Source organism: Camelus dromedarius, chromosome 1 (assembly GCF_036321535.1).
Source record: "Camelus dromedarius isolate mCamDro1 chromosome 1, mCamDro1.pat, whole genome shotgun sequence".
NCBI classification, from domain to species: domain Eukaryota; kingdom Metazoa; phylum Chordata; class Mammalia; order Artiodactyla; family Camelidae; genus Camelus; species Camelus dromedarius.
Window position 1 is genome coordinate 116,109,311 of NC_087436.1, and position 72,089 is coordinate 116,181,399.

At 45.0% G+C, this 72,089-nt stretch overlaps 1 protein-coding gene across 3 annotated transcripts; it reads left to right on the forward strand.

Moving 5' to 3' along the window:
• The first annotated feature begins 24,033 nt into the window (after nt 1-24,033).
• On the forward strand, nt 24,034-53,870 carry HS3ST1 (heparan sulfate-glucosamine 3-sulfotransferase 1). Of its 3 annotated transcripts, none has more exons than XM_031437306.2 (3): nt 24,034-24,661; nt 24,961-25,044; nt 52,489-53,870. In XM_031437306.2, the coding sequence occupies exon 3, from the start codon at nt 52,599-52,601 to the stop codon at nt 53,532-53,534; it is 936 nt and encodes a 311-aa protein (XP_031293166.1). In that variant the 5' UTR covers nt 24,034-24,661; nt 24,961-25,044; nt 52,489-52,598; the 3' UTR covers nt 53,535-53,870. The 3 variants fall into 3 exon arrangements, with proteins under 3 accessions (XP_031293166.1, XP_031293161.1, XP_031293174.1); XM_031437301.2 differs by having other exon boundaries at nt 24,964-25,044; XM_031437314.2 differs by lacking the exon at nt 24,961-25,044.
• The last annotated feature ends 18,219 nt before the right edge of the window (nt 53,871-72,089 follow it).

Sequence of the window (72,089 nt, forward strand, 5' to 3'; positions counted from 1 at the left end):
CTCGTTTGATGCTTCAGTTGTTATAACTTGGCAAGTAGGAGTTTCTTAGCACTATCTCCTTTGTCCTTGCGATTTGACCCTCGACAATTTTTTAAAGTTTCTTTGTCTTCCGGCATTCATTGTAGCTCAAAGCCCATCCTAATTTTTCTCCATCTTGAGACATGGGATCAGTTGACCTCCAGGGAGTCCTGCTTCTCCCTAGCCTCCCCAGCTCAAGAACCACCTAGTGTTGCAGGATGACGTGGGTGCTGAGTATCCATGACCTGACCATGCTTTCCACACAAGTGCCGAGGGACAGGAAGACACCACTGCTGGACCACCCTGGGGACAGGACTGAGAACATGTATTTCTTATCAAGATCATGAGGTTCACAGTCAATCTCTAATTTAACATTAAGATCAATAAGTTATAAAAATATTAATGAGTTATTTGATTTCCACTTCAATATGCCTAACTTAAATTTTAACCCATCACTCCAATCGTAATCATGTTTCCTTTTTTACTTACTTTTTATGTCTCATCGACCACTGCTTTGCAATCACTTTACTGACTCTAAAGAACCCAGAGCATCTCATAAATTGCCTCTATTTATCCTCCCTCACTGTCAGGATAGACACAAAGCAATCCAGCCCCTTTCACACATGTTGTGAGCACATTCAGGTCCCATAAGGTGATATTTCACAGGCTTAAGGCCTAATTTTCTAAGAATGTAATTTACAGGTGGAATGACCTTTACCCACTCTCTTCCCCTCTCTGGACCTCACTAACTCATCTATAATGTATTTTTTTAATACTAAAAAAGAAAAAGAAAAGGCCAGGTCTTAAATTCTTTGATTCAGGAATACATCCAGTCCAGTATCAAATCTGCTTCATTAACTAAAAGATCTTTACAGAATGAAGATGGAAGGAAGGATGGGAGCTGACAGCTCTCCCAGTCTGTAAAACCAAACGCTGAAGGCCACTTAGCTACTCTTGCCAGATGTGAACCTGCAGCTTAAAAGGGTTAACCTGTGCGAAAGCATTTTATAAATTTAAAAACCATGCGTAAATCGTCTGCATTTTTTTTACGAATTACCAATCATGATAATGATTGAGTTCTTTCAGGCATGGAGCTGTGAAAGGGCTCACCTGGGTGTCAGCAGCAAAGTCCTTGCAAGGTCCCCATATCCTGGATTTCCAATTCAGTGCCCTCTCCACCAGATTATGCAGCATTTCAACTAAGAAAATGAATTCCATGGATGAGAAGCAGTCATTCACCCACGGGCCAGACTCTCATCGTTCCCTGCACACCTGTCGGGAAGAGATCCAACCGAAAGGCCCTACTTACCTGAGATAAAGGCCAGTCCGCTAAGGACAGTGACGCCAGGTGTTTGCCCCGAGCAGTGCCACACGCCAGCCCCATTTAGGTTGTAAGGCAGCAAGCTTCCTGGCCTATTTTACTCATTCCAGTTCCCAAGGATAACACTCCAGACTCTGAATCAGAGGCACACTTTTGTTTCCATCCCGATATAACCCAAGACAGAAGGCGCATGAAACAGCCGTTTAATTAGAGTATGCAAATCACTGTGCTCCCATTTCTCTCTTCTGTGGTAACATTTGTGACTTATTTACAGGAGAGAACACAGCTCAGAGAAGGGGGCGCGATCAAAGGAAAACAAAGGAAGCAGTCCGCACTCCTCCACGTCTGCGGATGGTGAGGGATGAAGGGCCGCATGTTTGCTGCCTCAATTCCCATCACGTGACCTCATCCTATACGTCCAGCTTGTGAGATGACTTTGGTTGAGCCATGTCTCCTTGGCCAGGCTGAAAAGTGAAGATCATGCATTGTACACGAGACATGATTTGCGTACTTTTATTTTTCATAGACATACACTGAAGTATCCTTTTTGATGTGCAATTTTTAGAGATTAGACAAATGCCTTGAGTAGTGGAACCACCGCCAAGATCTGGAGACAGAGCAGCTCCATCAACACACAGCTGCTGCCCTTTGTATTCAGATGCTCCTGCTGCCCTGAGGCCCAGTGACCATCCTCAGTTCTTCATCCTTATGGTTCTGCCTTTTACACAATGTCGTACAAACGGGAATCCGGCTTCCTTCACTTGCATGATGTGTAATATATTTTAGATTTACCTATGTTGTCATGTCATTTGGGATTCTCATGGCCTGGTTGCATTCTGTTGTGTGGATACACCAGTGTTTGTTCATTTATTCATCAGTTAAAGCCATTTGGGTTGTTTCCAGGTTCTGGGGGTTACCAGTGAAACTGCTATGAACCTTTGCATATAGGTTTTTGTATAACGTAAGTTTTCACTTCCTTGAGTAAATAGCTGGGGGTAGGATTGCTGAATCACAGAGCGAGTGTGCATTTAACTTTCCAAGAAATTACCAAACTGTTTTCCAAAGTGATTTTGCTATTTTGCTTCCCCACCAGCAATGTACGAGATTCCGAGTTAGTCTGCAACCTTACCAACCCTTAGCGTCGTCAGGTACTGACAGGAGCAGTGATAGTAGCAGTGCTATTAGCATAGCAATTCAGAGAGGTGTGTGGCAGCATCTCGTTGTGGTTTTCATTCGCATTTTCTTCATGACTAATGATGTTGGCCGTCTACTCATGTGCTTACTTGCCGTAATAAATGTTCTTGGGTGAAATGTACACAGAAACCCTTCACCTGACTTTCAAATGTTGTTTCCTTGTTCCTGAGTTCAATAAATTATTTTTACACTTACAATTTTTTATTAACTAAGAAAGAGCTAAATGGCCAGGATTATTATAGACAGGATTTGAATCAATGGTAGCAACAGACAGCTGGATGTTAAGAAGTCCAAATATCCACAATTCTAGAACAGTGCTTCTCAAAGCTCAGTGCACAGGTAAATCGCCTGGACATCTTGTTGAAAAATGCAGATTCCTACTCAGGAGGTCTGGGGTGGAGCCTGAGAACTGCTGTTTCTAATAAGCATCCAGGAGATGCTAAGGCAGCTTGTGTCTGCATCACATTTGATTAACAAGAGTCTGATAGGTTCTGTTTAAATTTCCTTTTCTAACCCCAAAGCTGAGAAACACTCATCATGTAATTTAGTCTTCCTTTTCTTCTGGAAGAAAATGAAACATGAAATTAACAAATACCTTAAAATAATTGCATCTCTTCTCTAGAACACACCACATACTGTTAGAACTTGAATGAGTATGTCACAGTCTCTGGAACAGGTATCTGTCCAAAATTATGTTGTCTTTTTGTTTTTTTTTTCAATTTTATTACTAAAGGCCATAAAGAGATCTCCCCATGGAAGTCATTCTAATGAAGAAATAGTTATAAGTGTTCCTTATTGGGATCAATTTTTTTTTGACCCTAAAATACTTTGATGTAGTCACTGGTTGAAGTAAAACTTTCTGTGTGTGTGTGTATGTGTGTGTGTGTGTGTGTGTGTGTGTGTGTTTTCCCCTATTACCAATGAGACAGGAGTGGGTGAATAGTGCCCCGATATCCAAGGACCTCATCTATAAACCTCATAAACACAGAGTAGGAGTTAGTGTAGGTACAATCTAAACGCTACTTGATATTGCATTGGATATAAAATAAATTGACAGTAGAAAAACCCTTTGATGCCTGGGATTTCTTGTTTAAAAAGAATCAGAATCCAACTAGCCCAGAGAAGGAAAGCATCTCTGAGCTTGGAAAACGCAAACCCTTGTTGTCAAGGGGATTGCACGTACTTCAGAGAGTAACCAAGATGAACCGTTGAGGTTTGGGGAGAAAATATTAGAACCTCTTCTTCCATTCATTTTTAAACTTAGGAGGATAAGAAAACCACATCTGACCAATGTTGACTGTATCAATGGGCACATTGATCTTCATTTCATCTCCGTGCACAGCAGAGAGACAAGGTGGGTTGGACCCAAAAGCCAACAAAGTGTCAAATAGAGACAGGAGTGGATGGGATCCCTTCAGTAACCAAAGAAGGTGTGAATGGGAGGTGATTGTAACATTTCGAGTTTAATCAGGGGAGGAAAAATAATCAAAGTAAACTGAGAAGGAGGCAAAAAGAGAAGCTTGTTCTCAGGAGAAAATGGTGTTTCAGAAAGTAGTAGACAAAGTGTCAAGAGAGACTGATTAAATTAACTACTGTATATATAAAAAAAAAAGATTTATCCTGTACAGCACAGGGAACTATATTCAGTATCTTGTAGTAATCTGTAATAAAAAAGAATCTGAATATGAATATATGTATGTATGTGCATGATTGAAACATTATACTGTAACCAGAAATTGACACACTGTAACTGACTATACTTTGGTTTAAAAAAAAAAAAAGAAGACTGATTAACAACATTAAATGTTGCTGGAGTAAAATGAGGGTAGAACATGCCTACTGGATTTGGTTCCAGAGATGGATGTCACTGGTCATCTCAGCAAGAGGGTGGCCATCCCAGAAGACCCCAATGCAAAGTGCAGCACACAGAGCGCATGCCCAAGGAAGGACATTTCCTTGTTGTTGCTGACGAAAGTCTGTTAGAGTTTGGTGTAAAGAAACACATGCATGTTCTGGGTAAAAGTTGGGGGAATTCAAGAAATGCAAGAGGTGACAAACAAAACCTTTTTTTAAAATAATCACCCATAAACCTATCATCTAAAGGCAAGCCCTGTGATAATGTTGTCTGATAATGTTGTCTGATAATGTTCCTGTGTTTTCTCCCTTAGTAGGTTTTGTTCCTTTAATATCCTCCATATAATTATGATCAGATTTTATGCACTGATTTTTTTCAGTTCACTTTTTAACAAACTTTAAATGTTTTGTAAGCATAGTATCCCATAAAGTGTGCATACCACATAGATATTCATCTTACTTAGATTGTTTCCAATTTGAAGGCTGTTCCAAATAAAGCTGAAATGAGCATCTCTCTGTATAAGCCTTGTCTCCAATTATTTAATTTTTTTTTTAAACAGAGGAACATCCACAGGGAAATTTCTAGGTTAAAGATTAGGAGCACTCTCAAACTCTAAGGAGCTATTTTTAAAATTAATATAAATGTGCTGTGGAATGACAAAAAGGACCCCAAATCAACCACAAAACAAGATAATAAATTCTTGCTAGTTTTAATTCAGCAACTTCCATGAACATGATTCCCAATCTTCTTTCTCACAATTCAGAGTATTGCCTTTCTACCTTTACCTCCAAGGATATAGAGCTTTTCTGATACTGAGCAGAAGAACAATGCTGCCAGTGAAAGGAGACGGAGGTGGGTGCGGGGAGAGAGAGGCACTGGAGGGAAGGGTTAGGAAGCAAAGGGAAGAGAAGGCCATTTGCTACCATGAATTTCAAGAAAGACTTGGAGTCTCATGTAACTTATGTTTTCTCCAAATATCTGAATTGTCAAAAGCCAGAGGATCAGCAGAGCAGACACTCACCGGTTTCAGCTTCTGTGACAACCAGCCTCCCCTGTCTCCCACCCCCTGTCTCCCACGTGGGAAACCCCGGTTAGCTGAAGTCATGATGAGAAGCAGCCGCCTCTCACTAGAGAAGGAAAAGCAACACAGGTCTCGCCTTGTCTTGGGTCGGCAGGAGGCTGGCTCGTGGACTGGGCTCGGCAAGTTGGTACCAGTTCCGGGGTTTGGATCTTGAGAGAACGACGTGGTAGTGTGGGGACAGAGGTCGCTGTCACCACCGCGGCAGCCAGAGCAGGCAGCCCGCACCCCTTCAGTGACCTGTGCGGCCGTCTCTGGTGGCAAGCTCTCCCTGGCGGTGACCTGTTTCTACATCTGCTTTCCCGGCCTCTTGTTAGTTTCTTGTACCCTGACAGCCCTTCAACAACCGCCCCCTTCACCTAAGTTGCCGCAAGTCAGGCTTGGTGCTTGTGAGGATGTCTCTGCCTGAGCCCAGTGGGCAGGGCCAGGCTGCATGTAGGATTTTGGACTTTATCTTTACAACAATGGGAAACAACTAATGTGCAAAATTTCTTTCAGCACGGGACCCATTATCCAGGGAGGATGGAGGCCTGGAGAGTGAAAAAAAGTGGGAATCAGAACAAAGGACACACCGCAGTGGATGCTGCCGGATGGCAGGGAGCAGGAAGAAGGCTGCTGAGCATGGCTGAGGCACCGGGAGCAAGGACATTCTCACCTTCACATCATGCAGAGGCTCAGGACTTCAGGGAAGTAAAGACAAGGGACACAGAGGCTGCAACTGTACCTGCCCGGGAATTCCAGGGACAAATGCGGATGCCAGGACAGACATTTTATGCAGCTCCTATGCAGACTCCACTGCTGTGTTTTTTCCACTTCAAGCGGCCAAAAAGAATGAACAACTTGATGACAGTCTGTTCCTCCGATGGCTCCTGACCCCTCAACGCTCATCTCCAACATGTCAGATGACAAGAGTCCACCCAGCGTGCAGCCACCACCCCACCTTCAAGAAGAGTGTCAGAAATTCCACTGATAAGATTCAGCTGCAACTCTGGTTGAAAACGTAGCTTCCCGGCTGCTGCCTCCAGTGACTGTGATTCTGAGGGTCGGGGTGAGAGCTGAGAACGAGCATTTTAGACATGTTTTACCATAGGATTTGTCATCATGGAGGTTTGAGAAACACCACTGTAAAAAAAGTCTCTTCCCTGATAAAGGTAAGAAATAGATGCCTAGCAGGGATTTCCCTAGACATTGGCGGTGTCATCACAGAAAAAGGTGGTTTGAAGGCCTCGGATAGTGGTTCTAGGTACTGAACACACCAGCATCTCCTGGAGGGCTTGTGATGGACAGATATACATTGCTGATCCCACTCCCAGAGTTTCTGATTCAGAAGGTCTTGGGTGGGGTCTGAGAATTTGAATTTGTAACCAGTTCTCAGGTGACGCTGGATCCACCAGTCCTGGACCACCCTTGCAGAATGGCTGACCTAGAAGGAGCACGATGTCCACAGGTGTTCATACTGCAGGTCAGGCCGTGGTAACTATCGCTCACCAACCCACCGAAAGGGAGCCCCTCTCCCAATCAACAGCCCCTCAGAAAAGGACAGGAGACCCTCAGGCCACAACTGCCTGACCTAGGGCACCAGGGACCATGATTCCGCCTCCCCCCATGATACGTCAGACAATAAAACCTAGACTCCGCAGAGCGGCCACCAGGTAGACTCAGAGAGGCCACTCAAATCCTAAACCTCCTTGCACTGAATAAAGAGGAAAGTAAGCTGTTGGAAGGAGGGCCTGTACGGAGGGTCTCTGTGACACAGCGTGGGGAGACCCACGCAGAGGCAAAGCAAGGAAACTGACTTAAAAGCACCCAGGACCTGGGCCACCTCCCTTAGTGTGTCAGGGAGAGGACAGCTGAGATGCACGGGAGGTTGTGCTGAAACTGTCAGGGGCGGGGACTGGGGAGAGTTGTCAGAGCCAGGCCAGAGCTTCCAGCCTGACGCAGCCATGCTCTGGTGGGACGTCGCTGCACACGTAGCATTGGGCCACGGAACCCAGTGAGTGCGATCTACCTTTGGAAGGATTTGTGAATGGCGGACAACGCAATGCTCTAGATGCTTCTCATGAAACATCTGCCTTAATATTCACACTAACCCCAATGAGCAGGTACTATTAATATTGCTGTTTACAGATTAAGAAAATCAGGCCCAGAAAAGCCAAGTATGCTGACAGAAGCTACAGGCTGAGCACTTTACTGGAGCCACATCAAATTCAGGTCATGTGACTGCAGAGGCTACAGGCTTAACATCAATGTGCCACTATTTCTCCTTAACAGACTGCATATGTCATGATTATCTGCCACCATCAAGTCACTATTTTAGCCACCTTGGGTGGGGGCCAGAGGAGGGTGATATTATATTAAAAATGCACTTTCCCTGACTTGAGAAAGATTGTCATCTAGCAGGATGGGCAGACCCACTTAGAGCTAACCAGGTGGATTACAAGCACAGACATCCGTGTCCAGGTGAAGGCTACGGGGATTTGGAAGAGAGAACTGATGGGGTGGATGGGAAATCTTGGAGACTTGGTAATAGAAGTGGCCTTTAATCTGGGCTCTAAATGGATTGTAGGCAAAGAACAAAACAACAACAACAACAAAACAACAAAAAATACAGTCTTCCACGGTGGGCGCTTGAAAGAGGGTATCTTGGAGGAAGAAGCACCTGATTCTGAGACTCTGACCTCATTTTTCAGATTCTCCTTTGCTTCGCATCCCTCTCTGGCTCCTGCTATCACCATCCTGCTGGCCTCAGAGGGTAGTAATCTTCTTCAGATACTCTGGCCCAGACAGAAAAGACCTTTCCATTAACTCCCCACTGTACAGCTGAGGCTGGGCTAGAAATAAAAATAATGAAAATCAATAGGCCTTTTACTAAATGCTCAGGAGCAGAAACAAGGAAGTAAATAGCCCTGTAATATCAAAACCTTGTCCAAGAGGCTAGCCCTTCCACACGGCCATCACGCCTGACGCCTTCCCTTCCTAGACCCCGGTCCCCCCGGCCTGGCGGAGACTGCTTTCGCCCCTGCCTGTTATCTGGACTCCTCAAAGTCTAGACGGGAGATGGAGAATGGTCCTCCTTGGGCCTGGTGCCTGTCCTCTCAGGTCTGGCCTTCTGTGTCCTAACTCACCTCTCCTCTGAGTAATTGGAAGTGATTGACTTTCTCCTCTGGACTTTAATTTCTTTATGGCCTTTCAAAGAACACCACGGCTCCCTCGTCTGAAATCAAGTCTGGACGCTGCCATGAATTAACGGCATAAATTCCATCCAGGCATTTAACCTTTGTGAGCGTCTGTTTTTCTGTTGGCAAAATTAAGGGTTGAAATTAGTGGTTAGCTCAGTCCCATTTCTGGTCTCCCTATGAGTCGAAGGCCCTCTATGGGCATGACTCAAGCTGCTCGTAGTATATGTTTTTCCTCAGCAGTAATACATTAAGGGAAATTTCTTGAACCTGAAAGGTCAGGTCTATGAGGAGGACTCATGTCCCTAAGCTCAAGGTCCCTTTGCTTTTAAGGAACGAGCCTGGGTGAGTAGAAACTGGGCTACTGGATTCTGCCTCCATATACACAGTATTTAAAGTGCATTAGGACTAAAGAAACTCAGGAGCCCTTTCTGTCTCTGGCAAGCTCAGCTGCATGTAAAAATAGCATGGCTGGTAGAAACCCCAAAGGCCCAGTCATCAACTTCTCCCTCAGGCCCCAGCATCCAGTCTCTGAGCCATCAGAAATGGCAGGCAGGATTCAAGCACTCTCCCCGGAGCTACAGACCATGGCTGGGTCACACCCATGGGCCACCAGCACGGGTACACGAACAGCTCTTAGCCAACCACTGGTTCTTACAAGTTCCTCTTGGTACATGAGGATACGCAGTTTTTTAATGTGATGGTGACAATAATAAGGCTTGCTCAGAGAGGAAAAGAACCCCACTGGAAATAACAAAATGGCTCCAGGTGACCCTGCTGACATCAAGAATACCCATGATTGTGCTGAAGGTCACACTGCTGGCTGGAGGCTTTTCAACAGTAAGGGGCCTAGAACATTAGATGCTTCTCCTTTGGCGGGTGGTCTGGGAGAATCAGACCTGGAAGACGTAGGTATAGAAGAACCAAGATGGAGATGTCTCTCAATAAAAGTACAGGAGGAATAAAAACTAGGTACCCTGCTGCAGTGGGGAATCAAATTTAAGAGATCAAAGGGCGTTCAGACTTGGGTATAGAACCAAGGAATCCAAAGGCAGAGAAAGAGGAGAACTGGGACCATTGAATGGGATGGATGAGCAGAAGGTTGTTCTGAACAAATACTAGAAAAAAAACTCTACTGTCTGAGGTTGGATATTAAAGTGGCCTTTTAATATCCCAGTGATATGGTACATGGGGCTCATTAAAGGTTTTGTAAGTCAGTTTCACCCACCAAAAAAAGGCAATGAGTGTGTGTCCTCCGGGCCTCATGATATCTTGGCTTCCAACTGAATTTGCTTTCTATTACTTAAGTTTATGGAATATTATTACATATTCCTGAGTAACAATTTACAAGAAACTTAGCAATTTAAAGCAACATGCATCTATCATATCACAGTTTCTGTGGATCAGGAGTCCAGGTCTTGCTTTGCTGGTTTCTCCACTTTAGAGTCTCATCTGAAAGCTGCAGTCAAGGTATTGGCCAGGGCTGCAGTCTCGCTTCAAGTTTCAACTGGGGCAGGTTCCTCTTCTAGGGCCACGTGACTGTTGACAGCATCCATTTCTCTTGCAAGCTGTATGGCAGAAGACCTCAGTTTCCTGCTGGCTGTCAGTTAGAATCTATTCTCAGTTCCTTGCCACATGGCTTCCTCCACAGAACAGCTAACAACATACATGCTTCTTCATAGCCAGCAAGGGACAGTCTCCTAGAAAGACAGTGTTATAATCTCATGTAATATAATTGTGTACATGCAGCCACGTATATCCCAATACCTTTGCCATATTCTAGCTGTTTGAATGAAGTCAGAGGACACATGCACACTCAAGCAGAGGGAATTATGCAAAGGCATGACTCCTACGAGTTGGAGATCATGGGAGCCACTTGGAGTCTGTCACACATAAATAGAGCTGCTTGTTGGTGCTGGATCTCAATATTCTTCCATTCTCCTTGAGAAATTCAGCAAGGACACCACAGGATTGGCAATGAACTCTATCACATAGTTACGTACAGTCTGCTGGATCAGACCATGGGACTCTCTAATCATGCCGGAGTTAAAGAGATAAAGTTGTTTCTCCTTTTTATTGGCTAGTAGCTGAGCTCCCATTTCTAGAAGTCAAAGTTTTCCCTTTCCCAGGTAGGCAGAAACCATGAGCCAGATGAAACGAGGAAGAGAACTCAACAAGGATCTACATTTGGATCCCCTAAATCTACTTCACAAGTTGGGGCAGAGCTTGGTAATAAAGACTTGTGAATAAAGCTTAAGGGATCGGTTGACTCAAAATGAGTCAGAAGTGTGATGTGGCTGCCAAGAACAGCAAAGGCTGTCTTAGACTCAGTGCAATTAGTCCTAATGGAGGATTCGTCCAGAGGAGATAACCCTTTCTCACTTTGTGCTGCTCTGAGGGGCTGATGCTAATTCCGGATCTCACATTCTGGAGGGGACATGGGTAAATCTGTGCAAGTACAAAGGAGAGCCCCAAGGCAGTTGAGAAGGTTGAAGGCATGGACGATAACAAAAAGGAAGAGGACTGGGGATATTTAATCTGCAAAGGCGAACTCCTGAAGTGGAGACTGGCACTGCTTTCAGACAACAGAGAGCTGTCTTTTGGAGGAGGTATTCGTTGGTTTTCTGTGAGCCCAAGGGATAGAGCCAATGCCCTTAGTGGAAGTCCTGGACGGTCAGATTTCTGCTCTGGGTGAGAAACATTTTCCAAAAGGCACAGCTGGCATAAAAGAGAGTAGATGCTTATGGCTGGAGGTCTTCCTTGAGTCATTCAGTTATTCAACAAGCTTTTATTGGTTCCTACTGACAGCCAAGCACCAAACTACACAGATACCCAACAACGAAGATGCATTCTCTGTCTTCAAGGAACGCCCTTGAATGAGACCAGTAAATACAGAATCTCAATGACTGGAGGTAACTAACAACCTCCAAGCCTCGGACGTTTATTTCTTGCCCGTGTCCCATGGAGGAGGCTACAACTGGGTTCCTGGGACTCCATGTGCCCCCTCACTCTGGAAGCAGGACGCAGGAACTTGGGAGAGGAGAACAAGAGCGTTGTGATGCCTGCAAAAGCTTCCCCTCAGATGAGGCTGCTCTGCTTGTTTCTCATTGGCTGAAGAATGTCACACTGCCAATGCCAACGTTCATGGACGGAGAAGCACCGTCTTGCCACAGGGGGCGCTGTAAGACAGCAACAGGTGGTGTGTGTTTAACCCTCCACAGGGTCACAGGGGCAAATACCGGGAAAAATAACAGAGTTGACTACAGTGCCCTTGGAGACATTCTGTGGGAGTTGACAAGGTTTTGTGGAAGACACAACTCCTTAGAAGGGACTTCAAGAGTAGACACGAGTGTTTTCTTGACAGTCTTGGACCAATAACTCTGCCTTTCCAAAATCACTGTATATTCACACATATACTTATGATGTAGGATGACACATTTCAGTGTGAATGTTCATAAATGAACGTTTGACCTAAGCAGGATGGTTTTCTTGTCTGGGGTGAGAAGTAAAAAATAAATAAATAAATAAATAAACAAACTTTCCACGTGGGAAAGAAATCTCCAGAAATTTAAATGAGTTAAATGAAATTTAACAGTCGAGAAACTTCAACTAAGAAGAACTAGGTTAATCCAGGAATGAAAGGGAGCGAATCAAGAAAAAAAAAAAAAATATGAGAAGCCGAATTTAATTAAGGGACCTAGAAGGAAGATATTAGTAGCTCTTCTCCGTGAGGAATAATAAATGAAAGATTGTCTGTCATTTTTGGTTGTAAAGTTTGGTCTAAATTATGGCCCTCCACATATTTCTCTCCTTGAAGAAGAATTTATTTAATCTACCTGTGAACATTTCACAGATGGAGGAAGCAAAGGTGGGCTGATTACAATTTGTTTATTTGTTTGTTTATAAGAAATTCTTATTGCCTTGGACACTGGGAGCAAAGTAATTCCCAATAGGGTGGAAAATAAAAATTGTCCCTTTTTTCCTTAGAGTGGCTGCTGAACCAAGGGGAGTTGGATGAGGCAGGAAGAAACACTTGGCCTAAAATACTTCATTGCTCACTTTGCATGTCCTTCAATTTTTAATACCTTTAATTCTTGTGTTTGAGGAAGGTTTGTTTGTTTGTTTGTTTTTAACCTCCTGGTGCAAAATCCTTGCGCTGAAACTTTGAGATCAACATGCCAAAAGCCAATTGTACCATGCAGTGGCTGTGGGATTGATGTTTCTTCAATAATTTTCAATTAAAAAACTACCTTGTTCTCAGAGGGAAAGCACAATGTAAATACTTTTCAGAGTATATGGTGACCATAATAAAATGCAACAGCATTCCCCACTAAAGCTCCACTGGGGCCCTGGGTGGGCACAGTTCAGGGTGAATATGGTGGTTTCCAGTCTTTCTGGATGCATACACTTGCGGTTTGCAAGGCAATGTCTGGCGAATGGAAGTTAGAAGGCCTCTTTGGAGTTTCGTGTCCACAATCTGCCAGCCCCGTGAACCTGGCTAATAACAAGAGTCAACATTTATGGCACACTGGCTATGTGCCACATAGGGTTCTAAGTTTTACAGGTATTAACTCATATACTCCTTGCAACAGCATCATGTGAGGTAGGTATTATTATTATTCCCATTTTGTAGACAAAAAAAACAGAAGCACAGTAACTTGCCCCAAACATGTAAAGATTTTTCTATAAATCAATAATAAAAAGACAAAAACACAATAGAAAAAGGGGTAAAAGACAGGACTAGGCACTTCATAAAAGAAGCTATCCAACTAGTCATTAAACATAGAAAACGTGCTCAGCTTCATTTGCAATCACACAAGTCCAAATTAAAAGCAAAATGGCTCAGCACTCCATACTCCACAGAGTGCCTGAGAGTAGACAGACTGGTGGTACCAAGTACTGGAGAGGAAGCTGAGCAATGGAAACCCACATGCATGCTCCTGGTGGGGAGTCAGCCCACCTTCCTTGGAAAACAGGGTGTTAACCACTCGAGTTGGGCTTTTGCAAGCCCTGCAATGCGGCAATCCCACCCCCAAGTGTGAAGCCGACATAAAGGCTTGCACTGATGCACCCAGAAAACATGCACTGGAGTGTTCACATATGCATGATTTGGGAAAGTCCTAAACTGGAAACAACCTGAATACCATCTACAACAGGACTAGAAACATTCAGGATACTCTTACCACATGCTACTGTTCAACAGTAACGATGAACTTCATCTCCAAGCAATGGCATAAGTAAATTTCGTAAATAATGTTGAATGAGAGGACTGAGACACAGAAGAATACTGGATGATTCCATCTACATAACATTCCAGTTTGCAAATGTAATCTCTAATTTTAAAAGTCAGGAGACTGGGTGACTTTGGGGAAGGAGGGAGGGTGTTGTGATGAGGAAGATGCATAGGAGTCTAGTGGAGCTAAACAAAGACCTACCCCTTCCTCTCAAACCCACGTCTTCATTCCTGGTTCAAGAACTGGGTGGAAGCGCAGGCTGTTTGACTACTGGCCCTTCTTCAGATTCTCATGCCTCATCGGACAAGAATGCATTTGTTCTTTTTCTATATAAAGTAAATATTGAAGTATTATATACTAATTGATATTTTTTAGGTCAAAGATCCAGCCCCTGCTTGTCCCTGTTCTTAGGAAATTAGAAACCCAAGCATATAGTATGTGCTATGTTTAATAAAGTTAAACAACTTTATGTGCTACGGATTTAGAAATACTCTGTACGACAAACTGGCAATTTCTATTTTTTTTTTTTTTTAAATTTCAGCTATTATCTACACAGTCTTATTTGGGGAATTGCCTTCGGGTAGTGGAATTACTGTCTTTTTTTTTCCTCTTTCTAATTTTCTGTGATTTTCCAAACTAGCTATCATGAACAAGTATGACTCTATAATAAAACAAATGCAAAAGTAAACTTTAAAATTTAGCTTAGCCCTTAATACTGAGATGCGGAAGTTTAAAAGTAACACGTCGCCCTTGCTCTTGCGTCACCTGGGGCCGGTAAACGCTTCCTTCTCCGCCTGCGTTTTCAGTAAATTCAGTGGAGAACTTTGCCATTTGAAACTCCTCTGTGGAATACACGATTTAAGGAAATAACATCTTGTTTACACCAACTTTAAGATTTGTTTTTTACATTTTAATATTTCTGAATCTGGGATTATCCCACAATTGGAGGCATCTTACCATTGTGGTTGACCAAGCATTAGGTCGATGTCGCTGCCTCCTCATGGATGGACTTGCTTGTTGGCACAGGCAGCTTCTAAACTTGCCAAAATCCCTGCCTTCCAGGCTTCACACTTTCCAGTAACCTCGTTCCCTAGAATATGGCTGGACTGAGTGACTTGTTTGTAACAAGCTGCATGCAACACACATGACGGGCTGTCACTTCTGAGGTTGGGTTATAAAAAGACTCTGCCTTCCATGTGGGATGAACTTTTGATGTCTCACTGGCTCACTCAGTGGAAGCCCACTGCACTATGGAGCTAGGCCCTCAGTCTGACAACTTGCAGAGAACTAAATCCTGCCAACAGTAGAGTGAGTGAGTTTGGAAGCAGACCCTCTTCCACTGAGCCTTGACAGGACTGCAGTCCAGACAGACGCCTTGATTAGAACTGGAGCTACTCTGAGGCAGAGGGCCCAGCTTAGCCATGCTTAGATTCCTGATCGACAGAAACTGTAATAGTAAATGTGTGTTATGGGAAGACACTAACTTTAGGATTACTTTGTTACACAGATGTATATAACTAATACACCCAACTGCCATCACTTCAACTGAGATACCAGCATTATTGGAAGTCCATGTGGTGAGTATAATTGTTCTAAAATGTCTTTAAAAAATATAGTAAGAAAAAAAGGATGCAGATGAGCTTTTTACAAAACAGAAACAGACTCACAGACACCGAAAATAAACTTATGGTTACCAGGGAGGAAAGAGGATGGGGAGGGGTAAATTGGGAGTTCAGGATTAGCAGATACTAATTATTATATATAAAATAGATAAACAGCAAGGTCCTACTGTAGAGCACAGGGAACTATATTCAGTATCTTGTAATTACCTATATTGAAAAAGAATACATATGTATATACATATAGGTACAACTGAATCACTATGTTGTACATCAGAAACTAACACAACATTGAAAACTAACTACCCTTTAATGAAAAAATACACTAAGAATTTTCATTGGAATGAAAAGATAGAAAAGAAGCAAAGAAAACAGAAACAGAGCACTGTGGTATAAACAGAACTTCACGAAGTCAGCACCTTTATTTAGAGTAATAATCAGGAATTCCATATGCTCTTGCAAACCAACAACCGGATGTTTATGGGGCTGTATTCATTTTTCAGGGCTGCCATAATTCAATACCACACACTGGATGGCTTAAACAATAGAAACTTGTTTCCTCGCAGTTCTGGAGCATAGAAGTCTGGGAACCAGGACTGGAAGGGCTGGAAGGGCCTCTCTCCTGGGCTCAAAGATGATCACCTTCTTCCTGTGACCTCATGTGGCTGCCTCTGTGCGTGACTGTGTCTAGTCTCCACTTCAGATAAAGACACCAGTAATGTGAGACTAGGGCACACTCTAATGACCACATTTTCACTTAATTCCCCCTGGAAAGGCCTGATCTCCAAATGTAGCCACATTCTGAAGTCCTGGGAGCTAGGACTTCAACGTATGAATTTGAGGACGAGACACAATTCAACTCATAACATGATGTAAGATAATGTACTCACAGGTTCTGGTATTGAGATGTGGACCTCTTTGGGGACCATTACTCTGCCAAGATCAAGGATGGATGATGAAGAAGGAAGAATGGAAGGTTTCCTTCATGCTCCAGCATGTCATGCCTGGCAGTAGAGTAGAGCTGGCAAACTTAGAGAGTGACGTGCTCTGTACGAGAATCACCTCCCATCCTCAGTAACGGGGAAGATAGTGGCTCAGCTGTTTCATTTTCCATGGGGCCAAGGGCTCTTCCTCTTGCTCTGCTCTGCCCCTTCCCTGTCACTTACCTTTCAAGTGAATCCAGGTTAACTCAGGCAGTGCCAACAGCTCCGGTTAATGGCACTACACTTCATCAGTGACAGACAGAATAATCTCCATATTGAGTGAAATCAGAATATATTGACCTATTACATGCCGTACACTGTTAGTGGCTGTCAGCTGCATCATCCCCCCTCAATCTCAAAATACCACATTCTGGGCGAGAAACATGGTGTTTATTTTATAAAAGAAGAAATGAAGTTCAGAGGGGATATGTGAATGGACTAGAAGGGCACAGATCCATACTTAGCTTTGTCTGACCCCAACGCTTTTGCTCTTTGAGAACTTGCCTTCCCTTTGCCGCTATGATTTTCAAGCCGCAATGACCTCTGGGGCAGATGTTGTCAGTTCATAAGAAGAACTGTTCCCTTAAAGGATCTGTAACCCAAGAGGTCATTCAGGGTGCTTAAGAAAGTAGACGGATTTTGTTGTACTTTTTTTAAGGAAAGTAGGTCCGTCTGATGTAATTCCCTTTTACAGTAACGATGCACTTGCACTCACCGGGTACCATGTGCAGGATGCTGCACATGCGATAACGTGAGGAGGACATCGTTACTGCTGTCTTCACCAAGAAGAAACTGAGGCTAAGTGACTTGGGTGAAGTCCCAGAACTCATCCTGCAGAGCTGGGATCTGAACCCCCGCAGCCTGTCTCTGGAGCCGGCCCTCCTGGGGGCTGTGCTGTCTCCTGAATGTCGGTTTTGGGGGAGTTTACATCATGGTCACAAGAGACTTACAATAGCATAATGAGCGTTAACCGTGGGCTGCTCCACCTGGGGTAAGTGAACAAGGAACCAACCAGGAAAGAAAGAGACCAAGGGAGTGAATCCGTTTGGGGATATTAAGTTGACCAGCAGAAGTGACACCCCTCCTCCCTGCCCATGCAACACAGACTTCATTACAGAGGGAAGCTTGGCTGAAGAACGCAACCACATGAGACAATGTCAGGCCAGGACGGGCCTTTCCCTCACTGGGGAGGCCCCCGGAGAAGCAGCAGAGAAGTCAAGCAAGTTGGATGCTTCCTTCAGGCAGCTTGCTCTCAAGAGGAAGAAAGGCAGAACTGACGGAGCATCTAAAGTTATTCTTCCCAATTTGTTAACACGTAAGTCCATGCACTTCCCAAGGCAGGTGGAGGGTCCTTGCCAACCAGAGCAGCTTCCAGGACGAAGTGACTCCAGAAAGACAGGCTGACTCCAGATAGGAACAGGAGCTGGGAAGGGCATTCAGTCCTCCAAGGGAAGTCCTGACTCCGCTGTGATTTTCAGATCTACCACGACAGGGGGCGCCTTCTCCAGTTCACCCCTGTATCTCCTGGGCCCACCCCTGGGCCTGGCAGAGAGTAAGAGCTAGAAAACTACCCGACGCTGGAATAAACAAACTGATCACCACGGACACCAGAGCTGAGGTCTGAAGCCCACGTGAAATCAAGGGCCCCGATGTGAGATAACATTGTCTAGAGACGCATCTCCTTAACAGCTACTGTATTGAAGGGCGGATGGTGTGCGGGGAGAGAAAAACAGCTACCCTGAGAACTGAGCTTTTAAGATGAGCGTTAGTGTACTAAATGCAATTATAACAATATCATGAACATTGGATTTAAGTATCTTGTGGATAAGTCCTAGAGAGTAAGCGAATTTTCAAGGCATGAAGAGAACCCCAGATCTCTTCTCTTCCACTTAGAGGCAGAGCATAAAATCACTGGAGTCCTCTTTCCAGTTTTATAAAATGCATAGAAGCAGTTAAGAAAGAAAGAGAGAATTACATCATGAGACAGGAGAAAAAAAACATAGAAGGCCTTGATGTTGACCTGGTTCTAAATCCAGCATGGCTAATTGTATGCCCTCCGGAATTTGCTTAACTACTAGTCTATGACCACATGTAAAATGGGAATAAAAGGAACATGTATTCGGGTCTCCTAGCATAAAGCTTATCAAGAAATGCAGTGATTTTTATTTACTTCTACATACCTCCTCTTTGTTTCCCATGCTGTCTAATAGATTTTCCTAACTTTGTACAAGTTAGCCATTTTCACATTAGTTTACAACAAATACTGTTACTAATATATTGAGATATGCCAACTTGATCATCTTAGGTATACAATGCTATTTTTTTTTTTCATTTAGAGCTAAGTTGTGGAGTTTCAAAGTATTCTGTGAAATACTTGTTACTACTATAAAGGATACAAATGTGTAGCTAGCTCTTGTGAGCATCACTGTAAACTTTTTCATAAGGAAAGGAGAGCAAAAGTCAGACAGAGACCTCTAGCATCTTTCAAGACTCTCCCCATAGCTTTGGCTGTATTTAATATCTGGAATCAAAACAAGGCTTAGGAGGGCAGCAGCCCTGTTGGTTTTCAGGGCAGTAAGGTCACACTCTGGAGGACTTCAGTGGGGACTCCAAGAGGAGGGAGCTGCTAGAAATATCGGAAGTGCTTGAAGCTGAGAGTTCAGGGTAGGATGTAAGAGGGCAGAATCACAGCCCAAATGCTCCTTTGACCTTCCTCATATACCGAGAACCAGGAGCTCATGAGGATTATCAGATTGAATTGTAATTTTTTCTGTTCTGCACATCTGTGAGCTCCTTCGGGTAAGGGATTACCTTTTATTCTTCTTGGTAAATCTCCGCCCAGGTACCTACCACAGGGCTGCTATGCAAGATGCACGCAGTAAATGTGTCCACTGAGCTGATACGGCTGGTGAGAGAGGAAAAGGTCTATCTTTCTTCCTGAAGAGTTTGAACCTCCCAGGATCCTTGAATAAAGCCTAAAAGAGAGAATTATCAAGACCTGCTCATCAAAGCATCAGTCAGCTTTGGTCCCAGCTAACCTGAAATCAAAGCTAGTGACACAATTTCCCATTGCCCAGAGGCTTTCCAGTCCTCAGAAGGGTCTAATAATTTGGACAAGAGGACCACTTCAGGCCTGCAATATTGTAAATTTTGCAGCACTGATGGGTGTAATTTGGGGCAAAGTTTGACACAGGATCAGAGATAAAAGCAGTGCGTTGTCTAGAGTTGTTTATCCAACACAACAAATGGGCTCTAAAGTATGAGTATGAAATTGCATTTATCATACACACTTTACCCGAATCAATTAAGCATTGTCCTCTACAAGATCAGCATCTAGCCAGGGCCAACCTCTCCATTAGGAGTCAGGAATGCGCAAGGTAATTTCGGGGCCTCTCAAAAATGTTTTAAATTATTTTCAAATCAAAAGAAATAAAGACTTTTCAGTCTCAGAAAATATTTCAATACCTACAAGTAATATATTTACCTTTACACCAATGTCTTCATGAAATATAATTTTATTTTTAAAGGATGACTTAAGTAATTAATTAATTTTGGTTGAAGGATAGTTCTTACAAAGGCAGAAGTTAGAACTGAACCCTGTGTAGCCACACATGACTGGTGTCATGAAGGGGATGAAAATCCTGTTTACAGAAAAAAAAAGAAATCGCATCATCTGTTAATCGTAGAGGGGTGGGCTGTTTTCAAGGACGTACAAAGAAAGGTGGGAAGTTGGACGGGCTGGCGGGGGAGACGCGTGATGCGCGTGCTGATTGGAAGGACCCACAATCCTACACGTTTTCTGGATGTGACCCTCATTTTCTCTCTCACACGCCGTCTGCTCCAGCTAATTAGCAAATCAAAAGAAACCGAAACAATTCTAGACCTCAGCACCATCAAATTAGAGGAGTTATCTGAGGATACTGCTTTCACACGGTGTAATCATGCACTCTTTGTTTTGGTCAAATGAGTGAAAATTACCTCTCAAACCCAAAGCCCTCTCCTCTACCCAGCCAGCTCTGTGGACAGACACATTTCATATCTGGTCTCATCAGTTTTACACACGAGTCTTTCTACACAGACAGGAAGGCACAATTAAACAATACCCATCAAACTTCCCATACAACAAGGATCCTTTCAAAATACGTTTGAATTTTCAGGTGATCAGCACTTAAGAGCCATTAGTGCACCATCTAAATCAAGACTTGGAAAGTTTATTAAAATTGGATTTTTAACCTGATCTCAATTTCCTCTGCTTATAAGGAATCCCATTGGACTCCTTAATACTTAGGCTATTAACCTGAAAGATTCAAACAGCCATTAAGGGAGGAGAGACTGAAGCTGTACAGTGTAGCCTTACAGATAAAATCCGCTTGAGCCCGGGCAGGTAGAGTGAGAGTGGATCCTGGACATCTTCCGAAGAAGCAGGCTCTCTCTCTTTCTCTCTCCTCATCTCCCTTTCTCCTGACCTCTCTCTTTCATCACATATTTGGGGGAGAGAAAACAACCCAAAATAACAGAAGCAAGCTGTTTAATTACAAAGAGGACTGGATTAGGAATCTAAGGTTTACTGGAAGGGGAACGGCCTTGGATAAAATCACTTCCTCCTCTGGTGCCCTCATTTCTCCCCCTCACTCATGTCACAACTTTAAACTCCTGTGCCTTTGTTTTGTTTTTTGGAAAATGAGGAAATTGTAGTCCCTAAGAAGGTCAGTGCAAGAAGCAAAGGTGCAGCTCATGCCATTCAGGTGGAGGACCTGACACCACAGCCTTGGCTGAGTCTCAGCTGGGGTATTCCTGATGGTTGACCCAATGCACTGGCCAGTGGCTTCTGCTTCCATTTCCTCCTGCAGCCTTTATCCTCTGCAGAACACAGTTTACTGGTGAACTGATGCCAGAGAGTTCTGGTGAAGATGGGTTGTGGGTGTCTGTCTTCTTTCTCCTTGAGATAAGACTGCCTGCTCCCTTAGGGCAGTGGTGATGTCTCACCTTTCCATCTCTTTCTCAGTACCTGGCACAGTGTTGAACACAGAGTAGGTGCTCAAAAAAGACCAGTATCTTAGAATAAGAGCAGATCAGAAATCATCGACTAAAGCCCCTTCATTTTCTATCCCATAACACTGAGTAAGAGAGCCTTAGGCCACACATCTGAGAGTGACACCCACTTTTCTAGCTGGCCATCCTTCTGTCTCCTGTAAGCCTCCGTTCTTACCCTGATGGCTTTGAGATGGAACTATATCTGACCTAAAGCATGACTTCTTCAGGGAAGTTCAGTTTACATACCTTTTTGAGAGTATACTGTTTCAGACACCATGCCAAATTCTGGAAGAGATAACTAAATTGTAGTCCCTGTGCTCAAAGCACCTCTAATCTAATGGGGAAGACAGATCTGTAAGAAGATATTTTCAGTCCACTGTTGGTGTTGTTATAGCAAAGCTGAGTTCTGGTGATATGTAAATGCGTGGATAAAAAACCCAGAGGAGGCCCGGAATAGGTCAGGGAAAGCTGTTAAGAAGAAACAACAACTGTTCTGGCAGAGACAAAATGCTAAATACGAACAAAATGACCAATGAATACTTTCTTATTTATCTAAGAATATTGATCATTGATCAATGAATGTTGGCTAAAATTTTAAAAATTAGAGAAGCTAAAATTCCAATCCTCCAGTTCTTGCCAGTTGCTGGATCTTCCTGGAGTCACTTGGTGCGAGTGAAGCTTGTAACAGACACTCAGGGCTGGGGCCACAGGTCCTCATTCCTTCCCTTTTAGGACTTGTTGTGGAGAACAAAGCAGATGGGCTAACCTGCCCATGGCTCCCAGGGTGCAAATGGAATCACTTCCAGCCTCCCTGGGCATCTCACAAATGAGTTGTGAAATTCAGACTACGGGCACAAAAGCACTTTGAACTCTTAAGGAAAAGCAATCATGCCAACTTAGAACATCAAAGCCGCTCCCTGTTTCTGAAGAACTCATGATCTGCACTGGGCTTAGCTGCTGGTAGGGGCTCAAGGACACCAGGAATTGGCAGGGGCATATCTTAAACTACCATTTGACCCGCACAACCTCACACATGATTTTACACAGCTTCACAGAATGGGGGAGAAAAAACACTTCTTTTAAAGCGAATGTAAATTTAAATGCTGAGGCTTTTCAAAGAGGGACTTTAAACTGACTTTGCTTTTCCCAGTATTACTGAGAAATAATTGACATTTATCCCTGTATACGTTTAAGGCATAGAGCATGATGGTTTGATTTACATATACTGTGAAATGATTACCAGGATAGGTTTGGCTAACATCTATCTTCTCATATAGACACAATGCAAAGAAAAGGAAGGAGAAAAGAATGAAGGGAAAAGTTCTCTTTGTTATGAGAACTCTTAGGATTTACTCTACTAACTGCTTCCCTATATACCATACAGCAGTGTCAGCTACAGTCACCATGTTGTACAGCACATCTCTGGGACGTGTAACTGGCAGTTTGTACTTTTGACCACCTTCCTCCAATCCCAACCCCCAACCACAAGTCTGAGTAAAGTGACTTTTTAAAATACAAATATATATGTATTTTTCTTTCTCTCTTTTTCTTTATATATATATATATATATATATATATATATGTAATTTCCTGTATAATTTACTTATTTATTTATTTTTACCTAAAATAAGTATGTCAACATTAGTCTAGCTCAGAGAAGCAACCAGGATCATTAAAACCCCTAAAAGCTTATTTTCCAAAATAAGACTTGGCCTTGGCCTCTCAGATGCCACTGGCTTTATTAGATAGTCAGAAAATGCTGGTCATGGCTTTGCTTTCTAAAAGAGTAACATTGCATAAGGAAATGGTCAATTTCCTATAAGATCCACTACTTAGATGGGAGAGTATTTGTAATCTAAGAAAAGTTATTTTTTTAATCTTAAAGGACAAACTCGAATTCTTCCAAATATTTATCTTCCAACATTTAAGATGGAAGATCAAGTGAAATCTCATCTAAAATAAATTTCTTTGATGTTCATTTGTCATTTTTCTCTTTTTTCTTTTCTTTCTTTCTTTTTCTTTTTTACGTGTTGGCTAATCTTCCTTTGAAGACGACTTGCTTTGGCTCGAGTAAGCAGGCAACCCAGCTTCTCCAAGGAGACTCCAGGCGCCTGGAAATCTTAAATCTGAAATTGAACTACTGATTGCGATCTAGTTCTCACACAAAACTTCCCAGCTATGAGAACGGGGGGAGGCGGCAGGGATACCCTGCTTAATTTCCGAGCTGACGTTTGCAGTTCTGGTGCACTAGCCGTGGCACTCCTGGTGAATCGGCATCCACTCCCGGACTCGAAACCGAAGGGGGGTGGCGCGTTCAATGGCGACACGGAGCGCTCAGGAGCCGGCTCCTCGCGCGCATTCCGACCCAGGCTGCGTGGCCGCTGGCGTCCCAGCCCGGCTCCCCCTGGGCGGTGCAGGGAGCAGCGACGCCTAAAGGGGGCACCTGCCTGGAAGGAAAAAGGCATTGCTGACGCACGTGGGAGGGGCGCAGGTCCCGGGGACCTTGCGAGGCTGGAAAGTGGAAGAAGATGGGGGCTCGAGGTTCGAACCGACCCTTCCCTAGCAAGAGTGAGGGGATAGACGGGACGTGCCAGGTTTGCGGCGACCCCACCCTCCCGGCCGTGCTGGCCCTCTCCCCAATGCCCCTAACCTCCCAGGATTGAAACTCGAGGACCTGCCTCGCCGAGTGGGAGGAACCAACTCTTTCCATACCTGTCAGCGGGAGCCGAGAGCCCAGCCCGGCCGCCTGGAGCGCAGAGAAGCTAGCCGGGCCCCAAGCGGCCCTGCTCGGGGCAGCACCGGAGCGGGCCGGGCAGCAGTGGGCGCTCGCGTTCCTCCTCTGCCCCACGCGCTCTCCCTCAGGACCCGGCCTCCTCGGTCCCCTCCTCCTGCTCCTGCTCCTCCTCCTGCTCCTCCCCTTCGCGGGTCTGATCTCCTAGCCTCGCGTCTGCAAAGTCCCCGGCGCGCGGGCAGCCACGAACCGCCGCCACTGCCGGGTCGCAGTGGGTGCCGGCGCCCGTGCCTCACCGCCTGCGCAGGGTCGTGCCGAAGCTCACTCCGCCGGCCGCCGGAGCTCCACGGCGCTGCCCATGGCCCAGCCCGAGAGCCGACTTCGGGCCCCGGACCGGCTAGAAGGTGGCGCGGCTCAGGTGAGTGCGGCGCGCGCGGGGCGGGGGCCGCCAGTCTGGGGAGTGGCAAGGCGAGGGGCGATCGAGGTGCCCCGACTTGGCATACCGGACTTAGGGCCAGCGCAGAGCCCAAGGTGAGCCCGGGCTGGAGCAAGTGGAGTGCACGTAGTGGGGAAAAGGAAAGAGAGACCAGGGGTTTCCCCATCCTCCTCACCTCCTGCCTCGGCCCCTCAGCTCTGCAAGTCTTCAGGGACGGGTTTTTACGGCAGGTACCCAGGTTTCTGACTTAGTGGACTGGATTTTTTTTTCTTACTCCCCAGCAGAGTCAGGAGGTTCGCTCCTGCCCAACGCTTCTCCCTAGGATCGTGCGGGGCAGCAGGACCGCAAAGCGCAGCGAAGCCCAGGTACCACTTTGGCTGGGAACTGGAGCGGGGATGCAGTCAGCAAAAAGTCAGTCTGTTGAGGGAGCATCCAGGGTGGGGAAGCCTTGTTCTGGTTTGCTTTTGGAGTAGAGAAGGGATGGGGCATCCCCCGAGGGGTGGGGATGCTCGGAGAGAGATTGAGGCGACAGACTGTAAGTAGCCTCTTTCCCTAATGCCAGTTATGCACGGTTCTGATTTTTCATGTCACTTTTTACCTTTTTTTTTTTTTTTTTTTTTTTTTTTTTGCCTCTGTTTCTATTTCGAGCACCTTGGGTAGTGACGGCAGATGAGGGTGAGGGGAGGCGGGGCTCCAACCCGTGGTGGGAGCGTGTAGACCCCTTGCTCCGAACCAGGGGCACGCTCGCTCGCGGAGCCTGACGTCTCCAGGTGCGCTCTCCCAGCCAGGGGGCAGACCGTCGCTGCTCCCTCTTTCGGTCCCAGCCTGTCCCGGGAGCCTGAGGACCGCTTCTAGAGCCGGCAAAAAACGGGATGGAGGAGCAGGCGGGAGCAAACCCGGGACGCAGGGCATGGGGTGTTAGGTGTACTGGGCTCTGCAGTTGTTTGCCGGCTCTGTGCGTCTTCCATCGCATCCCCTCCGCCGGGTGGGCCTCCACGCTTTCTCGCATACCCAGGCCCCTCTCTCGGGAGAAGACTGCATCCCTCTTCCTCCGCCCTCCACTTTGCAGGACCAGTCTTATCCTTGCTTTGCCTCGCTCGAGTCTCGCTCCTCCCCCCAGCGTTATCCGCTGGCTATTTTTATCCACTACTTGTACAGAGATGCTTTTGGGGGGGGTTCTGGGGAGGCGACTCCAAATCTCCTGCCTTCTCGCTGCTCCCCCAGAAGCGGTTCCGTGCTAGCAGGGAGCAGCCGCGAGGAACAGCCAAGGGATGAGGAGGGAGTGCGCCCGCTCCTCCTCTGGCAGCCAGAGCTCTCGAAACCAGGCACCACTTGCCCGGCGGCTCCGCTCTCCGCTCGCTGCGGGAGCAGATCCTCAGAGAGTCCCTCGGCCCCCGGGCGCCGGTCCTCGGCTGCTTTTGTGGCCATGGCACGTTTAGCCGCAGAATCTTTTGGGTCCTACTTGGCGTTCTTGCTTTGCAGCCAAATCTTACCTTATTTTGTTGAAATGCAGTTACCAACTTCCACCCAAGGGTTAATGTCAGGAATTTCATCCAAAAAAAAAAAAAAAAAAAAAGGGGGAGATAACACAATTTCTGCCTCCCTGCATTTCTAAAGCCCATCCTTTGGCGTTCGGAATTTGTCTTGCTTTCTGGTTTCTCAATAATGATTGGGTGTGATGCGAATAAGCCTGACCTAGTGAAATTCCAGGCGGTGGACTCTTCAGCTGCAAATCCCCGACTTACTCTTTGTATTTCCAGTGCTTAGATTTTTTGCCCCTCCCTTAGGATTGCAGAAATAACATATTGAAACGGACCATTGTGTTACATAAGATTTTCTCCAGCGCTAGGCAGAGAAAGATGAGCTTCTCAAGGAGCCTCACAGGGCTTCAGTGGGTCCCTCTAACTCTTTCTGCCAAGTTCAACTGGGATCCACAACTTCGTGACTAAGCACTCTTAAGTCGAAGTAGTTAATTATAACAGACAGTAGTATCCAGTGAGGGTACCTTACTGAGGCATCTTCTGCAGTGTTTCTGGGCTTCGGATCCAGACTGAAGCTGCCTGGTGTACAGAACACTGTAGCTTTAAGATGGGAGATTCGTTGCTTGGGAAACTGGTGAGAAAGTGCTACCTTGAACTTGCAGAGGATCAGGAAAAGCCCAGGGCTCTTAGCTGTGCTGTTATTATGCCCTGTATAAAACTTCAAGTCCTCCGCATTGTAGATGTTCAGGAACCCTTTATTGGACTCTACAATATTAATGGGGGATGTGCTTTTGTTATCAAAAGAAGAAATTATCTTACTGGAAAAGTCCTTAAGAGCTCCTTGAAGGGAAATACAATGTGGAAGTCTTTATCTTGAATTAAAATTTGATGGGACTAGAAAGGGGCTAGGAATATGGACTGGCTGACATAAAATTGCTCGATTGGTGCACCGTGCCCTTCCCAGAATTCTGCCCAGGGTGGCACAAACCCACACTGAGTACTGAGTCATGCTCTTTTTATTGAGGCCAGTTTGGACAGAGGGACAGTGAAAGGTACTGATGTCCTGATGGAACTGAGTCTGTATTTGGGGTCAGGGCTGAGAATCCAGGTTTCAGGGCATGCTACTAAGCCAGGATGTTTGTTTGAAAGGCAGTCTTGGAGAAGTAAAGGCGAGTAGCAGTCTTGGAGAGAAGCAGCCTTCTAGCTGCTCTGTGGGAAACGCCGTGACTTTCCAGCTCTTGTGGAAAGCTGTAACTTTCCAGCTGCTACTGGGAGAGATCTGGGTTGGATGTGAGTATCTTCCTTCAATCCCAGGGATGAATCCCTACTTCCTAGCCAGGCCAACCTTTTCCTACAATCAAGTGGGGAATGGTAAGATGGCTAGCTGGATTTGGAGTTGGATTCTTGCCCCAGGACCCTAAACACATTATTTTTCCCTCTCTGGGCCTCAGACTCTTCCCTGGCAAAATATAGATTGAAAGATTATTATGAGAAAGTAAAAAAAAAAAAAAATGTATGTACAGAGCATTATGGCAGTTCTAAAACACTGGTGAAAAAATGTACAGAATTACTTAAGTTGCTTTTCCTGCAAATTTCATTTGGTCTATTTTAATGCTAATTTTGTAGTTTGTGAACGTCTGTGTGGATTGCATATGCTAAACATTAAATGAGGGAGAGGATTTCATACAATAGGCCAGTATCTCCTTGTGATTATGCTACCTGAAACCCACCAGCATCAGGCTTCACGGCTTCTCAGAGCCATTAGTTTCTTGATTGTAGGATCAGAGTTAAAGTTTTTAAGTTTTTTTTTTCTCTTTTTAGCTTAGTGCATTTCATATGTCTTAAGAAAATATGTTTCGGGAAGGGCCCTAATATTGATTAACCGAAAAAGAGGAAAGTTGCAAATGGGTGTATCAGTTGGGAAAAAGTGATGCATGATCAGTTTCAGGAGATGACCTAGGTCTCCCTTGTCGAAGTCTGTCATCAGCATAAAGCACCGTCTCTCTATTGCATTTCTGTTGTTCCACATCGGTCCCCAGGACCTAGCGAAGGGCCTGACACTTAATAAATGCTTGATAAGTATTTTTGAAATAAGTGAATGAATGACTGAGCTGGATCTTCACAGCAACCCTGTGCTGTGCACAGGCAGATGGCATCATTTCTATTTTAAAGATTTGGAATCTGCCGATTAGAAAAGTTACTTAATTTTCTGAAGGTACAGAGGATTCCAGATTGGAGTTCAGGTCTGTCTGTTCTCATTCCATTCCACTGTACTGCCTGCATGGCCCCCTCCCTTCCACCTCCACTCACAGTTCTCCTACTCCATGCACTTTTGCATTTTAGAAGTTTCCCAGAAACTGAACAGCCTTCGTATTCAGAGGATACCACCCTCCCCTTCTAAGGGGACTTTTCCATAGGAGGCAGGGCTCTTCCTCTGTGTCTGTATCTCCATATCTCCGAGCTCTGAACCAGGGCTCAGGTGGATGATCCTGTCTGAGACTTGGAAACTTGAGGGACTAGCTAAAGGACAAAAGGACAGCTGAGCATTTCTTTACCACCATGGGTCATGAAATAAGTGGCAGCAGCAGCAGCCTCAATGTCCCAGGATGTCCCAGGGGTGCTGTTCCTGTGGCTTGGTCCTGACGCGTTCCCTGGTTCCCTTCGTTCCTTCTTGTTTCCAGGCTGGCATTTCAGCTTATCGTTAATTCCCAGAGGTGACTCATAGTCTTCAAGTAAATTCCTCCTCTATCTGATTTAGCCGAAATTGTAACTAGCTGATGCATACATAGCCTCTCACAATTCATCTTCGGTCCTGCCTCTGGCATGAAGCCTTCTCAGCTTCCTCTATCCCCGGGGAATTAGAGCTCATAGCATAGCTTTATCAGGCCGTTAGAATCACATTTACTGGGCCATAGTTTGTCAATAGTTATGTGATACGACAAGAGTTCTAGAGAAATGAATGCATTATTCTTCCAAGAAATAGCCTGAACATAACAGAAATAGATCCCAGTGGGCATCTTTACTTTTTTTTTTCCCCCTCCCATGTTGTATATGCACTTTGGGAACTTTCCAGCAGGGGTCGCTCACTCAAATGCCTTCAGCAGCCTGGCAAGTAATAGCCTGAAGGAAAAGGGACCCGGGACAGGCTGGGTCAGGGGATGCTTCAGCTCCAAACTAGCACACAAGTCGGAACTCAGGCCCTGTCTTGTGGCATCCGATTTTTTCTTTTCCATATAGGCTTTGTGTTCACAATTTTATGTAGATTCTGCTGACTTTTCAGTGCCAGCAGCTAATTCAGTGTTTAAAAAAATTTATTGTGTGGGCCAAAGAAAACACTTCTGTAAGGTCGGCCTCCTCATCTATGTCCCACAGGCCCCAATTCATGGCCCCCAGGTTCTGAGGATAGAAAAGAAATTGGTTGGAATATGAGACTCAGTAAAATCAGTTATTCAGAAAATCTAGGCCGGGGTGTGTCGAGAGTGTGGTGTAGACCCTGTACCAATGAGTTAACCTTCACTTTTACAGAGGGTTTATTTGTGGTCTGCCTCTTCTCTGTCCTGTAAGCAGTTACGCCAATCACATTTACCCCTTTAACCCGTGTTTTATTGAGTTCCAGTCATGTACCAAGTGTTGCTCTACTCCCTGGTGACTCAATAGGGAATAAAACAGATGGAAATCCTTGCCCTTCTGCTTATCTTCCAGTGGAAGAGACAGGAAAAAGCAAGATGGATATGGACAATCCATCCTAGATTAGATAGTGATGTGCTAAAAGGAAAAATAAGTCCAGGGAAAGCCATATGAAATGTTAGGTGCTGGGATAAAACCTTAGGCAAGTGGCCAGGAATCTCCAAGTTCAGTCTCTGACTCAACATAACCAAAGTCAGGTTTCCTTGTCCGACATAAAAGATGTTAGGGTGTTGGGGGTTTGGACCCTTGATTATATTCTGGGAGTTGCTATGGCTGATAAATTTCTAATAACAGACTATACTCTTAATTTTAATGAAATCAACTATCGATCATGTTCACTGCGTGTCCACCTGCTGCCAGGCACTGGATTAGGTGCTTGAATATATGAACCAGTAAAACCAACCAAGGGCCAGTCCTCAGGGAAGCTGTGGACCAGCGTGGAGGACGTTAACAAATGACCACCAAGGAGTCGACGGCGAACATGAGTGAGGAGGGTGGGAAGGATGTTGCAACTACTGAGTTTTGACCCTTGAGCACTTTTTTAATTGGGCATCTGATATGTACCAGGAACTGTTTAGGTCTGTGCTTCTCAACCTCTTTGAAGCCTGTACCCCATCATCAGTGGAGAGTTTTTTAAACTTTAATTTTTTTTTTTTTTTACCTAGCCATGACATTTTGTATTATGACCAAATTTCATTAATTTCTTTTTGTATCACAAAAATGAACTATTTAAAAAGTCTGTTCTAAGCATGAAAAGTACTTGTGCCCTTTGAAACTCTCATACCCCCTCTCCCAAGTCAGCCCCACGTTTGATAGTGACTGTTCAGGGCAGTTGTGCAGAAGATTAAAAAATAGTGCTTGTTCTTGATGAACTTAAAGCTTAGTATGGTGATCAGATAAATCAGCGATTTTTTGCATATGAGGTGAGAAACGCATCCTACGTGGGCCTTTGCCGGTCATCAGGTCACATTGTCTTTGAGAAAACCTTCCCTCCAATCACCCTATTTATTTCTTCCATTGCAACAGTCTCTTCCATAGCCGCAGTGATTATCTGGAGTCACCTTGTTACTTGGTTGGCTCACTACCTCTCACTCCCCCGGCAGACTGCGCCCTGGGTGTGCAGGCACCTGCAGGTGCGGGCTTGTTTCTCCCGTCCCGAGCAGCGTGTCTGGTTCCAAGTAGTTGCTCAGAAAAGAAACAAGAGGCAACATTTCTGTCTGGGGAATTAGGAACGGCTTCAAGGGGAAAGAGATACTTGAGGAAGGAGAGAGGCTTGGAGACAAAAAGCCAAAGAATGATCATACAAGGGTCAAAATACGGCCCCACCCCTAGGTGAGACCTCAGTGGTCCATTATAGGGGTTCCCAATGCTGTCAGCCCAGGTGAGTAAGTGACATGTTAAACACAAAACCTTTCCTGACTAGATCCTGTCGGCGCAAAAGTATTTGGGCATAAAAAGAATGGAAACAATTAAAAAAGAATTTTAAAATGAAAAAAAAAAAGAGAGAGAAGAATGAAAACAATAACTCTATACTTCCATCTAGTACACGAATATCCACTGTCTCGTTTTCCTCCTGTGCCCAGTCCTTCAAGGGAGACAGGGAGCTCTTAGCATCTTCAATTTATATTTAAGGGAACTGAGATCCAGAAGTGAAGCGGTTAGATCTCAGATCCTCAGAGCGAAGGCAGCAGACCCCGGATCCACGGTGGTCGTGACACTCCACCTGCAGTGAGCAGCTGGCTCAAGGTGGAGATGGTTCAATCCCTGGAGGACGGAGCAGCCCACCTTTTCATAAGCTGAGAACTATATTTAGATTCAAAACGTTCATGCCTCCTTTTATCCGTTCAGAACTTCCATTTCAGCGCTTTCCGAGATGCGTTTTGTGTCTTGCTGAATTTCCCGGAGAATTCCTGTGAATTAGGCCAGCCTGCAGTAGGGTGTTTTATGTAAATGTCTTCACTCCTTAGGAGAGTAAATCAGAGTCCTGTCTCAGCAGTTCAAATGCAGTGGGAGAAAGGTGTTTGCAGATGCAGCTGGAGTGAAAAGGCACTCTCTTCTTGCTGTGCTCAGAAAAATGAACACTTGAGGGGCCTGGACTGAAAGCAGGCTCGCTCCTGCTCTGGAAAACTCACCTGCACTTGATTTAAATGACATCTGAAACCCAGTTTTTCCCAGTGTCCCGGACAGGAGGGAGGGAGAAGCTGTCAATGACAGATTTCTAGAATTATATGCTGGAGTTATTCTTGGGGTGGAAAGAGCATGGCTTTTGAAGTCACATCTGTTTGAACTTCTGATCTCCTGCCTTACTGATTGTATCATCCTGAGAAATAAAACAGTTTTTCTGGGGCTCGGATTTTTCAACATTCTAATGAGGATTAAAGGAGATTGCTAATTTAAAACACCAAGCATAATGCTCAAGAAAACTTATATTCTTCTTGTGCAGAGTGCCCGGATTTTACAAACAGAAATAAGGACACTCCGTTAAATTTGAACTCCAGATAAATAACACATAATGTGTCAGTCTAGGTGTACATCCCAGATACTCAATATTTAGACATGATTCATTGTTTTTCCTGAGACTTAAATGTAACTGGAAGTCCTATATTTTATTAAAACATCTCTATTCTTGTGATGACAGTTCTGGGTGATGCCTTTGGTGAAAAGGCAGTTAAAGAGGGGAGAGTGTGGTGATTTGGAGGCAAAATGACTTAGCCAGGCTATGGGCCAAGGAGAAAATGTGTCTGGTCTCTGATGAGCTAAGCAACACATCACCCCAAGCAACAGATCAAACCAAAGCATGCTTACTTGTTTGCTAAAAGAAGTGTGGACCAAGCCAGGTCTCTCAGGGTGTTTAATAAGCAGGTCTGTTCCTCTCCCGTGCACACACAAGATTATTCCCAACACCCGTTGGGAAGAAGGCATTTCAACCCCGTGAGGCCACCTGGGGAGAGCGTCCAGTCCACTAACACAGCACGTCATTCAAACAAATATTGCTCCGAGCTTGTTACTGTAGGGCTGGAATTGAAACAACCAGGCTCATACAAGGGCTCCACTGAGCACGCTGAAGGGACACTTTGTGCTTTGAGGACTCACACGTGTAATTTCTCCCTCATCAGAAGAATCCAAAGCTAATAAAACAGTGAGAGGCCCTTTCAGACTCACTCCTCCCGAGTAGGTGACCTCGGGTTATAAACTGAGCCAAGCTCTCCCCAGGACTGCTGGAATGAATATATTGTTCTGAGGATGGCTATGAAAACGTTGTGTTTCCATGTCAGATAATACCCTGGCGGGGAGCTAACGAAGCAAGACTCTGGTCGCGGGCCGGCTTTCTCAAGCAGAGCTTTATGCTTTCTTCAGCAGTGAAATATTACTCACGCCAAAAGAATCCCTTTCTGTTGCATCTAACTCCTCACTTAACCTGGGCTGCTTCCTAGCAGTGTGTTTATGTGGAATGTGGACCAGAAAGGGAAAACAGGGTGGTGGTTGAGCATGTAGCCTTAATTAACCAGAGAGATCCGGTTAGATCCGCTGTGTTTCTTCTCAGCCACGCAATAGGAGGCGAGTTAGTTCTCATCTTTAAGCCTCAGTCTCCACCTCTTCAAAATGGGTGTAATTAAAATTTATAGCAGAGGATTGCTTAGTGCACATCAAACCAAGTAAGCATTTACACAGTGTTTGGCTCATAGTCAGCATTTTTTTTTTAAAGTGCTTAATAGCTCCACTGAGTTCACTGAAGAGATACTTTGTGCTTTGAAAACTTCTTAATATGAGATGACAAAAGAAAGCAGTGTAGACCTCTAGATTGCAAAGTCGGTGTCATGTCACAGAGACCATGGACTGAGTCTTTGCATCATATTCATGGGAGACTGTCTAAGTCCTTTGCCCTTTGTTTCTCTAGTCTTAATTTATAGAATTCAAGCAAACCTTATTCTTAGTATTTCATTTTTTGGATCAACAGATTAGAAGCATCAGTGCGGACAAGGTATGGCAGGAGTGTTAGGGGAAGACAGGGACAAAATACAGAGAGAAAGGGAGGGCGAGAGAGAACCAGAGAAGAGAGAGGACAGAGGAGAAGACAGGACAGGAAACCATTAGAAGCAGCGGAGGATTCAAAGAACGGGCAAGAGTCCCTGACTAAATCTGGACTGGGTCATTTAAGTAAATGGCATGCCCTCTCCCCCTCCCAAGGCTTCTCAGGACCCTGACTTAATGCCCATGGCCCTGAGGGAAGAATGCAAAAACTGTTATGGTGAAACTGGAAAGAATACGGAATGTAATAGAAACAGGGAGCTCCGGCCTTTCTCCCTGTCCTATGACAGCACAAAGTCCTGGATGAAAACTGGAGACAAGAGAACCCAGTGCCATCTGGTGATGGCACCAGCCATGGCGCCCCTCTTGCCATGAAGGGGCTTGTTATTTGTGTTGGGTTTTATATTTCCATTCATTAAATGAGGGGCCTTCTTAAAGATGAGTTTCAGGGTGGCACCTCTCCTGCCCCAATTTCTCTCTGGGAAGGTCCCCTCCCTCCTGCTCTCTCAGCCCCATCTACACACGCATCACAGGAACTGACCTTTTCTGGGGGGACGGGTGCCTCCTCCTCAGACCTTCGGCGAGTGGGGAGCCCCTTCAGGGCCAGAGCACTTCGGAGTTCACAGCACAGGAGAATGGCTCCAGCTCCAGAAGGCAGTGTATTACTTGAGGTATCTGACTTGAGGCGGGAAATGAGTTTGTTTTTCTGAATCTCAATTGCCTCACTTGCTAAGTGGAGTTATACTTCCCCACGGAAATTTTGTTTCAAAAAATCACATTTTTTTAATTTTAACTTTTTTTAAACTTTAAATGTTTTTTATTATGAAGGTATAGTTGATTCACAATGTTGTGTTAATTTCTGGTGTACATTATAATAATTCCATTATACATACATCCTTTCATATGATTTTTTATTATAGGCTATTGTAAGATATTGAATATAGTTCCCTGCGCTATACAGTTGGACCTGTTGTTTATTTTATATATAGTAGTTAGAATCTGCAAATCCTGAACTCCCAATTTATCCTTCCACCTCCCTTTCCCCTCTGGGTAACCATAAGTTTGTTTTCCGTGTCTGTGAGTCTGTCTCTGTTTTGTAAATAAGTTCACTTGTGCCTTTTTTTAGATTCCACATATAAATGTTATCATATGGTATTTCTCTTTCTCTTGCTGGCTTACTTCACTTAGTGTGACGATCTCCAGGTCCGTCTCTGTTGCTGCAAATGGTGTTATTTAATTATTTTTGTATCACATTTGATAACACATGTAAAACACTGATTTGAGGATCTGTTACTAAGTATCTCTAATGCCGCACTCTGTAGTGATTGTTAGCTTTTCTTGCTGGCTAGCCTGACTTTGTGAGAGAAGCAGATAAAAGGTGTCATTAAGGGTCTAGCTGTGTGTCGCCTTCCAGTCCACCTCCTCCTTCTGCCGATCCCCGTCCCCCTGGTAAGAGGACCACGGTGCCCCCGGCAGCCTCCTTCATCACCCTGCTCTAACACAGGAAGAGAGCAATGCTAGGAAACCGTCTTCTTTTAATCAGGGGAGGAAACCCTTCTCAAAAGCCTACAGAGAATTCCTCTGTAGGTCCCATCAGCCAAAAACATGGTCACATGCCCACAGGCCAGAATTCCAGAAGAAACTGAGGCCACCCGTGGAAGAGGACCATTAACTGAATACGCTAATCCTGAGCAGGTCCCTCTTGTCTTTGAACAACTATTACGTTTATGTTTGTATCTTGCAGTTGGTGATGGGTTCTGCCAAGATTTATAATGCCTCTTTCATTGCTGTCTTCAGCTAAAATGCGAATCTTGTCTTCTTCTGGCTTTGCTTTTCTTTCCATCCCCAGCTCCATAACTTTTACAACCATTTGCCGTCTGCAGTATTTCTCTATGTTGATTTCTCTAGCTCTGACCTGAGCAGTCTTTGCAAAAGAGAAACATCATCAGGTCCCTGCCCTGTCCCCTGATGCAAATGTCCTATAGACCCCTATTATTTGCAATGTTAGTGTTTACATGCAGGACTCCTAAATGCAGAAGCGATCTGGGCCCAGCCACATCTGTTCATCACGGTATCCCTTTGGGCAAGGTAATCAACTCCCTAAACCTTACATACTCGTTGTAATTTTTAATTATGTATTTTTTCATACACTTATTTATTTAATGTTTAATCTGTTCTAGTAGATGGAATTGTAGAAAGATGGAGGCTGTGTCTGGACCCCTCAGACCTGGATCAATTCTGAACCAGTGCCTGGCAGGCAGTTGGCACCCAAGAAATAATTGTTGAATTAAGAAAACTAAGGACCGCAACATATTCTGTTTTATAGATTTGTCAGGATTAAATGTGGTGATGCAGACAGAGCATTTAATGCACATGGCGGTTGCACAGAACCTAGCTTTTCTTTTGCTGTTTTTTTTTTTTTTTTAATATAGTACAAGTGACGATGCAATTCAAGTCCTGATCTTTCACGACTCATCCTTCGCCATCCTTTGTTCTGTACACACACCTTGTGTTCCAACTGTAGGGCTGCCCACTGTCCCCCAGATAAATCAGGAACCTGGACGCTCCCACCCTCAGCCCATGCTGTTTCCTCCGCCAGCCTCCTCGCTTTCTCATTAGGCCCAGATTCTGTCTTTCCCTCAGGTCTGTACTGGATGCTCTCCCATCCCCCCACTGCATGGGGGCAGCCCGGTGGCTCTCTCTCTTCCAGGCACGTAGTAGGGTTGCACTTTTCCTATCTGTAGGTCAGTGTGGCCCTGTGACTCGCTGCAGGCAGTGGATGGGAGGGGAAACGAAGGGCCAGCCCAGGCTCCGCATTTTCTCCTCCATCTGCACGGTGCCCTCACCGTCCAAGGCAGCCGGTGTCCTGTCTTTCTGAGTCTCCAAGAGCCTTGAGTGGATAGAGTCCTGCCACCCACCTGGGTGTACACACGCATCCGAGGGGAGGAAGCACTGAGATGTGGGGTCTATCTGAGCCTCCCTAGCCAGCGGGGCAGGGTTTGCTCAGTCTTCCTGGAGTGCTCCGTTTGGCACAGAGACGTTGCTCTAATTGCTTGTGGTCTTGGCTGCATCCCTCGGGAAACAGCTGCCCCAGGAGAGCGGGATAAACCGCTGCTTTTAGAGATTTGCACCCACTGGTGCCTGGTCCACGGTCTCAGTGCGTGATTGCTCTGTGGAATGTGGATGTGCGTGGGGAGAAGGAAGGAAAACAGCCTCGGGTCACAGTGGCTGGGAGGGGAAGCACCATTATCTTACACAGAAATATCCATGTTTGAGAGAAGCCTGATGTGTCAGTTCAGATTTCTTGAGCTCTGATGGGCAGCCATCCATGGTGGCCCACTAAGGAGTGAAAGTGACCCCAAAAAATGTCCTCTCGGTAAAGTCAGTGCCAGCCGGCTCTCTGTCCTTTCCTGATCGCAGGCCACCCTGCGCGCGTCAGCCTTTCCCCGGCCTGGCAGGCCCCTGTTCCAGGGGTGGCTTTGCACTGTTTAGTCTTGAACGTGGCAGCTGCCTTGGCCTTGCTCTGATCGCAGCCACGCGTCCCCCTCCGCACAGATCCCAGCAGAAGTGGCAGAGGGCTCTGGGTTGGCACCGAGCCGTTGGTCAGGATGCGGGTTACACCGGCTGCGGCTCTGCTGATTTAAACAATCGCACATGTTCAGAATTGCCTTCACCTGCTGCCTTCTCTTCCTTAAGGAGGCCTTACTGTCCTTTGCAAAAGATGGGGCAAAGGCTAATTGTCTCACAATAGTTGTCCTTCAAACACGTTAGACTAAGAGCCACTTGGCGTTTTTCATTCTGCTGTTTTTTGTCATCTCTCTCTCTCCACATCGCTCTCAATGCTCAAAACGTTCCACTTTCCCTGAAGAATGGTTTTTCTTGTCAATTTTTGGAAGTCATTTAGGAAGCCTAGTTGTTATAAAATCTACATTTTAATTGTGATTATTGTTCTTCTAATTTTGTCTTCTCTAACATCATCACGCTACTATTGATCGCATGACTATTCTCCAGCTCCTATGTTTGGAGGGTCTACCCTGTGTCAGGTGGGCCAAGGTGTTTTTCTTTAATATTACGTTTAATTTTCAAATTGGTAGGAAGCATCCCCTTTCTTTGGATGAGAAAAATTACAACCCAGAGAGGCGCGTCGCTTTTCTGCGATCAAATAACTAAGCCAGGACTGAAACCCCAGCAGACGTCAACTCACTTGCTTTGATCGTCCCACATTATTCTGTTTATTTCTCTATTTTTCTGTTTATATACTTTAGCCTCGAAGTCACTTAAAAAGTGTTAAACTTGGTTTTTGTCCTCATCAGACCTCTGAATGTTTCTCGGGTGTTTTCCATGAAGCATGTCCCAAGCTTTCTCTTCCTGGCTCCCTTTAAGTTGCCAAAAGTGTCCATCCCAGAGCCTCCGCCATCTCACTCGGTTGGAAGTATTTATTTCCACACCCATCTTGCCCCTTCGACAGTGGGCTTCTGGGGGCTGAGGAGAGACCTAGCTCCTCCCCGTATCCCTGGGTGACGCCCGGAAGGGACCTGCTCTCAGGAGGCCTGGTGTCTGCGTCCCGAGCGAATGACATACACTCCTGAGTGGTGCCTGATGGAAGAGCAGGGGTAATACGTGGAAGGAGAAATCTTGAAATCTAATTTAGTGACTCGCATTATGAAATGTCTTGCCCCCTGTGACCCTAAACATTGGAAGAAAACTTGTCGAAAGCCAGAGCAGAAATTGCAGCTAAAAACACTTCATTTGAACCCTTGTTCTTTGGCCAAGCCCCTCCTTTCCCGTGGGACGGTGGCCCCGAGCGCTGGTTTGGGTCTGCTGCCTGCCTGGAGTACAAAGCCAGGCCTGTGTTTTCCCAGCAGCTGATGGGGAAGGAAAGTGGTGGTCAAAGGAGGAAAGCCAGGTGGCCCAGTGCCCACGGGGGCTACAGTCAGCTTTATTCTTTTGACACCTTTGGAAACTCGTCATCAAGGAAGCATCGCGTGGCAGGACCTCAAGGTGCGTGTTGGCCTCGCTAGTGTGTCAATGGCCTTCAGAGGGTGAGAGTCGCAGGACGTCTTGAAAACTTAGTTCACCATTGGAGCTTTCTCTCACACACACACACACACACACACACAGATTTTATTCAGCAAATTCCTTTCAGAGTAGAGTAGGGAATCTCATGGGGAAACCCTACTGAAGTCCCATCCAATCCCACTGACCCCACCAGATACGGAGCAGTGTAGAGAGCCACATGCAGATGCCTGTGTCCCCCTCCCTCTTCCTTTGCTTCTTCCTTCTTGTTCACTAAGAGTTGGGGGAAGAAATACAGTATGGGGACATGATCATTCATTCCCACACCATTTTTCCTCTTTGATTTTGAGTCACACACACATTAAAAAAAAAAAAAAAGAACTATTTCTAAATGTAGCTCTGTTACAACTTTTCTCGCATCTTGACATGTGAATATGACCAAAATAACTTGGTGTGTGATGTATGTGTACCCGTGATTCTGTTGTCTACGAATCTCTCCGCACTGCTAATGGGCAGGGTACCCTTAGCCCTCTCTCAGTCCTAACCTTAGCACAATCATCACATAGTTTTGCCTCCTCTCCCTGCATTTGCCCCACAACACACCCTGCACCCCTGCATGCACCCTTTTTCAAGGGAAGAAACAGGATGCCAACTGTATCTCCAATCTTCTAGTGCTGGATACACAGCCAGTGTATCTAGGTCTTGACTGAATGGTGGGTCCGCTGGGCAGGCTGATCTTTGGGTTTTCACTCATCCTACTACTCATCAAGCTCTTTGAAGAATAACCATATTATATTAATAGTAATTAATTATGCATCTCCATTAATAAATGCATCTTCATTTCTTTAGGAAGAGGATGAATGTGATGTGTGGTGAGAACCAAGAGGCTGGACCCCTGTGGCAAGACTCTGTCCTTTTCTGTTGTCTTCAGCAATTCTGCTCACTCCCAAGCTTACATACCGCACTCACACAAGCAAAAGCTGTAGAGTCAACTGCCTCCATCCAGCCTCAGAGGTCGTGAAGCGGACCCTTTGGGGCTGAGTGCAGGGAAGTCTTATCCCACCACACACAACCCCTCTGCCCCCACCCCAACCTGAAGGGCTTGGTCTAATTGTATATTTTCTTATCACTGAGAAGCCTTTTATACAATGCTGCTTTTCTTCATTTGTAGTTTGGCCCAGCGATGACGAAGCATCCTTTATAGATGGTCCTCTAATCTAGCTGATCCATCTCTTAATCAGGTCCTAGTTCAGTGAATGTTTGGTAAACGAACACTGAATATGATTTGAATAGAACCAGAGTGGCAGGTAGGGGAGACCCTGCCCAAGAGTCAGTCTTTCCTGCTAGAAGCTGTCTTATTTTCCCTTATTAACAGAATCTCAGGAGTGTGGAAATTCCACATATGTTGCCGGCTTTAACCCGTGAAATGTTAGATTGATGCCGGCCCAAATGGTAAAACTTTATTTTTAAGTGATTGCTTTGTTCAGAATTTTGGATAATAGTATCTTGCCATGTTTCTTAATTCTCTAAAGCCTTCACTTTTTAGCTATAAGAAGGCAGATGGTCTTAGAATTTATGGTCTGATTATTTCCTTTTGTAAACGAGGCTTAGAATATTTCTGCGTCTTGATCGAGGTCATACAAAAGTCAGGGCAGAATCTGGGACTAGACTCCGGGTCCCAACTCCCAGCCCAGCACCCTGTTCACTCTTGTGCATTGGTCCCTTCAAGCAAAGACGACTTGGTGGAGATGCACTTTATATGCCTGAAGTCATGGCATTGGCAGTTTTGATTACCTGAATACGACCTTTCTCAGCCACTGCAGTGGAAAACAGGGATCCGACAGTGTTGGTGATAATATTCAGTGAGGGTGTCCTATTTGCCAGGCCCTCTTCTTAGTGCTTCGTGGAGTAATACTCCTTTAATACTCATGACAATCCTACAGAATTAATACTGTTACCATCCCTACATTTCAGGTTAAAAAAAAAACAAGAAAACAATGAAGCACACAGGGGTCACATGACTTGCTCTTGGTCCCAAAGAGGAAGTAAGGGATAGAGTGCAATTCAAACTCACCCCTTTAACCACCCGCCTCCCACCTCTGAGCTCTTGTAATAATTCATCCTGAGGATTCCTGAGTGTCTCCCCCCAGATGCCAGATTGTTTCAAATATGTTATTTAAGCAATAATAATTAACAAAAATTTTAAAAATATGCAATATAAATCACTTTGCGTCAACATTCAGAAAGAATAAATGATCAGTCTGGTGATGATTGAACGTCCTGTATAGAATTATATTTCATCTAATGATAATTGAATTTGTAACAAGGTAACATGAGATCACAGAGAAGGCTGTGTTGAGTGCAAGATCTAGGTGCTGTTCTGGACAGATTAAAGATTTCAAGACGACTGAGATAATAAGGCAGGTGTTTCCTACTTAAGGTAAATGCATTATAGATAAGTTAAAGCTTGAATCAGAGGCAAATGAGACACTAATTCATTTTGTAAAGCCTATAGCTTAAGAAAAAGGGAATACTGAACTTGAACAGTGTTTCAAAAATTTTGTTAAAGTAAGGGATGAACAGAAATCACAGCCGTGTGTGTATGTGTGAGGGATGAAGGAAAGTCATTCACTGTTGCTTTATTTAGTGCTATCACAGGAGCAGCAGCAATTTAATTCGGAAAAGGGAAAAAAAATACGGACAGTACAAACTCAAACCCAGCTGTGGTGCCATGCTTTACCTCCGTCCACGCCTGCCTCCGCCTCAGGGGCTTGCAGGCAGGGATGCCAGTCCTCGCTCCGCCCCGGTATGTTTCACAGTGCAGGTCAGTCCTAAGCGCTCACGTTACTGTCTGCTTTTTTAATTTAACTACAGTTAATTTACAATGTTGTGTTAGTTTCTAGTGTATAACATATTGATTCAGCTATGCATATATATTCTTTTCCACATTCTATAGAATTATAGGTTATTGCAAGATATTCAAGTTTCCTGTGCTAGAGAGTAGGACCTTGTAGACGGTTGGATAAAGATGTGATGTATATATATAAATACATATATATACACACACATACATACATACATATATATGTGTGTTTGTATGTATACAATGTAATACTACTCAGCCATAAAAAGAATGAAATGATACCATTTGTAGCAACATGGGTGAATCTTGAGATTATCCTACTAAGTGAAATTAAGTCAGACAAAGACAGATATCATATGATATCACTTACATGTGGAATCTAAAAAAAAAATGGCACAAGTGAACTTATTTACAAAACAGAAACAGACTCATAGACAGAAAACAAACTTATGGTTTGGGGGAAAAAGGGAGGAGAGAGGAATAAATTAGGAGTTTGGGATTTGCAGATACTAACTACTATATAAAAAATAGGTTAACTGTTTTTAAATGATTACCTTAAACCAAGAACACTCATATCCAAAAGAAAAGACAAAACCAAGCTCTTGGACCAAAAGTGAGCAGTAGTTTCCAAGATTTTCCATGAGCTTATCCCGCTTGGAGTCTGCAGGTGGCGTTACTGGGATTCAAGCTCGGGACCTTATGCTTTGTCCCCTTTGTCCCACTGCCATAGAGCTTTCCCTTCCGCTGTGTTTCTGAATCTCAGGTTGTGGCCCCTGCCAGCTCCTGCAGCCTCCTAGCTGCCACCTTCCCCTACAGACTGTACCTCCATACCACCGCCAGCACCAGCAGTCCCCATGCCACACCTCCAGCCCTGATGCTGCTGCAAACTCTACCTGGGGTGATTGCCCCTGGGGGACTTCCTGCCAAGCCACTCCCAAGCCTCCTCCCAGATTATGCCTGGCCATTGATTGCTTTTCAGTGGGATGAACAGGGCCCTCCCCCGTCTTCTGCCTGTGCAACCTCTCTCCTCTGGGCTCTGGTGCAGTTGTGCCTGATCCCTGCTCACACTGAGCATGGTTAATAGGTTTCCTTGCACAAGTATCTCCGACTTTACAGGGTGCTCTAAGGACAGTGACTGGGCTATTTCTGTGTCCCGGGGAGCTTAGCACAAACTTAGAAACATGGTAGGTGCCTTGTCCAAGTCTGAGTGATCACCTGTGGGCGAAGAATGGACCTGACACGTCAGTCTTTGCAGATTTGCCTTCCAGTCTTTTCTCTTTTTCTCACTTCACTTGGCAACTAGTATCCATTTATTACACTCATAAAATAAAAATCAGGAGTTTTCGCAGAAGTCTCCATAGTTGAATCTGGAAAATGCAAAGATCAGACAGCCCCGGTCCCTCGTCTCCGGCAGCACCTGCCGGAGTTGGCAGCAGCTGGCTTTTTAGACAGACCACATATGCACAGGGCTGCTCACTGTGGTCCCAGCCGGCCGTCCGGCTTCCTAGGCTGATGTCACCTGCCTGGATCCAGGAGACCGTTGTGTGCTACCCCTGGGAAGACTTACAGCAGTGGAAGCAATTCCAGGCAGGTTCTTTTTCTTTACTGTTTCTTCTGAGGGCTGTGTATTGGTCTACTGGGGCAGCTGTACAAAATGCCATAGACAGGGTGACTTAATCAACAGCAAATATTCGTTTTTCTCAACTCTTGAGCCTGGGGTGTCCAAGATCAAGATGCCAGTGGATTCACTTCCTGGTGAGAGTTCTCTCCTGATTGTAGATGGTTGCCATCTCCTCCTGTGTTCACGTGGCAGAAGAGAGTTCTAATCTCTCTTCCTCTCTTCCTAAGGACACTAATCCATTGTCAGTCTTATCCTCATGACTTCATCTAAATCTGATTACCTTCCAAAGGCCCCATCTCCAAATATCCACCCACTGAGGATAAGGGCTTCAGCATATGGAATCTGCGGGCGGGGGTGGCGGACAAAATTCAGTCCATCCAGTCTGGTTCAAGAAATGAGACACATCCTCCTTCTAACAGGGGGAGAATTTACTCTGGTTTGTATATTTATTTTCAGCTGCAAACTATTCTAATGTTCCCTGCCCCCAACAAAAACAAGTGCTGATCTCCATGCGTTTGGGGTCCAGGGTTGTGGGGTCCAGGGGACCTCGGTTGCTGACTCAGTTCAGCCCCTGCACGCTTGACCTGGGATTCCCGTTCTCTGCCTTCCTGTTTCCCCATCGACAGGGATAAGGACAGGACAAGATGATGGCACAGGGTTCTTTGGCTTCTGATGTTCTGTGGGTCTTTCCTGGCCATTTCTGGGGAAATGCAGGGACTTTCTGGGTGCTCGCCACCTGGGGGGAGATGATGACTGTCCCCTTAACCAAGGAGGCTCCCATCACCTGTCAGGAGACTGGGTCACACCCGAGCAGGGAGTGAGCCGTGCACATCCAAGTGCACAGAGGCAGCCTGGCTCCTGCCCACCCCAGTCTGCGAGCACGGCCCCCCTTTCCCACTCAGCTGCTCTGAGTAATAAGAGGGCCCGTCCGCCCTCCTGTCACGGAGCTCTGCTGTGCTCTGCCTCTGCCAGTGTGTTTCTGCTTCTAATGAAGGATTTATTTAGGTCACCGCTGCCTTCTGTGCACAGCACCGCAGATTAAACGTGGCTCCCCTCCCGGGAGCCTCGCTCGGGGCCGCGCACACCTGGCAGCCGCGACTCAGGCAGGTGGGAAGGGCCCTCGGAGCGCCCCTTCCCAGACAGACAGCCTGGATCGTTTCCGTGTGTCACTGTCCTTTCTTCCGTGAGCCTCTTTCTGGTTGAGTCACCGCAGGACTTCAGATCGTGAACAAATGCGTTTGACTAATTATCATTCTTGAACCCATTTATACCACACGGCCCTCTTTTATTTTTAGGGATAAAAGTAGCTACCACAGTTGAAGGAAGGGCTCGCCACGGGCCAGGCAACACGGCATTGCTGTAAGCATCCACGTGGACTGTTTTATTTAATCCTCACAATTGATATATTGGCCAACGCACTGGCTCTCTGGCACTGAGTTTTCATTGCTGTCTGGTGGGTTTTAAGTTGTAGAGCTGAGATTGGAGCCTGGGGTTTTGCTTCTAAATCCTCTGAATTCCAACATCTCCCCTCTGCCCTTCTCCACAGATAATACCGCCCCTGTGGCCAGCCGGATCCCCCTCTATTTTGCCTACCGCAATCGTTTACAGTCCTGGAATTGAAAACAAACTTCCCCGACAACCATAAGAAACAAAGCCCAAAGGAGCATGAGCCAGCCCAGCCCAGGGCAAAGGAGAGGGTCAGACTCTGGCTCTGAATTGGCACAGAGGTTCTAAGCTCACGGGTTCTTGCCGTCCCCAGGGCTGTGTGTGGGCAGACCAGTTCCTGTGGAAGCTTGTTAGAAACACAGACTCGGGCCTCTCCCCAGACCTCTGGGATCAGAATCTGCATTTTTCAAAAAAATTTTTTGGGGGGTGAGGTAATTAAGGTTTTTTAAAATGCATTTTTTATTTTGTGGAGGTACTGGGAATTGAACCCAGGACCTCGTTCATGCTAAGCGTGCACTGTACTGCTGAGCTATACCCTCCCCCCAGAATCTGTATTTTCAGCTCCATCCCCAGGGGACTGGAGTGCAGGCGTGAGTTTGGAAAGCCCTGTGCCTGGCGACTCTAATGGGGAAGCCAGAGCTCTGGGAAAAAGCGGGCTTTAAGGATGGTCCTCAGAAATTTAGTTATCATGCTTCCTGGTCTGTGACCTTGAAAAGGTCACTTAAACTTCAAAGCATATTTCCGTATCTGCCTTGAGGAGAAAGACAGGCCGTTAACATTTGCTGACTGCCTACCGAGTGTCAGGCCGTGTGCTGTCTCTTTGGCCTGGGTAATCTTATTTAATCATGAAGGCATTCATGTGAGGTTGGTTTGAGCCCATTTTGCAGAATGGCACACTGAGCCCCAGAGAGATGATAAACTTCTCTGAGGTCAGTTAGCTCTAAGAATTCTAGCCTGGATCTGTCCAACTGCAAAAGCTTCTTTGCTTTTTGACAATTACACACTGCCTTTTCACTGTTTAAAAATTATCAAATAAAATGAGAAGAAGTATTTCTTCATATTGCTACAAATATGACGGGGGATAATTCATACATGAGTGTTTACCTCCTGACACACAATGGGCGCTCAGGAGTAATCTCTCCCTCTCCAATACTCTTGTCAAATCCTTTATATGACTCGTGTGTCCGTGTTTTCATCACCCTGGTTATCCGAGGGGAGATTCTTGCCTGTGTCTGCTGTGTCTCCTGCTTTGGCTGAGAGGCTGGGGAGGCTTTCCTGCAGATGGAGGGTTCACGGGCATCCTTGTTCCGATGCGCTGAATGTCCCTCTTGTGAAATATTCTGGTCATTTCATTTCATCCATGAATATATTCCAGTGGTGGGACCGAAAGAATTGTATTAATTACATCTGAAATTTAGGTCACGATGTGCATTATTGTAATGAGAAGACTTAAGGAGAAAATTAAAATATTGTTGAAGGGTTATCTCACTGCTTCCCCTCCTTTTTTCATTCAAATATTTTCTAGATTCTCAGGTCATCTTGGTCAATCAGCATGAGAGGTTTTGAGGCTCCCTTTCAACATCTTGTGTCTGCTTGACCTTCTAGGGAGAAAAAACTCACTCCCGTTTGATGTAATCATTTTCAGAAATGGACAAACTGTTACGCTTTTCTCTTTTTTTAATGTTTTTTTTTTTTATTGAGGTGTAGTTGATTTACAATATTAGTTTCAGGTGTATAGTTAAGTGATCAGTTGTATATATACATACATATATATGTATTTTTTTTCTTTACAGATTCTTTTCCATTATATGTTATTACAAGAAATTGAATATAGTTCCTTGTGCTCTACATTAGGTCTTTGTTGTTTACCTATTTTATATATACAGTAACATGTGTCTGTTAATCCCCAACCCCTAATTTATCTCTCCCCACCCTTTCCCCTTTGGTAACCATAGTTTGTTTTCTATGTCCCTGAATCTGTTTTTGGTTTGTAAATAGAATTTGTATTTATTTTTTAGTTTCCACATATAAGTGATATTATATGATATTTGTCTTTCTCTGTCTGATTTACTTCACTTAATATGGTAATCTCTAGGTCCATCCATGTTGCTGCAAATACATTATTTCATTCTTTTTGTGGCAGAGTAATATTCCATTATGTATGTACAGATACCACATCCTCTTTATCCAGTCATCTGTCGATAGACATTTAGGTTGCTTCCATGTCTTGGCTATTGTAACTAGTGCTGCTATGAACATTGGGGTGCATGTGCCTTTTCGAATTATAGTTTCCTCCAGATATATGCCCAGGAGTATTGAATAGAAGGCCTTTCTCAGTGCCTTCAGCCATTTGCCTAACTTTCCACCACATTTGACGTGTTCATTCAGCAAATAGGCTCTCTAGCACCTGCTGTGTCCCGGTGATCATGCCAGCCCCAGAGGATGCCACAGAGAGAGACAGGACACCAATAGAGGAGCTCTGAACTGATACTGTCTGGTGCAGAGGCAGACAATCAACAAGCAAATATAATTTTGGAGTGTATATGAGGAGTATAAATCAGGATGATAGGGAAGAACGTGATGAAAGGAGAGCAGGTGGGCTGATGTGGCGGCGGGGAAAGCCAGCATTTGAAATAAAACCTGACAAGAGAAAGCCAGCCTCAGAAAGCCTGGGGCCAGCATCCTGGAAAGAGAGAGCTGCAAATGCCAGGCCCCAGAGCTGGCATGAACTTGGTGTGTTCAAACGAACAGAAAGGTCAGGGCTTGGCTTAAAGGAGCAGCTGAGATGGGCGGGGCAGGCGGGTCCCATCCTAGGTTCCTCCAAAGGCCTGGAAAGGAATTTGGATTTAATCCCTAGTGCAAGGGACCTCCACCTGGAAAAGCCTGTGCCCTCTCCCGTGTGCTCCCCATGCCTGGCACGTGGTCAGCATCTTCGGAGAGGGGCCCAAGGAAGCCTGCTGCTGCTGATGGGAAAGACTCTCAAATTCTTGACACTCAGGGCTTGGTTTATCATTGCAGGATGAAGAAAATGGTCTCCCTGATAAAAGGGACTGAACAGAGAGGGGCTGGATCTCTCTGTGGGACCTTTTAATCCATCTCCAAAGGGAGGGACAAGGTTCATTTTATGCTCCAGCCAGTCTGTTCCCTTCTGAGGAATCTTGTTCCTCATCAGAGAATCAGTGCCCAGCATGAAGGTTCACCAGGACCAGAGACTCGCACCAAGGAGCCCAGCACCTGCATGTAGACTAACTGTGGGTATTTCCACCCGGGGTAAGGAGCAGCGAGATCTCTGACTTTGCCTGTTCAGACTGAGTTTGAATCCTAGTTCATCCGTAACTTTGTGGACAAACCACTTAATGTCCGTGAGCCTCACTTCGCTGTAATGATATCAGTTCTCTTGAGGACCTGCGGTGAGCATCACAGGGGTCCGGTGTGCAGAGCTGCTAGCCCAGGGTCTGCTCAGTAGCAAGTGTGGCAGGTGGCAGCCATCTTCATTGCTTTTGGGAGGAATGTGGCCCCGGGCTCCAGGTGCTCCTGAACCGTCTGTGTCTGTTCCCATGTTGGCTCAGGGCTCCAGACTTCCAGAAGATTCCCTTTGTTTAGCATTGCCTAGTTTAATTCTGGAAGGAGACAAATTAATTTATCTTTATGCTGCTTACAAGTTCAAACTTGCCTTCCTGGTCTTTTTCTTGTTTGGGAAGCTCCGATTTTGTGAGCAGGGTAAGAGGTCTTACTATTAAGAGAGTACTTTCCACAATCAAAGAGCTTTCAAGTAAGAAATGCAACTCTTTGCAGTGTTGTCCATCTCTGTGTTCTGTGCTCTGTTCACCTCAGTTGCCAACAGCCACCTGTGGCCTTGAGATGTGCTGTAGAAGTAAATATATACACCCTGGAGTTTGAAGACGTAAAACACAAAGAAATGCAAAATATCCCCTTGATTATATATAGTGATGGTATGTTGGAGTGATGACATTTTGGATACACTGGGTTATGTGAGTCAAATATTTCTTTCTAATGGGGCTCCTGGAAAATGTACCAGTACATAGGTGGGTCATTTTAACATCTCTAATAAAAGCAATAATAAGATATGACCTGTCATAGGATGAGCTATGACTAAGTGTCGGGGACATAAATAGCAGTTACTATCACCTTTGAGACGGGCTGCTGTTACCTTCCTGAGCATCTCTCAGTTGCCTCTGGAGATCTGAGTTTTTCTGAGAATGTGGTAAAGCTGTGTGCTATACTTTTATTTACACAACTCATCTGCTGCAGTGACTCTGATGGGGAAGGTGCTGTGGTTGGCGTGATGGAGGGGAGCAGGTACTGGGGAATTCATCTCCTCGCTTAGCCAAAATGCTAGGGATGTAGCATGCATTCAATAAATATTTGTGTAATAAATGAAAAAAGGTCATATGTGATTCCCATTGCTTTTCTGTTGGACAGTACTGACAACTCATCTCGTTTCAGTCCCAAAGTAACCAGCTGAGGCAGGTGGAATCATTACCACATCACAGATGAGAAACTGAGGCTAAGAGAGGTTAAGTCACTTCGATGAAAGTCAAAACTAGAGTCAGGATCCCTGTGTAATTCCTTTAGACCCTCCTCCTGAGCAGAACAAATGAAGGAGTTTGACTCTGTTCTGTATGCGTGTGCTTGTGTATCCACTGATTCTGGAGTTGGTGGCTGGGGCTTGCCACTGCTGGGATTTTGTGGGGGATTCTTCTTCAGGACCCCTAAAACGTTGCCATGATTTTATGCTAAGATCACGTGCCAAGGAGATGGCAGTACTCGCAGAGAGAGTACCAAACTGGGATGCAGGAGCCACACCCTCCAGGCTCCAATTTTCCATGTGACCTTGGGCCCATCACCTCAGGGCCTCCTTAACCATAGATGAAAAGCAGGGACTCAATAGCACCCTTCTGCTCTGATGCTCACCACTCCATTGTCAAGATCAGCGTGGCCCAGATGTCCTGGCTTACAGATTCACCTGAGCTTGGACATCTTTCCTTTTCTGAGAGTGTTACTTAAAGGCACAGAAATTCTGGCTGTGCCACTGAGACACACACTGTCACCCTACAGCAGGAGGCACTTGGTTCTCAGTGGCCACTATGTGTGTGTGATATATTTTATATATATATTTAGATGTACAAATATATGTGTGTATATATACATAATATATATGTATGTATATACATCAAACTTAGCTAAAGTTTCATACATAAGACACATATACATATACGACTTCAACTAAATTTTTTTCCATATACCTCAAATATTTTTTAAGTGTAATGTAGAAGGGTTAGAACAAGTAAATATACACTTTTAGAAACTATACGCAAATGAGGAGCTTTTAAGGTACTAAGTACACAGGCTTTTTTGTTTGTTTTTTTGTTTTGCTTTTGTAAAGAACAAACTGTATTTAGTTTCTTCTCCCCACTGTCTGCTGGTAATTCCCTTTTAGGAAGAAGAGCTCAGATGTGCACTGGACTCACCAGGATGCCTTATAAAAGAGTAGAGAGAGCAGGAATGGTCAGACAATATCAATTTCAGATCTGGGCTCCGACTCTGTCCCTCAGGCGTTGCATGATTGGGTTGCTTCCTGAGTCTGGACGCAGAGCTGTGATGTGGGGATAACACTGCCCACCACTAAGAGTACAGCTGTCCAGCGTGGAGAAGCTACCCTCGCTCCCTCCACCCCGCCCCCTGCACAGGCCACACCTGCACACACACACCGGCATACGCGTGCATTCGATGCACAGACACAAGCCCCCGAGTGCACCCACACATACCCCAAACATGTAAAAGCAAGCACAGTCGGTCTATCGGGTCGACCCACATGGGCTGTTGAAAAGGAAATGGAATTTCACTGAGACGTACTAAAATGTTCAGTTCACTAAAGCAAGTGGTCCCTTAAATTGAGCTCATCCAGTCAGTAAGACCAACCTTGAACCTATCTTGTTTGGCCAGCCCTCTTTAAACTTTTTTTTTTTTTTTCGTTTTTTCCCCTGAATAATCATGTCAGGTGATTTTGCAAGTCCCATTTCCAGTGTTCTGTGATGTTCTGAAGGTTTCCAGCTTTTCGATTGCTTGGTCTTTTATGTACATCTTTCCAACCAGCTCATGCAGTTAGTATCTGAGGGAGGCGGAGCAAGTAGTCTGATCATAAACACGGAAGCCCTGAGTGTTGTTCCTCGTTTGTATATTTTAGACACGTTTTAAACTAAAAAGGGTATTTTAAACTTGGCATAAAGAAGATGATGGGCCCTCTTGATAGAGAACATTTGTCTGGCTCTGTAAATCCCACAGTCCCCAAACTGGGCCCGTCTCCAGCTCTTCCTGAACGGTGTTTAGACAGAGATTACTTAAAAGAGACTTTCCAATCTCCTCTTTCCGGGAGAGGGTCAAACACAGAGTGCTGCTTATCAGCCCCCTAAAAACATCAACCATGGCTCGTTTGTCTTTGGGAACTCCATGCCAACTAGCCCAGAAGGGCCTGCATCCACGGGGAAATTTCATGCCTACATGTGATGAATCTCAGACAGGTAAAGAGGAGAAGGAATGAAGGAGGCAGTTCATAGGAAGAGCCCTGCATGTAGAGTTTTAAATGTGGGCCTTGAATTTTGAAATGGACTAAATTTTTGTGTCCTTGGGGAAGACTCTCGTCCAAAACTGTCCTGCCTTCCTCCCTTACCCATCCTTGTTATGCTGACGATCCACCAAGCCGACTGCAAGACCACTTTATAAACAGTAAAACTTTGCATGCATGAAGGTTTTTTCGTTCTTTCTGGTACCCTCACCTGTTTATCCCTCTAGGCCCACTTCAAACAATTCCTCTGCTAGGAAGCCATACTTCATTGTTTAGGGCAAAATGAATGAATGTAGACACTCACACTAGCCTGCCCACACTAGAATCGTAGCATGTATCTCACTGATGCCTGCAGTCAGGTTGTATCAGTTAACCTTTGCCAAAGTTGTGCTGGAATATAAACCACCACAAATCTCAACAGCTACCACCACAGGCAGGCACTCCCATTCATGAGGGCAATGGCCGTGCTGCCCGCAGTGGACTTCTGTCCCCTGGGTTGGATCAGGAGCCCCCGGTGGGTGGGGGAGCTGGAACAATGCCGGCTTCTAATCACTGGCCCCTCTGCCGGGGGCTGGCAGCTAGTAGTTATTTCACGGATGTTGACTGAGGGCCAAAAGACCTGTTCAACTGTTTCCTTTATCGCACGGGGTGGCAAACTGTGACTGCAGGCCAAACCGGGCCTTGCTTTTGTGCCCACAGAGCGCTGCACATGTAAATGTTTGAAAAAGAATCAAAAGAAGAATAATAGTTAATGACCCGTGGAAATTATATGACGTTCAAATGTCAGTGTCCATCCATAAAGTTTTACTGGGACACAACCACAGCCATTCCTCTGTGCATTTTCTCTGGGTGCTTTAGAGCCAAACAGCATAGTTGGAGTTGCCATAGATACTGCATGTCCCCAAAAGCCTAAAACATTTATTATCTTGCCTTCTACAGAAACTGCCACTCCTGCTTCACAGGACACAGAAACTGAGAACACCCCAAGGTGGTGAACAACCATGCCCAAGACAGCAGAGTGGGCAGCTTGACTAAGCCGAGCATTTATTTGGGGTTAATAATTTCCCCTTTGTTTCCTAGTAATCGGAGGCCTGCGACACCCATGTGTCACTGATCTGGAAGCATCCCCCTGCGGCAGCGCTTCATGATCCAGTGGCGCCCGGCCCAGTGAAGCCACCGTGGTGTCCAGCATGGCCGCGCTGCTCCTGGGCGCGGTGATGCTGGCGGTCCAGCTCCAGCCAGTGCCTTCCCGCCCCGCCGTGTACGGGGCGGAGCCGGGCCAGCAGGAGCTCGTGGGGAAAGCAGCCACCCTCCAGGGCGAGGTCCCGGAGGGCGCGGCCCCCAACGGCTCTGCCCAGCAGCTCCCGCAGACCATCATCATCGGCGTGCGCAAGGGCGGCACCCGCGCGCTGCTGGAGATGCTCAGCCTGCACCCCGACGTGGCGGCCGCGGAGAACGAGGTGCACTTCTTCGACTGGGAGGAGCATTACAGCCAAGGCCTGGGCTGGTACCTCCGCCAGATGCCCTTCTCCTCCCCGCACCAGCTCACGGTGGAAAAGACCCCCGCGTACTTCACGTCGCCCAAAGTGCCTGAGCGGGTGCACAGCATGAACCCGTCCATCCGGCTGCTGCTCATCCTGCGGGACCCGTCGGAGCGCGTGCTGTCCGACTACACCCAAGTGTTCTACAACCACGTGCAGAAGCACAAGCCCTACCCGTCCATCGAGGAGTTCCTGGTGCGCGACGGCCGGCTCAACGTGGACTACAAGGCCCTCAACCGCAGCCTGTACCACGTGCACATGCACAACTGGCTGCGCTTCTTCCCGCTGCGCCGCATCCACATCGTCGACGGCGACCGCCTCATCAGGGACCCTTTCCCCGAGATCCAGAAGGTCGAGAGGTTCCTGAAGCTGTCGCCGCAGATCAACGCCTCGAACTTCTACTTTAACAAAACCAAGGGGTTTTACTGCCTGCGGGACGGCGGCCGGGACCGCTGCTTACACGAGTCCAAAGGCCGGGCGCACCCCCAAATCGACCCCAAACTCCTCAATAAACTGCACGAATATTTCCACGAGCCAAATAAGAAATTCTTCGAGCTTGTCGGCAGAACATTTGACTGGCACTGATTTGCAATAAGCTAGGCTCGGAACATTTCCTGTTGTAAGTTCTGATGTACATCTGGGGAGGGGGGAAACAAAGAATTTTAAAAGGGCGTTTAAGCTATAATTTATTTGTAAAATCCATAAATTACTTCTGTACAGTATTAGATTCACAATTGCCATATATACTAGTTATATTTTTCTACTTGTTAAATCGAGGGCATTTTGTATTGTTTTTCATGGATGTTAACATTGTGTAATATGTCTCTATATGAAGGAACTAAAATATTTCACTGCTAAAAAAAAATCTGGAGATGCTCCCTTTTTTTTTTTGATGGTAATTAACTTGCCCCCAACTCAAAATAGCTTGTCGGTGTTCACTTATGAAGCAATCTATAGAACAATCTATATTCCTTTGTTACTCAAAAAAAAAAAATGTTTTTCACAGCTATTGTGTAAATCTCTCCTCTCCTTTCTTCATTGCCTTCTAAATTTTTAATCCCTCGCTGTGGTCATCAGATTTATTTTTTACTGGCATTGTGAGATTTAGCTTCCCTGAGGTCCCCTCTTATTCTTGGGAGGTGCCAGTTTCACCCATTCCCAACTTCAGCAGGTAGTGTGGATTTTAATCCCGTGTAAACTCAAAGTGGACAAAGTAGTTAAGGCTGGGAAAGTTGTTAATAACTAACGAAAGACTTGCCTCAAAGAAGGCTTAGACTTATGTCTGATTGCAGCCATCGGTGAAACTCCCAACAGTGGTTACCGGCCTTCAGAATGATCTCTGGGCTGCCAGCTGGCAGTGGGTCTCCAGAAAGCCACATAGAATAAAATCAACTCCAAATTTGGAGTCCTGAAGGTGAAAAGACATTTAAACTCCCAAGGGTTAAAATGGAAAAGAGAAAAATGCAAAGCAGGGTGTAGAGGACTGGCAATGCCTTGCACCTGCTCCAAGAGGCGAGGCGAGAGGCCTGATTTCAGTTTCACTTCTGCCTCGAGCAACTAGGTTGTTGGAAGTGGTCACAGAAGACCCTCGGAGCCTCAGTTTTTTCATGCATTCTCCATTCTGCCAGCCTTTTACAGAATTAAATAAACTGGGAGTTCTTCTTATTGTGAATGCAAAATATATTCATGACAGTAAAACCAAAAATATAGGCAAGCAAAATAAACCCTTTTCCTGACATAGTTTACACTGAAGGCAGAGGAGTGAAATGGGCCTCATACATGAGGACTCACTGAAATTTCCCCAAGCCATTCCAGGAAGTAGGGGTTATCTTGGCAAGTTCAAAGAGGAAGAAATAGGCACAAAGAGGGTAAGGAACTTGCCCAAGGTCGCATTTATTGTGAGCCAGGGCTCAGAGCTCACTTAGAGCCAAAGCACAGGTCTTTTGTATTTTTTGTTTTTTCTACCTGACTCTTTCTAAACTCAAAAGGAGCAAGGGTGAGGCTGAGGGTTTCTCAGAAGTGCTCTGTGGGAGGTGAGTCCCCTTGGTTGGAGTCCAGCAGCTGCAGCAGGCTTGACCTTAGCCTGGCCCGTGCCCCGTGCCTGGCCTTGCCCAGACAGCAGAGAGAATGCCTTCTTCAACCCTCTTTGAGGTTGTCAATAAACACCCAACTTACCAGAGGGTGCGGCGGAAATAAAGCAGGCGTCCAGCAGGGTATTTTTCAGCCTGCAAAGCACATCCCCCCGTTACACATCATTGGATCTTGTTTTTATCACCCTCACTTAAGAATAAAAAAATGGGAGGCCCCAAAAGGGGAAATCGAGTTATCACAGATGCCCAGGAATTTGGAGACTGAGTGGAGACCCTGATATGAATTTTCTGATTCCTAAGAGGATGCTCGTTGCAAAGCACTTATGAATGCCTGTACCTAACAGGATGGAGGGCTTGAAGCCCACCTTGTCGGGGCAAGAGGTGGTGTGTAGGGATGGAGGAGGGGAGGACCAAGCACTGGAGACATGATCAAGCTGCTGCGGCTGACCCAGCTGATAACAGGGGATGATCCACTTTAAATATTGGTAGGTATACATTCAGTCATTGTTGATTTAGGGGTGTGGGTCTTGACTGAAAATGTGTTCATGGAGGTCCACAATGGGCAAGGGGGCAGGGGGGGTCCTAGTGGCTATTTCTGTTCATCTACTTAGGGTACCACCTGAGCCAGCCATTTGGAAGGTACAAGCAGTGTGAAGCCATTGCTCCAGACAGAGCACTGAGGTCTCACCCGAGCACTGTCAGGTGCCGGGAGATCCTGCAGTAGACCAAGGCCCACCTTCACGGATGCCCAGAGGCAATGGCTCCGGAGCCAGATGGGCACCTGATCCCTCTCCAAACATGCCTGACACTAAGTCTATTTACAATGAGAGAATGATGTTGATGGGAAGTAGTGAGGTTGCCGCCCTGACTGGCCCAGGCTCGGGGGCTGCCTGGGGGCCTTTGGGTGATGACCTTCCAGATAGGAAGCTGGGAGCAGCTGAGCAGAGCCTCAGCTATGCATGTGGAGTCTTCACCTCACTGGATGCTTCTGAGTCAGGACAGCCCCCTCCCTTCTCCCAGGGATCAGATAGTGCTGAAATCCTGTTAATGCTACTTGGTTATCAGCTCACAGCTTGAAAATTTGCTACTTTAGCAAAAATGGTGATGTGCCTCTGAGCACCAGTGCCTTGCTCTCTCTCCCCCGGGAGACTGTGCTCAGCGGGAGAGAGATGAGGGCAGAAGGGACCAACCCTCGGGGCGCCTGCTACTTACAGGGTTGGGATCAGAGGTCGCTGCCAAGAGTTCCAGTATTCACTAAAATTGTATATTTCTTTTGAGGCCCTACTATGTGCTTAGCATGGTATTAAGCTCTCAAGAGTGTGAAAGAGAATGTTAATGCAGGAACAAATAGCCATTAGCTAGTCTGTGTTTAAATTTAAAACAACAACAATAGAATATGGAAGGAATAGGGAGGCTGTTCCGTGTTTAAATTTAAAAAAAAAAAAAAAAAAGGAAGGGCTTGAAAAGCAGAGGAAAGGCCTTTAGCTCCACCTGTGTGCAGCTGGCCAGTGCTGTGTGTTTGGTACTTTCTCATTTAATACAAGAACATCCCTGAGAGAAATCAACTGGTCCCCTTAGAGAGAAGAGGAAACTGGGGCATGAGAACTGCACCTCCCCTCACTGTTTTAGAAGAAAGGGGGAGGGGTCGTCACGTATCGTCGACAATCAAGGTGAGAGATGACAGGCACCTTCTGCCATACCATTGCTAAGGAGGCACAAGAGATGAGGCATCTTCCCAAAGGTCATGGGGCAGAGCTGTGACCCGGATCACTTAACCTGTGGGCCACACGACCCTGTTCTCTCCACAGGAGGGCTTCTTGGAGGAATTGCCAGGGAGCTGGAGCACAGGAGGCAATGGATGTAACCAGAGCAGGGCACTCTGGACCAGGGCAGCTTGAGGAATCAAGACATCCATCATCCCTGGGTGATGGGGAGGGGAAGGGCGGCAGGAAGAAGCAGGCAAGAGACTTGTCTACAGGGCATGGAGACGGGTTAAACACACTGAAAACTCACTCTGGGTCAGACACTGTGGCCTTGACATCCACTTTTCCAAGTGGTGGAAGCTTACGTAGCAGGCACCGCTGTGTCTCTGTCTCCTGTGCAGATGTATCTGTCATATAAAAATAACTACCACTTATTGCATACCTGCGACGTGCTTGGCATTTTAAATATGTCGCTTCTAATCTATGTGACAATTCTGAGACATAGGAAATGGCATAGCACTAATTTTACAGAAGAGGAAACTCAAAGTCAGAGACTAAAGGGCTTGCCCACGATGCCAGAGCCGTTGACTGCTACAACCAGAATTTAGTGTCCAATGTCCACGCTCCGCTACTTTTCAGTCTATGCAATTGTGGATCGGGGAGGGTGAAATAAAGCGCAAGTGTGTGTCAGGCAGCTCCTGGGAAAGTGATGGGCGTGTAGAATGCCAGGATGCACAGAGAGGTGTATCAGATTGTCTTCAAGCAAAGAGGGGCTGGGATTTGATACAAAGGGCACAAGATAAAGCCCATTCCTTCCTGGCAGACGTTCATTTAGGAAGTCTGAGCTTAAGCTAAAGATCAGAGCACAACAAAGGAGCTCTCCAAATGGCAGACAAGGGGTGAGGACCAAAGCTACAGACTCTCCTGACTGAGATGCTTGACTGCAATATTTTCATGTAAGACATGGCCTCGGTCCTTCAGGTCACCCTGATACCAAGATCTTCACTCCATTTTCCCCAGTTTTCCCAGTTAGGTAACCGGAGAGGAAAAAAAACAGAACCAGAAGACAGGTACAAATCCCAACTCTACCAATTATTGACCATGTGGTCTTAGGTTCCAGTTCTCACAACCTGTTCCATTCTTGATATAAATGGGCTGACACTGACTTAACTTTCTTCTGGGGAGAATTCAATGAGAGGAAGTAAAACTAAACTCTGTGGGTATGGGGCTTGGTGGTTAAGAGCATTTAGGACTTTGAGAAATACACCCAGACTGGTTTTGAAACAGTCAGAGGCACCCATGGCCTTGGTTTCCTCATCCACTTCCCAGTTTTGGGACTGGAGCCCTGGCTGCTGGTGCCCCATCCAGGTTCTGTGTACCAGGGAAGTGCTCCCATCCCCACCACCAGAGGAGCTGGCTGCTGATTGCTCAGTCTGTACTGTTTCCTGGAGCATTTCTCTTAGCTGTCAGGAGCCACCTTACCTGGAGGTACCTGGGAAGTTATGTCCGCCCTGCTTTCCTGCTTCCCTCGGGGTTGCCTGTGACTAAAGACGGACCGATGTGGGGCAAGAAGTCAAGCTGTCGGGTAGCAGCCCGGCCCCCTGGTCTCCAGGCAGGACAGCCTCGATGGTACAGCTCATGCCCCAGAACTCCTCCTTGGATCGGGTTGAGGTTAGACTTCTCCTGAAATTACACTTTTGCTTAATTTCTTCCATTTTATCCCATGTTCCGCATGGCCTTATTCATGACTTCTGTAACCCCACTCCTAGGGAATGACTTGCCCCAGAATACAGGAATCCCCAACTCAGGCTTTGCTTCTAGGGCATCCAATCTAAGATAGTAAACTTGCCTAAATGTCTTATTCTGTTTGTATTTCACATGAATAATAATGACCAGCCCACAGAGTTATAGCAATTTTTCCAGTTAAATAACAGACCATAGGGGATGAGTCCATTGTATTCTCTGACACATACAAATGCTAAATACAAGAAGAGACACAATTGTTACCAAGGAGTAGTCTCTTCTTTGGTTTACCAGACTATCAATGTAGTGTCAATGCATCAACGTCAAACTCCACCTTCAGGAGAGCATCCTGGTTCCCACAAATGAGGGCATCACTCCATCTTACTTGTGCTACAGGATGTTGCCTGTCTATTGCTTGATAAGTATTTCACTTAGAGCTAGTGCACGAATGTCTCTTCCTCTTGACCACAACACCCTGGCACCTGGGACAGTGCCTGGCACATGGCAGACAGGAAGTTCTTGTTTGTAGATTGAATTGTAATTCTAGCCTGGCTGTCAGTCTGAAGTGAAAACCCTTGTACCACATCCCAGCCTCGTGATCTGACTGACCTCCTGGGAACACCTCTTCTGGGCCAGGCACGGACAGCATTTCACAGTATACTGTCTTAGTTAATTCTTACAAAAGCCGGGAAGAAATAATTAATCCAAGCTCATTGGTTTTTCTTACCGTCATATCCTCAACAAATAGAACAGTGCTTGAGATAGGAATTACAAATATTTATTAACTAAGTGAATCATCCTAATGCCCAAGCCCTTTCCACTGTGCCATACTACACAGCTGCTTCCTGAAACTGCACTAGGGGAGAATCCAGTATTCTCCAGGGAAACCCATTACATCTCCAAATTGGCCACTGGCATTCACACTTCCTGTAACTAAATCTCTATTCCCCTAGCTTCCTCCAGTGGATATGAGTTCTACCACATGATGTCATGAAGAACAAGTCTCAGATCGCTTTCGCATGTCGGCATACTGCAAAGAATACTGCCTGTCGATTCTGAAGAACAGGGAGATTTTTCACAGCTATGTGACCTTGGGCAATTTCTCTAACTTCTGAACTTCTGGTACCTTTCTGTAAAACAGGATGAATGATGTCTTCTTCACAGAGATTCTGTGGGCATTGCATGGTTAGTGGCCAATGTACAAATATAAGAGATCGTATTTGTATAAAACCTCTTCTAATATGGAAAAGTAATTCAGTTCTTATGACCAGTGACATCCCCTACAGAGGGTAATGAGATAATGGCTGAATACTAACTAAAAGCTGGGTGTGTAATTATCTCATTTAATCTTCACATCAACCTCTGAGACAGGTACTATTAACCTCATTTTATGGATGGATGGGGGATCCAAGGCACAGAGATACTAAGTAATTTTCCCAGTCACATGGCTAGTAAATAGCAGAGCCAGACTTGCTCCCTGGGTTGCCTGTCTTCATGGCTGGCATATCTGACCTCCAGGCTTCCCTACCTTTCTGTACAAAAGAGAATCCTTTCCCCAACATACCTGCCCATGAAGAGTGTAGAGCACCAAGAAGGAAAAAAATAGATATTAGGAACTTATGATAAATATCAGTAAAAAAGACATAGTAGTCAGAAGTCAAGAATGTCCCCTTCCAAGATTCCCCTCCCCGGTGCACACATTCTATGTAATTTTCTCCTCTTGAATGTGGGCAGGACTTGTAAATAAGATGGGATATTTACTCTGCAGAACAGGTTACATTATATGGCAAGGTTGTTGGGATGTGACTCTGTTACATTATCTAAGACTCCAACTTAGCAGCTGGAGAGACAAATTCTCTTACTGGTTTTGAAGAAATCACCTGCCATGTGAGAGGCTTAGGAGTGGGGGAACATAGCAAGGGACTGTAGTGGCCAGCAATACTGAAAGTGTCCCCAGCCAACAATGAGCAAGAAAACAAAGGTGGCATTCCTCCCGTAGCAAAGAACTCAGATTTTCCAACAACCTGTGAGCTTGGAAGAGGGCCCCAAGCTCCAGATGAGAATGCTTCTGGCTGAGAGCTTGACTCCTGCCTCGTGGAAACTGAGATGCATGTTGATTTAAGCTGCTAGGTTTGTAGTAACTTGTTATGTAATAAGAAACTAACACAAAGACTTAAATCTACTTTCTAGCCATTTTTCTCAGCTTAAACTCACTTTACTCTCTCTTAAAAACAAACAAAATGCATGACTTTTTGCTGCCCAAGGAATACATGTCCGTTGTAGGAAAACTAGATACTTCAAGTAAGATTTTTCAGAAATAATCACTGTCAACATTTTGGTTTGTATTGTTCCAGATTTTTCCAACACATGAATGTGTGTGTATGTATGTGTCTTAAAAATAAATTACATCTTTTTTGAAACCCACTCAACAACCTCAAGATAAATATCAGCTGATACCTATCCACTGATAGAATTGAAAGGGGTCTTAGAAGTCATTTAAGCTAATTTTCTTGTTTTATGAGAAAAAAGTTTGTGAGCCCTGGAGGAGCTAAATCACTGTCGGTGCTCATGTAGTTAGCTACAGCCTAATGCAGGTGAGAACTCAGAGCTACTTCCTAATACCTTCGACACTGTATGTATGATGTCTAATCACTTGTCTAACTCTCCGCCGTCCCCAGGTGAAGCCAGTGCCTCACACAGGTTTTTGCAGGTAGCAGATATCCAGTTGTTAGTGGCTGATTAAAGCTATAGTCCTCATTTAGCAGTGTTTTGGGTGCAATGGGAAAAACAATAAAAGCTAGGTAGACCTGATACTCCAATTACTCACAGCTGCGTAACAAACTACCCCAAAATTTAGTGGCCTAATGCAGCAATTATTATTGCTGTATTATCCCTTATAGTTCTGTGGGTGGGATGGAAACAGGTCAGTTCTTCCTTGAGCGCTCACCCAGTTGTAGTCAGATGGTGGTTAGGACTGAAGTTACCTGAAGGCCGGACTTGACTGGGAATCCAAGATGGCTTCTTTAATTACATATTTGATGCCTCAGTTGGAATGACTGCAATTCTTGGGGGCTGGCTGGACATTATCCTCTCTTTCTCTCTTTCTCTCTCTCTCTCCCTCTCTCTCTTTGTCTCTCTCTGTCTCTCCATGTGGCCAACTTGGGCTTCCTTACAATTTGGCAGACTTATGGTCATTGGTGGAACTTCTTCTATGATAGCCGACTTTACCCAGAGTGAGTGTTCCAAGAGAGTGAAGCCAAAGTTGCAAGTGTTGCATAGTGAAACTGCCCCCACAGGGTACTGTTTCAATAGGGCCAGCCCAGATTCAGTGGGCAGGACTCCATAGGAGGTGAATAATAGGAGGTGTGGTTCCCTGGGGGACCTCTTTGGAGACAAGCTGCCATACTTGGTTGTTCCTTGACAATAAAATGGGCAGACACCTACTTAATGGATTTTTGGTCATATTTTAAAGGGAGATTAATATAGGTGTGAGCTTTCATGGACCTTAGAGTCCATTATACAAATGTAAGTTATCATTATTATGAGTCCTCGAGCCTCCTATGTAATTTCAACCATTTTGACCTAAGGCATTTGCCTATTTTCGTTCCAACCTTTTGATGGTATGTGACAGTGATTAAGTGATTTTGCATAAATCATCTGTTGCGTAAGTAGAGTGGAGGCACGTACACTGTGTTGCTTATGCTGTATTTTATTATAGCCCCATCAAACCATATGAGAAAGAGAAACACTTAGAACAGACTGTGGACTGGAATCAGCTGGGAAAACTCTGTCCTCTATGTAGGCAGACCTACAGGATCTCTTAGATAATTTGTCAAACACAAAAGAAAGCTGCAAAGACATTTAACACTGTGTGTTAGAAGCTGTGCACAGCATTCAGGAGAGAATGCATGGCCAACTCCATTTCTACTTCCTTTAATTTGGAAGTTCTATCTTTAGTAGCAATCTTACATTTTCCACACAATTAAAGACTATACTAGTTCTGATTTGCACTTCAAGTACCCAACTCAGCTGTGATTTACTTTTTTTCCCTTCTATTTAACTGTTTACCTGCTTCCTAGTAAGCAAACTAGGTTTTAAATCTTGATATTAATTGTGGGTGATGCTGGACAAATGTGATTAACTATTTTAAGGATCAGTTTGCTTCCATGTTAAATAGGAATATGATTTTATTTAAGGAATTGTGCATCTTAAAGGCTGCTGTGCGCACAGCCAAGCACATAGTAGGCATTCAACACATGTGAATTCATTGTTCTTTTAATACACTTCCTGTGTCTCCCACCAAAGGGTCTGTGAATAAAGAACTGACTGCTGGAAATAGAACAACACCCTTCAGGTATCACTGCTCATTATGAACATCAAGGTCAACACATCCAAAATCAGTGAGATCTTCTTGTGCCTCTAATTATAAACATAAATCCAGGCCATTGACAAGCAAACACAATTTTTCAGACAGTTCTCTAGGTAATAAAGTTCTATTTGTTTTTTCTGAAATATTCAAATAATGAAGAAGATGCATTTGAATGGCCTCGCTGCTTCTTTCTTCTCTACACGTGACAGATACAAATTAAAGGTAATTTAGAAAGAAAAATTTTCTTTCACTAAATAGTTTGGAAACTTACCTGTTTTGGTACGGAAGGCACCTAACAATTTCCCAAGGACATAAAATGACTATTTTTCTATTAGCTGTCATTTATTTCATTTGTACCAATATCACTCCTTTAAATTCAGTTTCCCTCCTCTCTCAATGTACAATGACCTGCTTAATTCTCAACCGCCATGCCCCAGACTCGGGGGTATGGCAACTTTGAAAAAGAGACATGAAAATGTTTTAAATTTCAAAGGATATTTTTAGCCATGCCTATCTGTTTATTAAAATTCAATCTGCCCCTCATTCACAGTCACTAGATGGTAGAAGCAACTCAAGTGTCTGTATACAGATAATTAGATAAACAAATGTGGTCTAGCCATACAATGAAATATTACCCAGCCATGAAAAGGAATGAAGTTTTGATGTATGCTACAACATGGAGGAACCTGAAAGCTTTATGCTGATTGAAATAAACCAGGCACAAAAGAGCAAATATTGAATGATTTCATCAAATGGGCAAATTTGTAGAGACAGGAGGTAAATTAGAAGTTATTAAGGGGCTGGAGAGGGAGGAGCAAATAAACAATTATTATTAAATAAGTACAGAGTTTCTGCTGGGGTAATTACAAAGTTTTGGAAATAGTGGTGATTGATGTACAATTCGAATGTAATTAATGCTCCTAAATTGTACATTTAAAAATGGTTAAAATGTCAAATTATGTTGTATTTCTTACCACAGATACAAAAATATGCGTATACATAAGAAAAGACATAAATCCAATCTTAGGCTCTATGGTAACTTTTTACTTAACTGCAAGCAGGGCAGTCACGTTCCTGACTCATTTGCGGCCTATGCAAAAGGACTTCCACAGAAGTGCTGACTCTGGATGACTTCACTGCGTGAACATTCCAGTTTCCAATTGCTGCATTATTTATCAGTTTATAGATGGGAAATAAGCATGATATTTAATGTAAAGTAGCCTAATTGCACTCACTTTTTGTGTGCCTAACTGGTGACTTAGCTTCAAACCAAATAAATCATTTATATTTAGAATTTCAGCTACTGTACACAGTTTTCAATGTCATCCATTCCTGAGAAGTACATTATCGGCTCTCCAAATCATGTTGTTCCCAACCTACCTGCAAAATGCTCAGCCTCACAACCTCAGTGGGTGTGATCATCAGTCAGAGCTCACCAGGATGAACATTCACCCACGGCTCTGTCAGTTCTGGTTGACAAAAAATTCCCATCACGAGCTGAGCTTAGCTGACCAAACGATTGGAAATAAAATATAAAAAAAAAAAAAGATTAGCTCCTTAGTAAACAAAAGCAGATGATATACATAATCTCTCTTTAAAAAAAAAAAAAACAGAAAGAACAAATAAATAAGGGGGACCTTAAACTATATTTTTTGTTGACAACCATGAGGCATGTAGGCGAACTGATTGAAGGTGTAACACTGTCTCATGTAACAATTCCCTCTAGACAGCAAGTGAAAAAAAGTGATATAATTGGACACGAGTTTGCTCTGTATTTAACTTTCTACGTATATTTTACATATATATGTATGGTTTACAAATACGTTAGTCTTATGCAGAGAGAGAAGTTTACACCTTAGGGTTTAGTTTGATTCCTACAAAAGTCAGTAGTTTAAAAGCAGTCTTGGACATGGGGCCATTTCTCCTAAGAGAAGCTTGTGAGTATAGGCTATCAAAGGAAAATATATATATGACCATGAGAGGCAAAAACATAATATGCTTTACTGAGTGCTGCTTGGATGGGGTGGTGTGAGAGGGGACTGTCTGCATAGCATGAGACGATCCAGAGGCTTAGGGCAAGGGGTCCACCACTCAGAAGGGGAGAAAAGCCAGAGAACTCTTGGGGGAGACGGGGGGCCGAAAGGGGCTGAAGTATCCAGGGAACATGACCAGCAGCATAGCTGGGAGTCCCCGGGTCAGAGAACTCCGACGGGCCACCACTGCTTGGGGACTCGTAACTACGAGGCCCTCCCTTATGAGTGGTTAACAGTTTCTGGGTGAGGTTACCCAGAGTACAAAAACCAGGGAGGCTCCAAATGACTCAAAATCTGTTTGTTTGAGCTTCGTTTAAAATAATTGGGTGAGCGAAAGTTTAAGTTTGGGGCCAGCAGGCTTTTGAGCTAACAGGTCTCAGCCTGCCAGGAAGAAATAAACAACCTAGAAACCAATACACGAAAATCCTCTTTGGCTTATTTTTATAACAATAAGGACCCAGAGTGTCTGCCTTGTAGAGGAGTGGTTGTTCACCTACAGGTGGGTTTTGGTTAACCCAGAAGGTCCACCAAGGTGTTTGTGTTTGTTTCCTATGGGTGCTCTAATGAATTATCATAAACTTAATTAATGGTTTAAGACAATACAGATTTATTATCTCAAAGCTCTGGAACTCAGAAGCCCAAAATCAGACTCAGTGAGCTAAAGTCAAAGTGCTGGCAAGGATCTGTTCTCTCTGGAGGTTCAAGGAGAGAATCCCTTTCGTTGTCTTTTCCAGCTCCTAGAAACTGTCTCCATTCCATGGTGAGCAGGCCCCCATCCCACCCTTTTTCAGGTCTGCCCTCTGCTACCCTCGTATGAGGGCCCTTGTGATGTGATGACATTGGGTCCGCCCCGATAACCCAGGACAGTCTCCTTATCTCAGATGTTTACCTTAATCGCATCCACGAAGTCCCTCTGCCACATAATGTGATGTATTCAAGGATTCCGGAGGATTAGGACGTGGACATGTTTGGGGACCATTATTCGTTAAACACAGGGCTCTGGACCAGAGCTCTGATGTGCTCCAAGATGCCGACTCTTGGTCTTTGAAGAGCCTAGGGTTGAGGACACAAGATAAAAGGAAGATCAACAAACTCCTTTCAAGCAGCCCCTCAGGCACACCCAGGGGCCTCTGGAAGGGAGTGCAGCTGTTTAAGAAGTGGAGGTGGTAAGGATGGAAATTTTGGTTTTAACAGCTCTGAGGCTTAAGTTTCTTTCTGCCTTCCAACCTTAAGGGCCATTTGAGGTTTGTGATTTGTCCTTGTCATCAGCTGTGGAAAGTGAGAATCAGAGACAACCAATAACTTCCTCAAAGACACACAGCTACACAGCTACACAGCTAGACAGGGACAGAGTCTATTTGATCCCCAGCTCTGTGTTCTATACACTTTATCCATTCAGGGCAGCATATGCTTCCTGATTAGTGACCAGAAGGAACAGTGAAGGATTGCAAAGACCTCAGTTATGTACAAGGTCTCTCTCTACACCATGGGTACCACCACGCACTCCATGTAAATTAGATGCTAGGATGTCTAAATCACTAGGGTTTAGATACCTGAAAGTGTGAATCACCTCAGTGTTTATGAAAGAAGGAGAAAAAGAAGGAGGAGGAGGGAGAGGAGGAAGAAAAACAAGAGTAACAAAGTAGGGAGCTTGATGGACTGTTTGTGCACATCAGTGTCTCACCCTGGCCTGCAATTCCGCACTTGATGTTCATCATCCTAGAGGGATTTCTCAACAGTTTCTTGTTGAGGATTCCTATGCAATCCTCAGTGGAGAGCCAAGATTCTCCTCCCAGCTGGGCATCTCCCTCCCATTCACTGCAGTCCCCCTGATGCCTTTCCAGACCCCAGCATCTCTGGCTGGTGGCCAGGAGCTCGAACAAGCATGGTTCTCTCAGTACAAGATAGCAAGTACCTCTATACCAATGGGTGGGCGGCTAGATTCTCCAGTTCAAATTTGGGTAAGAAAATCCCAGAGCGAGTCTTTCTCTCACCTAACCTGTTGTTTATCTAGACAACAGGGGGTTGCAAAAAGTGCTACACAAAGTTTTAGTTCATCTGTTTGCTGGCTCTGTGAATTTAGACAAATATCTTTACATCTCTGAGTCTCAGATTTCCTTCTCTGAAAAAGGTCATAGAACTAGATGATCTCTAAGTCCCTGGCAAGTTCTAAAATGTTGTAACTTCTCCTAGTTACGGAAAAGAAGAAAGTTTTGTCTTCTCTCCTTATCTTCCTTCATTTCCTTTTTTTTTTTTTTCTTTTTCTTTCTTTTCTTCTCCTTTTTCTTTGTGCCAAGATTTTAAGTAACAATCTGCTCTGCCTGAAATTAGGACTTTAAATTTTTGAAATTGTCCTGGGTAGAAGCCAAAAAAAAAAAAAAAAAAACCTTCTTAAAAGCTGTAACCATTTTGTTATGCTCTTAGACAGGGAAACTGAAGGATTCCTTTGCTGCCTTCATCCTGAGAACCTCTACATACAGATGTTATTCCTCGAAGTCATCCTTCCATCCTGGCAGGATTTAGCGACAAGAGTTCAGCATGGATTTGGAAATGCAAACTTATTTTCTGTTTCACATGTCACATTGGTCAGTCACTGGTGTGGTGTGAATGGCTAAGTCAGAACTGTCTTGGTCTAGAGATGGGGTCTGGCAAGGGACTAGTGAAAGGAAATGGATTCAGAATGTTCTGCAAATCACACCTCATCATTGTAGAAATGGAGGTGTTGTTTGAAAGTTTGTTTTCTGAGACTTGCATGCAGAAGAGGGGATGTGAAAGAGGGTAGCTAAAGGAGCTGCTTTCATGGGAGAGTTTGTGGAATTCTGAGTTTCCTTAGGGTCCAGTGAAAAAGGTAGCTCCATATGGGGGAGTGAGCCAGTGTCCACATCCCAGCACTTTCCGCCCCAGCCAAACAGACTGCGGATGTCAAGCTTTGAGATTCAGGGGTCTTGCTATTGTAGAAAGCTTACATTGTATGACACAACTTAAGCTTAACCAGACAAACAATGCACAGGGCAGTGACAATGAGCTGATAATTGTAAGCACATAATATACTCCTTTTGGGGATCCAAGAAAGAATTGGAAGATACTGAGAAGAAATGAGACCCTGTAATTAAGGCAGGAGGGTTCGATGGCACCATCATTTGGATTATATGTGTAAATACCTTACTTGGACATAGAGTTAATATCTTCGATACATTCTGTCTCCTTGAAACGTGGCAGTGATTCCTAAAAGGAGAGGACACTGAGGCTGGAGTTTGATCCAGGACTGTCTCATGCTACAGCCAACTTTCCCCATCATACAACACAGAATCTGTCTCCCCTTTTTCCCTGCTCTCACCCTTGTCTTGCATATGCATCATTTTAATATATACATAATCATATCACATTATGTATTTTACTATCACTACACTAGAGACAATGGACCTTTCCTGTTGAAGACCTTGGCATATTCATAGCATATAAAACAACAGCAACTGATGTTTGCAGTGCTTCATGCTTGGTTCCTCTTCCTATGAAAAATGCTTGGAGTTTCATCTCTGGTTCCGACGCCATGGGGGCTGATAGAATTGAGAAGATTTCAAATGTGGAGGAATTTGTAGTTTCTTTGGCAATCTCATACTTCAAGTAACTTCTCGTTTTTAAATATCACACTTGTCATATAGTATAGACAGTCATTAATAAGCATGAATGAGTTTCTGAGTTTAGATAAAAGGCAGTAAATAAATGGCTGGAACATCTATGCAGAAAGCAGGTGGATGGCGTCGGGAGCTCCGTTTCCCTGGCTGGCTGGCTTTTGCGTGGAGTTCACGTTTTCTGCGTTGGCTGTGACCTCACAGGGGAGTTAGTCCTACTTTACATGCCTTGACGGCTTCCCATTGATGGAAGGTAAGTTTGCTTTTTGGTTTTTAAATGTGGCATTCAAAGCCTTTTGTAAGATTGTTCCAATTTACCTTCCTGTCCTCTTTCTCTGCTCGTCTATGTACTTGGTCACATTTTAAGACACAAGAGTGCCAGACACACTAGCCTAGATTCCCAAACAGGACTCAATTTTTTATACCTCTTTGCCTTGCTCAAAACATGGTCCTCCCTTTGCTACCCAGCAGTGGCCCCCATGGTGTTCACAGCCCTGCTGATATACCACCTCTTAGATATAAATTCCCCTGGTCCTCACAGTGGAAGGACGTAGCACCTCCACAGCATCCCCAAAGCTGTTTATAAAAATATCACCGGTGGGACAGGCCTGACCATTCAGTGTCATGGTCACTCATAGGCCCAAGTCCCCAACCAGGTGCAAAGCCCGTCAGGAGGCCTGTGTCCCCTTGTCTCCCTTGCACCTCACACAGCACTGGCCTCACACCAGGTGCTCAAGAAAGGTTTGTTGAAGGAATATTTAGGTAGTTAGTAGGCAGTTGATAGATATTGGTGTTCCCCCACATGCCTTCATTTAGCATTTTCTTTCTCCACATTGAGAGGATGACTTACTTTTGAATCCAGGGGCATTTCAAGGGCAGGGCAGAGGGAGAATTCTGCCCTCGATGATCACACCGAGGGGCACATTGTACATCCAGAGTTTAAAAGCAGTCATGAAAAGCAGGTTTGCTTCTTATCACTGCCGTGCACTGGTGATGTTAAATGATGTTGGTGATAAAATATTCCTCCTCCTGCCCTCCCATGATTTCCTTCCTTATGCAGAATGCATCTGCCCATGTCCTGCCTGAGGGGTTCCTCCCAGGATTCGTTTGTCGATTCATTCATTTATCTATTTGGCAAATATTTATACAGCTACTGTATATGGCAGACATCAGTACACAATGGTGAACAAGAAAGAGGTGTTCCTTTTCTCTTGGAGCTTGAAATCTAGTTGAAGAGACAGAAAATGAAATGAGCACATGCACACGGGGGTGGTAATTGCTTTGAGGACAACATCCCGGGATGATGAGATTGTGATGACAGATGTGTGTCTTTAGACAGGGCTGCCAGTGACAGGGGAGTGGGCTGAAGCAAGAGAGCTGAGATCTGAGGGTTGAGAAAGGGCCAGACCTGTGGAGGGTGGGGAAGAGGGCTCTCAGCAGAGAGAAGGGCAAGCGTGCAGCCCTGAGGTGGGAAAATACATTATTTGGCGTCACATGAAAGTTCCCAGTGAGGACCATGCGTGTGATTTTTCTGAAGTCTCCCGGATTTCTTCAGCTCAGCTGTACTCTACATACACTCCTGGTTGTTTACTCTGGGCACAGAGTAAAGCCTGGCAAAGAAATAGGGTATGTTTTGTCCCAGTGCAATTTCTCTTTGGCAAATTCTTGTGGGTGGTAGAGCTGGGCACGTGAACCCAGGCAGAGGGTCCAGCATCTCCCCTCTTGGGCATCATCTCTTGCTCTCCATCACATGGAGACTAACAAATGATGTTGGTCCAATAGCTCCCTTCCCCTCTAGGCTGTATTGCATCCCTGGAGTTTTGGATCATATTCTTTGGCTCCATTTGATCACAGAGCTCTCTGACACCGTCTCATCTGGCATCTGAATCCAGCAGATAAAATGCTAATACTCAGAGAGACTGAGTTACTTGCTTGTGGTCACACCGCTATTCAGTGGCAATGCTTAAGCTAATAGAGGCGGTACCCTCTCCTAAGGACGAAGCAGATGTGGAACACTGTGAAAGGCACTTTGTATAGACTGCCTTTTCTCAACTGTCCCAGATGTTAGAGAGAAGGAAATGAGGGGAGGGAACTTAAGTGGCTGTTTACTGAGATTTTAAGAAGAAAATATCTCTCCTTTTTGCCTCTCATAGTATTTCTAGATGCTTATGCCTTTCAAAATACCCAGGCCGACTTTCCATAGACACTTTTGGGGACCCTTAGTGATCGATGTCAAATTATGCTTGCATTTGTTGCAAGAATCAGACCCGTCTACATAATACATGGTGTGGTGGGCTACACTTCAAAACTTGCCACCCCGAGTCTCTGAGTCAGTAACCCTTTGTGTAAGTGCCCCAGCGTTGGCCCAGACCCCAAACAGCGCCAGAGAGGGTGGAGCTGGGATGGCAGCAGGACCTGCACTGATAACCTCCAGTCACCTGTGAGCTGGACATTCTCCTTCTGTGACTCCTATGCTATTCAGTCTCTTCTTTTTGGAAAGTGAGAAACTGAGGGGCTGTGCGGCCAAATTTAAGAAATGTGTGTGCCGATCAAGGAAGACTTTATATCGAGGCCCACCCGCAGTTCTAGGAGCAGGAGGGAAAAATGTATCCTTCCCAAAGCCAAAATAATTACTAAGCAAAATCCAGATAATTGCTCAGACCCTCCAGGAATATTTTTAAATTAATTGTAATAAAAGTGAATGACTATTTCCCCTCTCAAATTTGTAAATATTTAAATATATATAATGTATATGTATGTAATGTTTAGCACTGATAAAGATCTAATGATAAATTAGGACATGTTTATATAACCTCAAGTTCAAATGTCGAAAACATTCCAGAGAGCAATTAAACAATGCGTATCAAGGTCCTCAATAATGAGCAGAGTCTTTTGCTAACTAATTCTGTTGTGGTAAGTCTCTTTCAAGGAAATAACAGTGTCTGAAGTAAAGAGTGATGAACAAAGATTGCACTGAAGTGATGTTATAATGGTGTTATTGTAAAAGCGATTTTGAAAGCAACCAAGTTGTCTGTTGACATACATATTCTATTTTTCTACCAATCTAAAAATGTATTTATTATAAAACATATAAAATGAGAGATCTTGCTTAACTATTTTACAAACATCAGCCTACCTGGCATAAATCTGAAACAAATCTTGGTGTGAAGAAAATACTCTAACCTTTACATTTTCCAAGCCTCTGGGCCAGTCATCATCTGTATAACTGATTCAACATTAGCCAAGACCAGGAGCAGAACTGAAGAGGCTGGGATTGAAACATTAGCAGGGTTTGCATTGATGACAGTGTCTTGCTTGCCAAGATGTGGTTGTACTGAAATTCTTACATGTTCCATGAAAATATGGGAAAACATTACCATGTTAGATAGAAAACACAGGATAAAAGTAAATTTATGATTACAGTATGTAAAAAAATGCTCTTCTGGACAGTAGGAGGACTATAAATTATTCAGAAACCTGTTAACTGGGTGGTTTGTGTGGTGAGGTTGTAGATTTCTTTCTTTCTGCGTTTTTCCTTTTTTCTCCATTTCTCCCCACCCCCTGACTTTT

Coding starts and splice junctions, on each gene's coding strand:
- HS3ST1 (XM_031437306.2), top strand. CDS start 52,599: ATGGCCGCGCTGCTCCTGGGCGCGGTGATGCTGGCGGTCCAGCTCCAG.